The 71,518-nt window shown below is 37.2% G+C and overlaps 6 protein-coding genes and 2 pseudogenes across 10 annotated transcripts; 3 read left to right on the top strand and 5 right to left on the bottom strand.

The window, feature by feature from the left end:
- Window positions 1–10,555: 10,555 nt before the first annotated feature.
- Window positions 10,556–12,789, bottom strand: LOC110687685 (annotated as a pseudogene).
- A 13,194-nt stretch (window positions 12,790–25,983) lies between these two features.
- On the bottom strand, window positions 25,984–27,920 carry LOC110687684 (cytochrome P450 71A25-like). The gene is made up of 2 exons (XM_021864310.1): window positions 26,997–27,920; window positions 25,984–26,916 (listed from the first exon to the last, which is right to left on the bottom strand). Exons 1-2 carry the CDS (start codon window positions 27,918–27,920, stop codon window positions 26,293–26,295), a joined length of 1,548 nt encoding a protein of 515 aa, XP_021720002.1. The 3' UTR covers window positions 25,984–26,292.
- Window positions 27,569–35,117, bottom strand: LOC110687839. 5 transcript variants are annotated; one of them, XM_021864482.1, is made up of 11 exons: window positions 34,737–35,117; window positions 34,569–34,624; window positions 33,523–33,560; window positions 32,909–33,435; window positions 32,547–32,627; window positions 31,932–31,994; window positions 30,778–30,857; window positions 30,238–30,571; window positions 29,869–30,029; window positions 28,113–28,213; window positions 27,587–27,672 (listed from the first exon to the last, which is right to left on the bottom strand). In XM_021864482.1, the coding sequence occupies exons 1-8, from the start codon at window positions 34,779–34,781 to the stop codon at window positions 30,460–30,462; spliced, it is 1,002 nt and encodes a 333-aa protein (XP_021720174.1). In that variant the 5' UTR covers window positions 34,782–35,117; the 3' UTR covers window positions 27,587–27,672; window positions 28,113–28,213; window positions 29,869–30,029; window positions 30,238–30,459. The 5 variants fall into 5 exon arrangements, with proteins under 5 accessions (XP_021720173.1, XP_021720174.1, XP_021720175.1 ...); XM_021864481.1 differs by lacking the exon at window positions 28,113–28,213 and having other exon boundaries at window positions 27,569–27,672; XM_021864483.1 differs by lacking the exons at window positions 27,587–27,672; window positions 28,113–28,213 and adding an exon at window positions 27,679–27,817.
- A 667-nt stretch (window positions 35,118–35,784) lies between these two features.
- Window positions 35,785–40,441, bottom strand: LOC110687838 (ferredoxin-thioredoxin reductase catalytic chain, chloroplastic). The gene is made up of 6 exons (XM_021864479.1): window positions 40,163–40,441; window positions 39,063–39,175; window positions 38,368–38,417; window positions 38,187–38,258; window positions 36,188–36,248; window positions 35,785–36,085 (listed from the first exon to the last, which is right to left on the bottom strand). Exons 1-6 carry the CDS (start codon window positions 40,260–40,262, stop codon window positions 36,041–36,043), a joined length of 441 nt encoding a protein of 146 aa, XP_021720171.1. The 5' UTR covers window positions 40,263–40,441; the 3' UTR covers window positions 35,785–36,040.
- A 16,913-nt stretch (window positions 40,442–57,354) lies between these two features.
- Window positions 57,355–61,073, top strand: LOC110687837 (protein NRT1/ PTR FAMILY 5.9-like). The gene is made up of 4 exons (XM_021864478.1): window positions 57,355–57,582; window positions 57,923–58,140; window positions 59,387–59,907; window positions 60,085–61,073. Exons 1-4 carry the CDS (start codon window positions 57,528–57,530, stop codon window positions 60,884–60,886), a joined length of 1,596 nt encoding a protein of 531 aa, XP_021720170.1. The 5' UTR covers window positions 57,355–57,527; the 3' UTR covers window positions 60,887–61,073.
- A 790-nt stretch (window positions 61,074–61,863) lies between these two features.
- On the bottom strand, window positions 61,864–62,820 carry LOC110687683 (transmembrane protein 45B-like). The gene has a single exon (XM_021864309.1). The coding sequence runs from the start codon at window positions 62,818–62,820 to the stop codon at window positions 61,864–61,866; it is 957 nt and encodes a 318-aa protein (XP_021720001.1).
- Window positions 62,821–63,928: 1,108 nt separating this feature from the next.
- On the top strand, window positions 63,929–66,935 carry LOC110687836 (protein CREG1-like). The gene is made up of 6 exons (XM_021864477.1): window positions 63,929–64,308; window positions 64,928–64,963; window positions 65,678–65,879; window positions 66,153–66,231; window positions 66,348–66,465; window positions 66,578–66,935. Exons 1-6 carry the CDS (start codon window positions 64,115–64,117, stop codon window positions 66,600–66,602), a joined length of 654 nt encoding a protein of 217 aa, XP_021720169.1. The 5' UTR covers window positions 63,929–64,114; the 3' UTR covers window positions 66,603–66,935.
- Window positions 66,936–68,135: 1,200 nt separating this feature from the next.
- LOC110687587 lies at window positions 68,136–70,405 on the top strand (annotated as a pseudogene).
- Window positions 70,406–71,518: the final 1,113 nt, after the last annotated feature.

Genomic DNA, 71,518 nt, shown 5'->3' with positions numbered 1-71,518 from the left:
TAAATTCTAGAGAGGTCAATGGATCGAGCCCCTTCGGACGAGAGTCACCCTAATTACTTCGGGGGACCTCGCTATACTAGGAAGCCCGGTCCATCAATGTCGAGGATCGGCCTTGACGATTTCACATAAGCGGATCGTCAGCAGATGGAGTTCTTTGGCCGATCCTCAAATCCTGGCACAACTGGCCGAATGACAGTTGTGCCAACTGTCTGGCTACCATGCTGCTATTATATCTTCCAAGAGAAGATGCTAGCAGTTGTCGGCCTCAGCCGAAGATACCAAGGTGGTAAGTGATTCGGCTGGGGCCAAAGCTTTTACTTTCTGCTTTTTCAGTTTCTGCAATCTGAAGCTTTTTATCTGAACTAATGTTTTATTCTGACAATTTTTCAGCGATCTGCGAAGAGAATTCTGGTATCAACTACGAAGTGTTAGGGATCAGCCAGACTAGGGAGCCGATCACCAATACCCTTGTTATCACTGCTGTAAAGGATCGGCCACTGACGCTGCAGCCGAGGAAACTTGAAGTGGTCAGCGCTTTTGAGTACTTGGCGCAGAAGCCTTGGTACAAGAAGCTTGACCCCTTTTTCCTGCACTCAACCGAAGAGGAAGCTGTTGCCGCCGCTGCTGCTGCTGCCGCTGCTGCAGGAGGTGACATTGCGTATCAACCACCCACTCCATCCGAGCCACAGAGAGAGGAGGATTCAGAAGAAGAAAACACCGAAGAGTTATTCGGCCCTTCAGTAAGTTCGCTATCCTTCTGCAGTCTTTTTCATGCTTGAATTTTCATGAAGTTTCTCTAAGTTTAGAACTTCAGCACTTTGATTTTTCAGCTTGTGAAGTATTTTTCTGAGTATGTAGATATGTAACTTCAGCTCTTAAGTATGCACGTTACACGTAGCCTTTCTTTAGTTTCTAAGAATATTTTGCTAAGTGCAGATCTTCGGATGCATATCTTTCTGATGTAGTTTATATGTTTTGCCAAAATTGTTAAGTATGTGGCTTCGGCTGAAATATCTGCGTGCTTCTGCCTTGAGTTTACTTGCTGTTGTTTTGTTTTTGTTTGTTTTTTTTTTGGCTTCTTACACACCTTTCTGCCCCCTCTTTCTTTTCTTCTGCAGTCCGAAGGGGAAGAAGTTGAGAAAGAAGAAGTTGCTCCCCCTTCCGAACCCACTGTCGAAGACATGGCTGGCGGGAGAAGAAGACCTCTGGTTCGCCCTGGTCAATTCAAGGCGCCAGAGCTCCCTGTCAAGAGGCCTCGGCTAGAAGAGGTCTAGGAAGAGGCGACCGAAGTCACTTCCCCCTCTAGGGAAGTTTTTATCGAAGTGGTCGAGCTGCAGACCGACCCTTCACCTCCTCGACACGTAGCTGTGCCATTTTCCGAGGAGGTTCGGCATGAGGTGGATGTGTTGGGCATCCAAACTGAGGATCCTGGCCTTACTGAGAAAGAAAACGAGCCTCAGCTGGCTGGAGCTGATGTGCTCACCCATAATGATGTCCCCTCTAGTTCAGCCGCGAACTCATTCAGGACTTTCCAGTCAGCTGAAATGGGGTTCAGCTCAGTGCCTTTGGTTCCTGTCCCTGCTCATGCCCGAGAAATTTTTGAAGACATGCGCGACTCTGCCCTCTCCTTCTTCGTCAACCTCTCGGCTGTTGAGAGGGCGAGAGCTTGGATGCAGGATGCCGCTGCTGGGGCTACTGACTCTTTAGAGAATGTGCCAAATCCTCTTCTCGAGAACCAAAGGGTTCTGATGCAGGTAACTTTCCAACACTTTCTCCCTTCTTCTTCTTCTTTTTTTTTTTTTTTTTTTGAAGAATTCCTTTAAGTGTGGATTTCGGCTAACTGCTGAGCTGCGATTGCTGTCTTTTGCAGGCTGTGCACAACCATTTCCTCACTGTGGAAATGTTTGAAGAGCTTCAAAGTCAGGCAGCCAAAGTTGAAGAGGCTGAAGCTCTGGCTCGGTTGGCTGAGATGAAGCAAGCAAAGGTTGAACACGATGCTTCGGCTACCAAGCTGGAAATGCAGCGAATGGACGAGAACTTCCGCGCCTTCTGCCGCAGCTTGGAGCAGATGGTCTTCCCTTGGATCAAGGAGGGTCAGTCTCTCATGAAGGAGTATGGAGCTGATACCCTTGCCGAGTTTCGGGCTCGGCAGCTCCTTGTCTCTGCCCATGAGAAACAGCTGGCCCAGGCTCGGGAAGAAGCTAAGAAGAAGCAAAATGACTTGCTTGCTGCCAACCAGAAGCTGAAGGACGATCTGGAGGCTCAGAAGACCGAGCTGGAGGGTCAGAAAACTGAGCTGCGGAATGCCCAAGAGCTGCTCAAGACCCGAGTCTACACAGAAGCTGAATATGCAAAAGGGTTTGAGAATGGCTGGAAGACAGCTCGGCATTTGGCTCTGCATGTTGCCCCTGATCTTAACTGGGACCGAGTTGAGGCTTGGTCGATGGATCCTGACAATCCTCGAATAAACGAGGCTAGTCAAGCTGAGATAGACTTCCTGGTTCGACAAGCCGAAGCCGAAGCCAGGGAAGCTGAGGAAGCTGCTAAGGAAGCTGAAGCTGCTGGTCCTGCCTCTTCTTCAGCTGTGGCTGGTCCATCTGGAGTTCCAGAGAATGCTGAAGCATAGGAACTCGGGCAGCCGTCTTCTGAGTCTTGCGGATCAACATGCGCTTAACTTGTAAACTCCGCATCAGCTTTTGCCTGTTTCTTTTGCCTTCAGCTTGCCTATGTACAAACTTAATTTGTTTTTGTGTACTTTCGGCAGCTGTGTTTTCCGCTATGTGGGCGGCTGCCGACTTTGATATTTCTGTTTAAACAGTTTGAACTTGGTACCTGCAGTTCTTCACTCAACATTTGTAATTTATAACTTTTCTGAGTAGATGCATTAGAATTTCAGCTGTTTCCTCTTACTTTGCCTATTTTTTTAGCTTTGAACTTAATTGCCTTTTCTTGAATTTCTTCGAAATTTAGCTAAGTACAGAGCTTCGGCCTGGAAGTCTTCAGCTGATAATTCCCCTTATTTTTTTATGTCTTACCCATTTCACTTGGCTTTCTTGCAAAGATTTTTCCAAGTACTGAGCACTTCGGCTTGGAGCTCGGTATGTGAGTACCCTTCTGCCCCCCCCCAGAAATTTGAAGATGATGTCTTCAGTGTTCTGAGTGCTTCTTCTCTTGATCTTTCTTGTGTGGCTGGAGGTTGGTTGACATATAACAGCTCACGCACTTGTGTTTATTCCTTATATTTTGCCTGGTTTTAATTCATCCGAGGGAACGACTATCTTGGACACAATGCTAGGGCAGTGATCATCTGAAGTACAAGACATCATTGTGCAATACTTCAGAGGTGCAATTACCACCCAGAATTGATTCGCCGAAGCACAAGGCATCACTATGCAATGCTTCGGACGTTTCATCAATTCCTATTTTCGGCTATGTCTTAGATAAGCCTATGACCTCTTTGCCGAGAGTAACAAATCCGTCCAAGGTACAGTGCATCACTATGCAATACCCCGAGGTTCTATTTGTTACCCCCGTGTTGGCAGGTTCCTCGGCTTGCCGAAGTACAATGCATCACAATGCAATACTCCGGACAGCACCGAGTGTAAACCTTGAATTTTTTCAAAAAATGGCAAAGACAGAAATACTGAAAGCAAAGTACTAAAATTATGAATAATTGCGGCTCAAAGGCCTTTCATTGATTCTGAAGAAAATGTACTTACACAGCTTTTCCTCCCGTATTGGGGGTTTTACACATGAAATTTCCTAAGTACATCTGCGTTCCAGTGGTTTTTCAATTCAGTTCCATCTAACTGCCGAAGACGATAAAATCCTGGTTGGAGCTCATCATATATTTCATAAGGTCCTTCCCAGTTAGCTGAGAGTTTTCCATGGATGCGGCTTTTCTGAACAGCGGCAGCATTCCGAAGAACAAGGTCCCCAACCTTGAGGAGTCTTGACTGGACTCTTCGGTTGTAGAACTTGCTGATTTTTTGTTTGTATGCTGCCATTCCGTTCCTTGCCGAATCTCGGATCTCGTCTAAGAAATCGAGGGACTCTTTCATGAGATGCTCGTTTTCTTCGGCTGAGAACTGATTGACTCTAAGACTTTCTGAGCCAATTTCCACTGGCATAACGGCTTCGGATCCATACACCATTTCAAAAGGTGAATGCCCCGTGGCCTCTTTTTCAGTTGTCCGAAGTGACCATAGAGTTCCGAGAAGTTCCTCTATCCACTTGGACTTTTGATCTTCAACTCTCTTTTTGAGAGCATTGAGTATCTGTTTATTTGCAGCTTCGGCCTGGCCATTACTTTGAGGATGGCAGACTGCCGAATATGCCAGTTTTATGCCGAACTGATTTGTGTACCGCCTCAGCGGAAGATTGTCAAATTGTCTTCCATGATCGAAGATAAACACTTTTGGAATGCCGAAACGCGTAATGATATTCTGCCAAATAAATTTTCTGACAGTTTGCTCGGTTATGTTTGAAGCTGCTTCGGCTTCTATCCATTTGTTGAAGTAGTCAATTCCGACTATCAGCCACTTTTTCTGATAAGGAGCCTTGGGAAATGGTCCTAGAATATCCAACCCCCATTGAGCAAAAGGAAGTGGATTCAGGATCGGTTGAAGGTCCCTCAAACGCTGATGGATGACTGGTGCGAATTTTTGGCATTTTTCGCACTTCCGCACCAAGTCCTTGGCATCTTGGATCATGGTTGGCCAATAATATCCTGCCCGTAATGCTTTATGGGCTAGGGTCCTTCCCCCTATGTGGTTTGCACAGATGCCGAAATGAATCTCACGAAGGATATAATCCGCATCTGTTAGACCCACACATTTCAACAACGGGGATGAGAAGGATTTTTTCAGCAGCTCTCCATTGTAGATAATGAACCTTGAGCCAACCCTTTTCATTTTTGCGGCTAGGTTCCTATCCTTGGGAAGCGTTCCTTGAAGCTTATAAGCCAAGATGGGGTCCATCCAGCTGGGTTCAGCTCCGACGCATTGGACCTCAATTTCTTGGTCAATGCTTCTGTTTCGGCGCACCTCCACATATACGGATTGGTTCAGCTCGGTAAGAGTTGAACTTGCAAGTTTGGATAGTGCATCGGCTTGAGCATTCTGACCCCTTGGGATCAGCTCAATTTCAAAAGTTCTCAGCTGCGCTATAACTGATTTGATCTTGGCAAGATAAGAGATCATGGAGGGCTCCTTGGCCTCATACTCGCCCCGAATCTGATTAGCGACCAGCTGAGAGTCTGTTTTCAAACAGACATGTTCGGCTTCGAGAGCTATGCATAGTTCTAAGCCAGCAACTGCTGCTTCGTATTCTGCTTCGTTGTTAGAAGCCTTGAATGAGAATTTGAGTGCATACTCGAAGTTTCTGCCTTCGGGAGAGGTGATTACCACCCTAGCTCCCGAACCATTTACGGTGGCTGAGCCATCCGTAAACACAGTCAAAGTCCCCTTCCCTTCGTCGAGTGTTTCCTGATAGGAACATTCGGCCAGGAAGTTTACTAGGGCTTGGGCCTTGATTGCTGCCCTCGGCTGATAGTTTATGCTGAACTCAGTGAGCTCGAAAGCCCACTTTGTTAGTCTGCCTGATTTCTCAACCTTGCCGAGGACTTTTTCCGGCGGTTGATCTGTTAAGACCACTATTTGATGTGAGTCAAAATAAGGCCTTAACTTCCGAGCTGCTACTACCACTACATATGCAACTTTTTCGAGCAGAGGGTAGCGCGTTTCGGCATCAGTCAAAGTATGACTGACGAAGTAGATCGGTTGCTGAACCTTTTCTTCCTCTTTCAGCAGCACCGTGCTCACTGTAGCAGGGCTAACTTCCACATACAGGTACAAGACTTCTCCTTCGGCTGGTCTTGCCAGTGTCGGGAGGTTAGCCAAGTGCTCCCGAAGCTGCTGAAAGGCTACTTTTTGCTCATCTTCCCATATGAGCTCCTTGGATTTTGGAAACTTCAGCGCTTTGAAGAAGGGAAAACCTTTGTCCGAGGCTTTTGAGATGAACCTGGACAAGGCAGCCATCCTCCCAGTAAGACACTGAATGTCCCTTTTTGTCTTCGGCTCGGGAAGATCAAGAACTGCTTGAACCTTGGCGGGATTGGCATCAATCCCCCTCTTGCTGACCATGAAGCCCAGGAATTTCCCAGACCTCACGCCGAAGACACATTTCTTCGGATTCAGCTTCATTTGGTGCTTTCTCAGAGTGGCGAACGTTTCGGCTAGGTCCGCAACATGGTCTTTCGCCTCTTTGCTTTTGACGATGGAATCGTCAACATAGACTTCCATGTTGCGGCCTTTTTGCTCGGAAAACACTTGGTCCACCAGCCTCTGATATATAGCCCCGGCATTCTTCAAGCCGAAGGGCATCATTTTATAGTTATACACCCCGGCGCTTGTAACAAATGCCTTTTTTGCTCTGTCATCGGGGTGCATGAAAATCTGATAGTACCCAGAAAATGCATCCATGAAACTGAGTATAGCATGGCCACTTGTCGAGTCGACCAGCTGATCGATTCTCGGCAAGGGATAAAAGTCCTTCGGACAGGCCCTATTCAGGTCCGTGAAGTCAACACACATTCTCCAGGTGCCATTAGCTTTCTGAACCATAACTACATTCGCCAGCCATTCGGGGTATTGGCAAGGTTCAATGAACCCTGCGTCTAGGAGTTTTTTAACTTCGGCTGCGATGTCTTGGTTCTTCTGAGCGGAGTAGTTCCGCTTCTTTTGCTTAACTGGCCAACATGTGGGGTCGACATTAAGTTTGCGTGAGATGAGGTTCGGATCGATTCCCGGCATGTCATCTGCTGAGAATGCGAACACATCTCTGTTGTCCCGAAGGAGTTGGATTACTTCAACCCGGAGGCTCGGATCAACTCCTTGTCCGATGCTGACACATTTTTCAGTATCTCCCTCGGTTAACTGTATTGATTCAGTTTGTTCATCTGACTCCATTGTTTTGGAGCCAGACTCTTCTGGTTCGGGTCCACTGTCAATATTAGCAGACTTTCCTTTCTTCGGCTGGTCTTCGTCCGAATCTTTCGGTCCAGCCGAAGAGCTTGCCTTTCTAGTCCCCAAAGATGCTTTCTTTTTCGGGGACCCCTGAGCCGAAGCAGTTAGGCCCTTCGGTCTTTCAGTACCTCGCTCCTTTTCTTTCTCATCATCCTTGTCGCTGCGGCGACTCTTGGATGGCTTGATGAAGTTACATTCTCGGGCCTCTTTGGCTGCCTAATATTTTTACGGAGCGTCCCTCGTCTGAAACATAGATCATGGCTTGATGGTATGTCGAGACAAATCCTTGAACATCATGGATGAGGGGTCTCCCCATAATGATATTGTATACCGATGGGGCATGAATGACCAAGAATTTGGCCATGATGCTTCTTCTTGCCCGGTCTTGGCCGAGGCTGACGGGAAGAAGAATTTTCCCATCTGGATATGAAGAAAAGCCGTTGAATCCAGTGACCGGATAAGGAACTGGAGTCAAATGCATGCTCTCCAACTTCAGCTGGTCGAATGCCTTTCGGAAAAGTATATTCGCCCCGTTGCCACCGTCTACCAGTGTCCGATAGACGTTGTGGTTTGCAATGCTTGTCATGATAACCAGGGGGTCATCATGGGGATACACCACCCCCCTGCAGTCTTCGGATGTGAACATCATGTTTGGCACCGGAGACTGCGGTTTCTGGAACTCGACATGATGGATCTGATGGGTGAGACCCCTCAGATGGCGCTTCAGTGCATTCCGAGAAACACCCTCGGAAATGGTTAATATGTCATTACTCCCTCCCTCCGGAGGTCTGTCCCTTTTCCGGTGGTAGTCCAGCTCCTGCCGAGAATCTTTCCCAACTTTCTTTTCTTCGCGGAGTTCCGCGACATATTTCTTTAAATATCCTTTTTGGACCAGCTCTTCAATCTAGTCCTTCAGCTGAAGGCAGTCCTCGGTGTGGTGTCCGCGAGATTCATGGAACTCGCACCAATGGTCCTTCCCTTTCTTCTGATGCCAGGAAAGAGGTGGCTTCGGCTTTCTGAATCTTCCCTCTTCCCTCGTCGCACTAAAGATCTTAGTACGTGGTTCTGCGGTCGAGGGAGGTTCTGAGGAGTGTAAGATTCGAATTTTCCCAGATAGGGAGCCTTATCCTTCTTCGGCTCTGCGGTCGAGGGAGGTTCTGAGGCCTTTGCCTTCCCTTTCCTCGACCCTGGAACTTCGGCTTGCTGCCCTTTGGGCTTTGCAGGCCTTGACTGAGATTGCAGCTTTGCCTTGTTCCATTCCTCGGCTCGGATGAATTTATCCGAAGCGTCGAGGGCTTCTTCCAAGGTCTGCGGGGGATGCATGACCATGAAATCTAGAAATTTGCCAGCTTGCAAGCCATTCCGTAGTGCAAATACGTCCAGGCTTTGATCCAGACTTGTGATTCTGGACGACTCGTTGCTGAAGCGAGTCAAATAGTCTCGGAGACTCTCGTCTTCCGCTTGCTACAGGCCCATGAGCTCTGCAGTAGTTTTCTCTCGGCGGTTAGCCATGGAAAACTTGCTTTTGAACTTATTGGCCTGATCCCTCCAGCCTGTTATCGAGCATTCCTTCAGCCCTTTGGTGATCCATGATTGGGCAACACCTTTAAGGGTTGTAGGGAAGTATTTGCACCAGGTAGCTTCGGACCTAGGGTTAAGGTACATATGCCCCTCGTAGGAGGCTATGTGATCCTTCGGATCCGAAGTACCAACGTATGTAATGTGTGCCGGAATTTTAACCGTCGGCACGTGTTCCTCCAGTATCCACCATTGGAATGGGGAACTGGTCGGAACCATTACGGCCTTTCCCTTCTGCCGCGCTGAAGGAACCCTACTTCTCCCTCTTAGAGAGGTGGATGCAGGGGGTGTCCCCTCGCGTGACATGGAGGGCTGAGACCCTTTTGGATAGGTGAGGCGACTATGCACCCCTCCTTCTTTGCCACCTAAGCGCTCATGAACGCTTCGGCGGGAAACATTGTGGCTGTCATGAGGATCCTCGGAGTTCCGAGCTTTGGAGTTTTCGAAGTGACCTGAGCCCCTTATCTGCTCCTGCCCGGACCCACCTGGATACCCAGCCCTTCGGCTACCTTCCCCTTTCGAGGACGGAGCCTGCCTCTCTCCCTCGGTTCCACTTTTTCTCTTCCAATCATGCGATTTAGGAGGGGGAGAGGGTGATTTTTTCGTTGATGGGAAGCGTCCTCCCAAGGCATTCATAAAGTCCATGCATACAGCCATGGCCTTCATGACCTCTTCGGTCGATGGACCGGTAGGAGGAGTTGAGCGCATGCTAGGTGAAGGATTACGCCTATGAGCCTCACTCTCCCTCGGTGAATTCCCATTTCGGTAATCCCATTGGGAGGGAGATCCCTCACGCATATTTTCTCTCCTCGGGGAGTTAGAAGCAGTTGGTTCAGGCGACGGTGAAGGTGTTCTACCGGCCCTTACCGTTATTAGGCCCATCTTCCTAGCTTTTTTAGAGCTTTTTGCACTCTTAGTCATTTTTTTGCGTTGGCTAAGATTAGTATGAGATTTTTGGCTGAATTTTTGTAAGTATCCCCACAGACGGCGCCAAATTGTTTCGGTCAGGAAACAATGGACCTTCAGCAGGTCCTTCGGATGAGTGGAGATGAAGCCCAATTCGAGTGAGGGCCGAATTGAGGATTTCCTGCACAGCTAAACACACGTAAACTGGCCTCGGGGGTTGTGCCGAGGAAGGCCCCTCCGATGTCGAAATCAGTATGGATGTAAGATAATAAGAGAAAAGCTATGCAAGAGAGTTTGTTGCTTGAGGCATTAAATGTGAATCGATGTATATATGCAAAAATGTGAGCTTTTATACCTTACTCCAATTAGATGGATTGGGCTTGAGGAATCAAATGGGCTGCCATTTGATTGGGCCTTGCTGTACCTGACTTGACTTATTTGAAATGAGGGTTGAACCTTGCCCTTTGGGCTTTAATTATTTTCATTGTGGACTGAGCCCAAATACAAGTTATTTGGACCCCAAACAGGTTTGAAAAGCAGCCTAGCTTGAAAAGGATTTTTTGGGCTTAAAAAGATTTTTTTTTCTTTTTTTTTTTGGAGCAATCCAAAATTTAAATTTTAGTAACAATGTTAGCTCGACCGAAAATAACCCATAAAACTTGCTATATTAGCCTAAAATAGAATGTTTGCGCGCAAAATTTTGGCACAAACTTGGTCCCAATTCAACTCGAAGCTTTGAGCTGAAATGGGCCAACTGTTTTTACATAGGCTTTGCCCATGATTAGGTCTAGATCTTAGGTATTCATTCTATTGAAGCTACTAGCTAGGAATGGATTCATCAATTAGTGGATTGATCGATTTGTAACTATGGTAGTATGAGAGATAAATGCTGCAAACATGATTTTGTACTACATAATAACAACCATAATATCAAAAAGAAACATTTCATTCAGTTGCAATTGCAAATCATAAAACACCAAATATAGGAAACCATTGCAATATCACTTAACTATTGATAAAATTGCACTTATTTAAGATTATTTAGCTTATGAGCTTGAATAAGGAGTTGCAATAAGCATGAGGGGATCGTGCTTGTGAACTGCGATTCCCACAGTCTCAGTCATGTCAAGCTCTTCACAATCTGATGACACTTTCCAATCAAATTCGTAGACGAGATTTGCAAGCATAAGCTCAGCATTAACCATAGCAAAATGTATCCCAGGACAAATTCTTCTACCCCCTCCAAAAGGAATGTACCTGAAATCATCCTGTCTTTTGAAAGAAAACGAACTAGAGTTTAAGAACCTTTCGGGACGAAACTCCATAGGTTCGTCCCAATAAGTTGGGTCTCTATGAATAGCCCATGCGTTTATGTACACATGAGTGTCTGCACCGATGTCGAAGCCATTGATTTTAGCATCCTGCATTGGCTGTCGATACACCAACAATGGAACTGGAGGGTGTAGTCTAAGTGATTCCTTAATCACTGCTTTTAGATATGTTAACTTTTCCAAATTATCTTCGGTTACCTTTGAATTGTTGCATTGCTTTTGTCTCGAATAATTGTTCTTAGCTCTTCTTGCAATTTTTTCATTACTTTGGGATGCCTAAGTAACTCAGACATTGTCCATTCTAGTAGTGTGCGAGTTGTGTCGTTGCCAGCAGCAAACAAATCCTGCATATATACACACAGTCACATTGATAAATTGTTACATTATTATGTAACGCTTAGGCCTTGTTTAGTTGCACTTCAATAATGGGGAAATATAAATCATGAGAAATGTATTTATGGATAGTTGTTTGGTTAACATTTAAAACTAAAAACGTGGAAAGTGGATTTTTATTAGGAAATTGAAATTCCTACAAAACATGGGAATTAATTTACCCCACCTTAAATTGGTCACTCAAATTAAACAAACTGCGCTGCCCACATAATTTTTGGATGAAATCACATAATTGCCCTAAAAAATGTGAAAAAAAATAGTTAAAAGTTGTAATAATACGTAGAGTTACATAAAGTTAACCAAACAGAACATAAGAACTAAGAAGTTAATTCATGGGACATACAATTTTCTTTATGGCAACCAAACATGATAAACAAGATTTCTATATAAGAGGGATATTTAAATTTACGAAAAGTCCCTGTCAAAAAAAAAAAAATAAATAATTACGAAAAGTCATGGACATTTTGGAGATTCCATGAAATCAGTAGTAAGTTTACCTGTTACGTATATGCTTTAATTACAAAAATGCCACGAATCATCATGACGTAAACTCATCCATAAACTAGGAATTTGCATACACAAAAGTTAAATAAAATAATCCTTACCAATGTATTGGCTTTGACATCGTCCATTGTGACAACATTCTCATTCTCCATGTGAATCTCGAGCAAATTTTCGATACAGCTTTAAGCAACATCCTTTCTTTGTTGCTCAAACTCAGCATTATTTATCTCCTTCTTAGTACTTAGACTATTTTGATGTTCTTCTATTATCTTGTCAAGTGACTCATCAAACTCTTTTGCAACCCTTTCGACTCGACCATCCAAACCCATCACTCGGTCCACCCAACTAAGCCAAGGAATGTAGTCCCCACGGTAAAGACTCCGAGTAACACAACGATTTCATCCAACAATTTCTTAAAATTGAAACCGCCTTCATTATTACTACTACACTTCCTTCCAAATGTTACCCTACATACTAAACCAAATGTTTGCTTACTGATAATCTCGCTCAACTTCACAACTGAAGATTGTGATGATCTCTTTATCTCTTTGACGATTAAAGCATTCTTCTTCTCTCATCATTCTATATGACCGGACTTTTTTGTTACACAAGAGATGTGTAATGCAAAGACTCTTCATCCTGCGCCATTGCTTGCCGGAAGGAGCAAAACCCACATCCCTACAACGATAGAATAATCTACTAGGAATGCGTAATTCAGGCCTATTGCAGAAGATTTGATCTTGAGTTTTCATGATTTCGCAGGCAGCTTCTGGTGTAGATACCACTTGGATTGGCTTGCTACCGAAATGAAGTAGCATGATCTTGCTATATCTCTTCGACAATGATGCAAATGCCTGGTGTGGTAACTCTCCTATTTGGTGGAGGTTACCTATAACTGGTAGCCTTGGCGGCGAGGGTGGTTGAAGTTTTGCATTGACAGATCTTGTAAAAAGACTCTTGTACAAAAAAAGTACAAAGAATAAACAAGGGAGCAGGAATGTTGAAGGGTAAAAACAGAGTTTTTGCAAGAATTGCGAAATCAAAATAATCATTGTCGAATTGGAGATTTGAAGATTTTAAATAAGAAAAAATTATCAAATGAACAAAAGTAGGCTTGAGTGCACGTGCACCTTATATTAGATATACTAGTCTGTGTGTAAAAGTTTTTAAATGGCAAAATTACATTTAATGACGCAAGTTTAATGTATACTATGTCTATTGACACAACCTTGTCTCTATAATTAAAATGACACTAACTTGGTACTATAGTTGACATTTTGTTGTCCGGAGTAAATTTTAATCACCGAAATTCAATAAAAAGTATTAAATTAATTTTGAAAAGCTAAAAAAAATGTAGTTTATTTATAATAGTAGTAATGAATATAAAGCTTGATTTTATAATAATTAAAATCATAAAATCTGGCGACTAAAACCCTCTTTAGTCATCGGAATGTCATTGATGGTATCAATTTAGTTCCAAAGACAAGGTTGTGTTAATGACTGTAGTATGCGTTAAGTTGGTTTACATTAGTGTAATATTGCCTTTTTAATTCAATGAGGAGCGCACATGAATTTGGAAGATAACTATAATAAGAACACATTATGAAAAGTGTGATATTGACTAAAAACAACTAACAGCTGGAGGAAGTATTGCATTTTAAATTCACTCTACATAGTAACTTTAGAAGGAGAAAACAAATGAGCAAAAGAGGCTCATCCATTAATGGCTAAGTGTATGCATGCATGCGAGGAAATTGTTTTCTTGATTGACTTTTAATTAAAAACAGGTTGTTGTTGTAACAAACTTCACATAGTTTTATTGAATGACTGAGAGTGACTGTCAATCATTAGAACTTTAATTCAATCTTAATAGGTTTCACCAATATTTTAATATACATACATACTAAACAACTAAAGTAAAAACCACAATTAATTTATTTTTTTTCCCTCCTAAACCCATTTAATTTCCCTCCTCTATAATTGTTTTTATTTTTTTATTTTTTTTTTACCCCCTTAATTTTTGGTTGGTTCTCCTTAATTATTTATTTTAGATGTTAATTTTTCTTTATTTTAAAATAAAAACATTTACCTCATCTATTTTACACTCATTTGTATGAAATTATAAAGTTATTGATATTTTTTTAAAAGAAACTCTTAATAAATTCGATAATTATTTTGAATACACGGGTTTGTTTAATCGATAGATAAGTTAATAAGGTTATTAGTTTTAATTTCCCTTGAAACTTGTCAAAAAATTAAATAAAAATAATAATGCCCTTGAAAATTTTTAGTTTTGATTTATTTAGTATCTAGGTTATTTTTATTATTTTTTTAATAATAGATGACAATTTTTAAAACAAACAAAAAAAAGTTAGCGATAATCACTATGTTTTTTGGCTTCTTACGGGTTTTCACAATGGTGGGACTCTTTGGTCTTGGTCTTGGTCTTGGTCTCTTTCTCTTGGTTTTGATGGATACTACGTTTCACAATCTGGCAAAATATGACATCCTTACGTTAACGTTTTGCCTGATTTGGGGAGTTATGCACTTATGCTACATTGTTACTCCGTACTTGTTTATATATATATAGGGGAGGGATCTAGTGAAAATAAGTCTATATGTGAGAACCCTATTATATGTGAGAACAAATCTCAACCATTGGATACCTCATGATCTAACTGTTGAGATTGCTCACATAGTAATGACAAAAATGTAATTTACATTTTTTTTTTGTTTGGCTCATTTTGAGCAATAATTATTTGCTCATTTATCAAATGAGCGAGCAAAAAAAAAATTTAATTTTTTTTTGTGTTTTTTTTTTTTTTTTTTTGGTTATTTTCTCATTTATCAATTGAGCAATATTTATTTGTTCATTTATCAAATTATTTGCTCATTTATCATATGAACAAAAATTATTTGCTCATTTATTGAATGAGCAAATAATATTTCTATATTTTGTTTGCTCATTTATCAAATGTGCAACTATTCTTTGTTCATTTATCAAATGAGCAACAATTCTAAAACATGCAAACTAATATGAAACCTTAAACTTACTTACTATATATATCTGAAAATGTAAACAATTGTTGGACCATAAGAGACCAACCGTATACTAGTTTATATTATGCACTTCATTTTCTACCTATTTTTGAAGTAAATAGTTCACAAGATTAATTTAATACATGTTGTTCTGCTCATATCCTTCACAAATGAGCAAACTGAAATTAAAACGAGCAAAAACACATATAATAAAAATGCATAAATGAAAATGAACAAACTTATATTAGAATCTCATAAAATTGCTCCCTACTATCTATCATCACATAATACAAACTCATTTTCGATCGCCAAAATCTTTCAATTTCACCGGAATGCGCGACCATAATCGTCGTTGAGTGGAGCTCGAAAATGACATAATTGGTCTGAATTTTGAGCTTGATTTCTTTGTTATTAATAACAATGATATTAATGACGTATTGTTGATGGCGAACATAATCGTCGTCAATTGGAGCTCGAAAACGCAATTATCGACCTGAATTCGAGCTTAATTTCCTTGTTTTTAATGGCGCGAAGACGATGGTGATATGAGCACATTACAAAAACGCCATGGTTGATTAGAAGTTGAGATTAATTTCTTTGAAATTAATGGCGTGAAGTTGATGATATATACAGAACAATAGGTGAGAGGAGAGAGAAAGAGAAGGTGAGGAGAGAGAAAAAAAGAAATGTGGAGGTGAAAGAGAGAAATAAGGGGGCCGAGTTAGTTTAAAATACTCTTTTGGTTTTGATTTTTTAGGGAATAATCACAACCCTTAGATTAAAAAAATTCAAAGGTCTAGATTTATTCTCACATAAGTTGGGGTTCTCACATAAGGAATGTGTTCTCACATGATCCCGTATATATATATATATATATATATATATATATATATATATATATATATATATATATATATATATATATATATATATATATATATATATATATATATATATATAAAATTAGGAAGTAGGACATGTGTCAACTTTTAAGTGCTTTTCTCCTTTTCTTATTCTCATTCTATATATATATATATATATATATATATATATATATTTATATATTTAATTATTTTTTAAAAAAGATCGATTAATTGAGAGAAAGTCATACAATATATTGAAAGTAACATATTGAAAGTGATTTAATCTAACAGACACATAATATAGAGTTTCAGACTTTTAGATATCTCAAATGTAGTCTTCAAGAAGACAAGAACATGATATTTTAAGAAAACTTTGTGTAGTATTTTCATTTCCAAATACTTGAAACTCTTGCCTTAAATTTTTGTCTATCTTTGAATATACACAACACTTCCTATGCGCCCATGCATTGATGAATGACTATTTTTGTTCCTACATTGATATCGGAACCATTTAATCAAAATATCAACTTTTGCAAGAATTGTAGAATCATTGTCAAATTTGTGCGAAAGTAATTATATAATTATCAAAGGGGTTGTTAAATATCGCCTTCGAATATCTAACTAACGCCCGCAAAATAACATAAAATTACGTACTTATCCTTATAATAACAATTATTAAAATAATTAACTTTACCTCAATTTCACACTTTTACCGTACACAAAAATTTTAATCGTTCTCTCCAGTGGTCAACGGCCACTAACGATCATCGGACCAACCACCGTGATTTTCAAAATCAAAGAAATTAAATTTATTAAATTTTGCAAAATCAAATTTATTGGATCTTATGGACGACGACGAAATACTGGATCGGAAACACAACCTATGTTGCTCGCTTAAGGATCGTCAGACCATATGGACTCGCTGTATGCTGATAAAAAAATTTTAAAATTCGAAACGCAGGCAAACGCCTAGGATTTTCAAAAACCTAGGCTAAAACGCCTAGTTTTTTTCGAACATCCTAGGAAGTTTCGAAAAAACTAGGCGTTTCAGCCTAGGGTTATCGAAAATCCTAGGCGTTTACCTGGGTTTCGATTTTTTTTTATTGTTGTGGTTGTTTGAATTTTTTAAGCGATTCATCTCAACCGCCCAGATCTTTCGTACAACCATACGGTTGTTCGAATGAACTAGGCGTTTGAGCCTAGGTTGTTCGAAAAAATAGGGCGTTTGAACCCGATTTCAGAAAATTAAAAAAAAAAAAACAAATCTTGTCTTCGGCGACCGCCTTCCCCTTGTTCTTCCTCGTCATATTTGCGGCTGTGTAGATCGAGAAACCGAAGATTAAAGGAGGTGGTGGTTGGTGGTTAAAAGAGGAGGTGGTGGTGGTGGTAGTAGTGGGTGGTAAAAGGAGGTGGTGGTGGTGGTTTAGAGAGAGAAGAGGTAGTGAGGGTGGGTAAATTATGTTTGAGGGGGGTAAAAAAAAATTTTTTAAATACAAGGGTAAATTTGTAAAATATATTTTATTTGCGGGCGTTAGTTAGATATTCGAGGGCAACGTTTAACTTTCCACTTATCAAAAGATTTTAAAATGAGCAAGAATTATCAAATGAACAATAATAGACTCGAGTGCACCTTAATTATATATTTATACTTCCTCCGTTTCTTTATACTTGCAACAATAGACATTTTTTCGCGGTATTTAAGAAAAGTGGGGCTCATATGGTTTAATACACTTAAAATGAGGGTGAGAGAGGGTTAGAAGTAAAATTTAGTGGGCTATGCATGAGATCAAAATAAAGGCAATATATAGTACAACTTTTAACAAAAAAAAAACTTTCTAATTATAGTTTGTTACAAGTATTGTGATATTTCCATTTTAAAAAAGTATTGCAAGTATAAAGAAACGAAGGAAGTATAAGATATACCAGGCTGTATGTAAAAGATTTTAAATCAATGAGAAGTGCACACGAATTTGAAGGATATAAAGAGATTACATTATGAAAAATGTGATATTGACTAAGAACAAGTAACAACTAGAGGAAGTATTGCATATTTCAAATTTCAAATTTCAGTTACAGGGTAACTTTAGAAGAAAAAAAAATGAGTCAAAGAGGTCCATCCATTGATGGCCAAATGTATGCATGGACATTGTTTTGATGTTGACTTTTAAAACAGATTTTTGTTTAACAAACTTCACACGCATTTAGTTTTATTATCAAATGACAAAATAATTGAAAAATATTATGGAATGGCTTAATTCTCGTTGATGACTTTCAACACATATATTTTTTTTTTTTTTGACGGGAAGCAATCAATAAATTAAATAGCAATTGCATCCATAAGTACATACGGCGAAACACAAGGGGGAACCTCATATTCCCAGTATTGTTCAAGACCGTAAGGGATATAATGAGCTAAATTATGGGCTACCATATTTCCTTCTCGTCTCACATGGCTCCATTGTAAGCTATGGTAGGGAATACTTTGTGCCATTGCGTCGCTTAGAACCATATCCAGATCAGTACTATAAATCTCCTCCTTCGTGAGTTTCGTGACTAGACCATGGCAGTCAGATTCAATAATGGCATTGTTGTATCCGAATTTGGAGCCCAGACTTGTTGCCCATTCTATTGCCTTCGCCTCTGCAATTTCAGCCGACCACCAAGCACGAATTCTCCTTGATGCTGCAAACAGTACTTCTCCTTTAACGTCCCTTGCCACCACTCCCAAGCCTATCCATCCTTCCCCTGTTACGGAAGCATCCGTGTTAATCTTAATTAGTCCCTGTGGTGGAGGAATCCATCGTTTTGGGCTCAAACAAGGTCTGGCAGTAACAGCTCTTTCAGAAGAACTCTTCAGCTTTGAGCTCTCTTCAACCCACCTGAAAACACGAGCTACCAGCATTTCGGTGACAGCCTCCTTCTCTTTGAAAACTTTTAGGTTCCTCTCCTGCCATATCCCCCACATCAAATAGATGCCCCGTATTTTTACCTCATTTTCTATTTCTTTCCAGCTTTCCAGAAGGTCACATGGGGATAGTTGATCAGCATTTTTCCTCATTATAGCACATCCCATATTATGCCAGAGCTCTTTTATTCTGTCACAATCAAAGAAAGCATGCTGCCACGTCTCGGCCTCAATGTTACACCACGGGCACAGGTCTGAATCGGTGAGATGACGGTGCATCAATAACCTGCGTACAGGTATGGTGTTCGTACACAGACGCCATAGAAAGTTCCGTACTTTTGGGAAGACATCCATCTTCCATATATCCACCTAGGCTCGATGAAAATTCTCAAGATTACAACCTTTACCTAGCATATAGGCTGTTTTAACATTATACATGCCATTCTTTGAGAAAGCCCATGTCAATTCGTCAGGTGGGTTTCTGGAACTAAGGGGAATTGTAAGAATACTTCTGACATCTCTTTCGTTGAAGTGTGCCTGCAGAATTTGATAGTCTCATTCCATAGTCTCAGAATTTATTAGCTCACTGACCATTGATAGCTCCGTCAACGGGTCACTTGTTGCAAATCTGCTACTCTCGTCACAGAGCCAAGGATCGGTCCATATATTAATGGACTCACCGTTGCCAACCCTCCATAGCATCCCTTCTTTCACAAGAGCCTTAGACCCCCATATACTTCTCCATGAATAGCTACCTCCATAGCCAAGGGAAGATCCCAAAAAATCTGTATTTAAAAAGTATTTCGCCTTCATCACACGACTTAGTAGGGAATTTTTACATGTTTGCACCCTCCATGCTTGCCTTCCGAGGAGAGCCACATTGAAGATTTCAAGATCACGAAATCCCATGCCTCCCAAACACTTCAAAGTACATAGGGAATCCCAGCTTTTCCAGTGGATGCGGTTCCTCCTGTCACTTTGGCCCCACCAAAAATTTGCCATGGTCGTGTGAATTTTCCTATTTACCTCCGAGGGGAATTTATAGACCCCCATGAGATAAGTCGGAATCGCTTGAATTACCGCCTTTAGCAGAATTTCCTTCCCGGCTTGAGACAACAATTTCTCTTTCCATCCTTGCAACTTTTTCCAGACCCTATCCAGCAGAGCTTCAAATACCCCCCGTTTCGATCTTCCCAAAATGCTCGGTATGCCAAGATATTTTTCATGACGTTCCACCTGTTTCATATTCAGGGTCTCCAAAATTTCTTCCTTTTGCTCAGCTCTAATCCCTTTACTGAAGGACACTTCCGATTTTTCGTAGTTAATTTTCTGCCCGGATGCTGCTTCGTACTGGTTGAGGATATCAACAATGTGTGAGCATTCCCGTCGGTTTGCCCTGGTAAAGAGGAGGCTGTCATCTGCAAAAAGAAGGTGAGAAATTTCTGGACCCCTTCGGCTGGGTTTAACACCATGAATATCACCTTTAGCTACCTTGCTCTGGATCATATGAGAGAAAGCATCAGCCACGATAATAAATAAATAAGGGGAGAGGGGGTCACCTTGTCGTAGGCCTCTAGATGGAGACACCATCCCACAAACTTCCCCGTTTATTATGAAAGAGTACTTGACCGAGGATACGAGCTTCATCACCAAATTAATCCATCTGCCATCAAACCCCATTTTCAAAAGGAGTTGCCGCAGGAAGCCCCATTCAACCCTGTCATAAGCTTTGCTCATGTCAAGCTTCATGGCAATGTGACCTTTTCGACCCTTACACCTGTTCTTCATCGTATGAAAACACTCCAAAGCAATCAAAGCATTATCAGTTATTAAACGGCCTGGCACAAAGACACTTTGATTTTCTGAAATAATTTCAGAAAGTACATTTTTTAATCTAATAATTATACACTTTGAGATAAGCTTGTAGAGAACATTACAAAGACTAATAGGTCGAAACTCCATAGCATTTCGGGGCTTTTTAACTTTTGGGATGAGGGCTATATTTGTTTTATTGATAATATCCGGGAAGGGGTTTCCATTCAAAACTCCAGTAACAAAACGAGCTACATCCTACCAACAATGTGCCAAAAGCGTTGATTAAAGATAGCATGCATACCGTCCGGGCCGGGGGCTTTGCTAGGGTGCATTTGCTTGAGAGCAATGTGAACTTCCTCCTGGGTATACGGCTTTAAGAGCATTTCATTCATAGCTTGAGTAATTTTGCAGGGCACTCTGGACAGAACTTTCGAAATGTCATCATCAGAAGGATTTAAAGATGTAAAGATACCTTCGAAATATTCGCCAATAATAGCAGCAACATTATCACCACCCGTACACCATACACCCTCCTTGTCCCTCAGGCCATTGATAGTGTTTTTCCTCCTACGTTGAGAAGCCTTGTGGTGAAAGTATTTTGTGTTCCTATCACCTTCGCTAATTTCTGCCACTCTAGACCTCACATGCCAATACGCTTCATACTTCGCTTGTAGCTCGTCAAGATGCTTTTCAATCTCATCACACTCCTCGCAATTTTTGTCATTTATTGGCTTTTCTTGGGCATTTTGCAAAGCCACTTCAGCATCCGCAATCTGCTTTGCTAGCCTATTGTAATGCTTATCATTCTACCTCATGAGGCATCTACCCACCGAGGCCACCTTCCCTGCCATGCTCAAAGACGCAGCTCCCTCCCACGCACTCTTTACAACTTCTTCACACCCCTCATCTGTCAGCCAAAAGGTTTCGAACTTGAAGCCTTTGTCCTTCCTTTTTTTCTTTCTTGTGTGAGTCACATCATACTGCATGAGGATGGGGGCATGGTCTGAATTTATCCTCGTAATATGTTCAACCGAAGCATTTTTGTACATTGAACACCAAGAAGTCGAGCCGAGGAACCTGTCAAGTCTTTCCCGAACTCTTGTGTCTGGATTTTTTCCCCTTTCCCAAGTGTACCATATGCCCTTGAAGCCCATATCTCTCAATCCACACTCTGAGATCACCTCCCTAAAATTTTCCATCTCCTTTCTTACACATTGTGCACCCCTTTCTCTTTCATCATATGAGAGTAGTTCATTGAAATCACCACCCATCAAAATCGGAACCTCCTCATCATACAATTGGCGAATGAGCTGCCAAGTCTTGCATTTTTCTTCAGAATTTGCCCATCCGTAAATCCCAACAAACCTCCATTTCAGCATATCTCCGTTCCATATATCACCACATATATGATGGTCTGAGAAAGAGACGAGCCTAAAATCCACCATCTCCTTCCAATAAATGCAGAGGCCTACAGCACGTCCCCTGCTTGATACACCAAAAGCTCCGTGGAAACCTAGTCTTTCTTTTAAATCTTCTACCACTCTACTTTCCACCTTGGTCTCCGATATAAATAGTATCCCTGGGCTGCATTTATGACTCCATTTGAGGAGCCGACGAACTGATCGGGGATTGCCCATTCCCCGACAGTTCCAAGCAAACACACTCATTGGGTTCGGCGGGGTTGGTCATTGCCAACCTCCGCCTTTGGCCCCACACCACTTGAAAAAGTTGTATAAATTATCTTCTTTCCTATATGAAACTCCCCCACCTCAACCTCTCCTTCCTCCCTGCCCCGTTTTCCCCTTTCCACCCTCAAACTCTCTTCTTTGTCTCCTTCCCCCACCTCCCTAGGTATCCTTTTCCAGCTCCTCGTCCCTCCCTTCACCCTTGTATCATCCGAAACACATAGCAACTGGACCTCATTAACAACATCATTGCTCACTAGTCCACCCTTGTCATTGAGGCAAACTACCTGCTCTCTCCTTTTTGAAATCGAATCTTGTTTTGGTGTCTCCTTCTCTCCAGATGGTTCTGCCATAGTGCACTCTAAAGAGTTTTCAGCAACATTTTCTTGCGCCTGATTCAAAACAGCTTTGTGATTCATGGTTGCCCCTTCTTCAACTCTCCTATCTTCTAATTTCTCATTATCATCAATGATCTGCTGGTTCTGTTTTGTGATGAAGAGCCTCCTTACCGCATTGCTTAAGTCTCCTTCCTCATAACCAATGTCGTTCTTGGTTGCCTTCCAAGGGGTATTCACCCGTAGTTTTTCGCTGAATTTTCTACTGGCAGCAGTCTCCTCACAGTCCTTCTCCCCATGGCCTAAGCAACCACAAATGTAATAGAAAACTGGCAGCTTCTCATATTTTATAGGCACTTCCATGACACCCCTCCCTGTTCTCAGTTCTATCATCTTTCTTTAGCGGTTTATTAACATCAATGCTGACTCTGATTCGTAGGGATTTGTTTATGCCAATGACATCCGACTTATCCATAGTTATATATATGTTCCAATTTTTTCACCAATTCTTCTAGCATTTTCTTCATTATTTCTACCCCTAAAAGGTAGGTCATAAACACGAATCCAGAAAGGAACGTACTGAAGGGGAATTTCTGAAGGTTTTAAATTACCTTTTGCGTCATCTAGGATCATCACATGGTGGTCGAAGTGCCAAGGTTGCGACTCCATGACATGTTGTTTATCCTTCCAATGGTGAAATTGGAAATAAAAAATTTTGCTTCCGATCACATTCGCTTCGCAACCATGTTTTGGGTTCCATACTTTTTTTAATGTATTTACTAGGGCGTTCGCATTGATGTTGCGAGAAGTATGGATTTTTCCAACCACGGCTAATTCAATCTGCGCTTCTTCCTCTCCTCCTCCATCATCCTCCCAATCTACACCCTCTATTTCTTTATTCAGGTCCAAAACTTGATTACTCGCTTCGTCTGTACTCGCCATGAATGTAACGAGAGAGATAGAGTAATCGAGAAAAAGAAAATAACACAATCACGAACAAAAACTTCGAGAAGAAGAAATGAAACTAGCAAAAGCTAGAAGAAACCCTCCCAAGAGCAATCCCTAGAGAAAACCCTAGATATCAAAAAAATATTAAGGGGTCATTTGGTTGAATTATTTAGAATGGGTTGGAATGAAGTTAGAATTCATTCCATCTAATTTTTTGTTTGGTTGAGGTTTTTAGTAATAAAATCTCATACTCAAGGGGTTCTAACTCCACTTCATAGCCATGGAATCTCATACCCACCCCTTCCCCTAAGACTCACAATCTATTCTATTAATGAAGGATAGAATTCATTCCAACAATAAAACCGAACAACTTTGTACTAATTTGAGTTTTAGAATTCATACCTCTAGTATGTGTGAGATTGCATACCAATCCATTCAAACTTAATGAGCCAAACAATTCTTAATAGTCACCAAAAGATACTAACAAAATATTTCCTAAGATTTCCGAATATATATCCGCAATATAAAACAATTTTTTTCCATTAAAAATTAATTTATTTTAACTATGGTGGGGCTCCACCTAATTGGCCTTTACTCCCTTTAGTCTTGATGGGTCACAAGTTTAACAATGTGGCAAAAGTATGACAGCCTTACATTAACGTTTCCCCTAATATTAATTAGGAGAGTTAATTACTAGCTTAATAAACTAAATCATGTTAGGCCCTGTTCTTTTGAGTTGTTCTACTCTACTCTATTGAGCATTGTTCTGCTATGCTCTGCTCTGCTCTTAAAAATAATAATAATTAATGTCTGATCATAATAATAATTAATATTTAATAATCATAATAATAATTAATATTTATAATTAATATTAAAATAATAATAATAAAAATAATAATTAATCATAATATTAATAATAATAATAATAATTAATAATAATAACAATTAATATTAAATTAATAATAATTAAAATAAGAATTAATATTTAACAACAACAACAACAACACCAACAACAATAACAATAATAATAATAATAATAATTTGGTATTGTTGGTCAGGGACTGGCCTTTGATGATGCTCTTAGTCTTTTTAATAGGACTATGGAGACTGACCTTATGAGTAACCCTAGTGAGATCGCTATCCCCAAAGAAATTGGCAGATATATATTTCACAAAGGTTACTGCATCTGCAACATCCACTTTCTCCTTATCTCCGCGTCAGGTTGCCTTATGGAAATCCCAGCAGAGGGATCATACTCCTGCCTGGTTGCGGGCGGTCCCAATATCGGGGTTGGGTCAAACTATGAATGGTAAGACTTACCGTTCTTCCCTTTGCTACCGGTTGGGTGTTCCTTTGTTCTCCGTTTCGACACCGTATTCTGCTTGTTCAAGGGTTTTTGATGAGGACATTTATAGGGATCATGCAGTGTCTTGTGCTGGGATGGTGGGTATTAAACATCGACATAACGTTGTTCGTGATACCCTTGTTGATATTTGTTTTCGGTCTGGGATTTCTGCAAGAAAGGAGGTTAACATTGGGTTGACTGGAGGGAACGATGGGGCTCTTTGACCTACAGATGTGGCTTTATTCTTGGGACAGAGGTCTTGATGTATGTGTTGACTTGACAGGGCCTTCTCATTTAACACAGTCTGGGTTGTCTGACTTTGTTGCTGGTCGTGTTGTGTCGGTTGCGGCTCAGCGAAAGCGGGATAAGTATGGGGCGCGTTGTAGGGCAATTGGCTATGGTTTTCTTCCTTTATCCTTTTCTTCATTGGGGGAATTAGATAAGGATGTTGTTGCGTTGTTGGAGCGAGTTTAGACGTTCGCTAGGACTCAGGATATTGGTGCTCGTGCAGCTGCTCACATCTTCAGCAGGATCGGGTTCGGTATAGCTAGAGAGGTGAGGGCCCAGATTGTATCTCGGCTCCCCACTAATTTCTTGTAAATTGATTGACTTTGTAGGTTTTTGTTATTTTTCTATAATAATAATAATAATAATAATAATAATAATAATAATAATAATAATGCTGAAATCTGCTCTGCTATGCTAAAATCTACTCTACTCAGCTGATGCTATGCTGCTCTACTGACCCCTGCTCTGCTCAGAATTGAAGCTTAAAAGAATAGGGTCTTACTTGTTTTGACTACCAAAATACATCTTGCAAGTAAAGTTGGACATGTAATGGAATTTATCTACCAAGTAGTATTTGGTCTTGTGGAAAGAATTGTCACCTTCCAACCATTAAGTTGTGGGATCAATCCCCACTCGAGGCAACTTGGGGGTGGGGATTCCCTTACCCTTCCTCCCCCTCCCCTCCCCCCTATCTTTAAAAATATGATCGATTTATTGAAAGGTATACAACGACGTATAGAAAGAGATTTAAATCTAACAAACACGTAATAATTGTAATAAATATAACCTCACGACCCCTTTCAAAAATACCTTTGCAATGTTTGTACTTTTGACACTTATTCAAACAAATAAATAACCTTTTAAATTACATTTGTGCTAAACACATAAGAAATAAATTACTCTCACAATATCAACTTTTTATAATAATTGACATTATGTAATTAAAGAGGTCTATTAAGCTATGCTTTTGGAAGTGTAACCCTCCACAATCACAGTATATAATACTTGGAAGCCTGGAGGGGGTAGAGGGGTCGGATTTATGCGTGATGAGAATTGAATCTCGCACCTCAAGGATGCGAGACGACCTCTGAGCCACTGCTCCAAGAGGTATTTCTCAAGTACTTAATTGAATGATCGAAAATAAAGAGAGAATATTTTGAGCAATTACATTATTCGGAGGGAAGATGGTGAATAAACATAACACTAGTGGTAATTACAGTAAACCAGCATATATTACAGCATTTGAAGTCAATGGAATAAACCATTGCAACCAATGGCTTTTAAATGTGCTATATTCCAAGTTTATTTGATTCAATTACATTCAGGATTACCTCATTTACAGGAATAAGGAGCTGCAGTAACCATAAGAGGAACTCGCTTGTGAGTTGTTATACCAACACTTTCAGCCATATCTAACTTCCCACATTCTGCTCCATCAGGCAACTTCCAATCAAACTCATAGACCAGATTCGCAGCCACAAGCTCGGCATTGATCACAGCGAAGCTTGATCCAGGACACATTCTTCTGCCCGCTCCAAACGGGATAAACTGAAAATCCTGTCCCTTGAAATCATATGTAGTAGTTCCGTTTAGGAATCTCTCAGGAAAAAATGCCTCAGGGTCTTCCCAAACAGTTGGGTCTCTCTGAATTGCCCAAGCATTGATTATCACTTGTGTCCCTGCAGTAATGTCAAACCCGTTTATTTTGACATCCTGCGATGGCTGTCGAAACAGTAACAAAGGGGCAGGAGGGTGTAGCCTTAGTGCCTCCTTGATCACTGCTTTTAGATACGTTAGTTTCTCCAAATCATCCTCACATACTCGGCGGTCTTGACCTCTGACAATGTTCCTAATCTCTTCTTGCAGTTCTTTCATAACTCTGGGATGCCTAATCAGCTCACTCATCATCCATTCTAACAGTGTGAAAATTGTTTCAGTCCCAGCAAAAAACATATCCTGCATCAAAACATAGTTACTAGTAAATAATCTAAAGGATTAATAGTATACGATAGTGAGCTAAGATCGAACTAGCTTACCAATATAACGGCTTTGATACTCTCTATTGAAAGAGCATCCTTGTTCTCATTCTGATATTCAAGCAAAATGTCCACAAAGTTTTTTGTATCCTCTTCTGTGTAGTCACACTCAGCACTAATGCTTAGCGTATGATGTTCTTGAATGACTGCTTCAAGAAACTCGTCCAACCTATCTGCCACCTTTTGCACTCGACCATCTAAACCCTTCAGTCGATCAACCCAGCTTAGCCAAGGTATTAACTCTCCTAAACTAAAAACCCCAAGTAGTTCCATGGCTTCATTTAACAGCTCCTTAAAATCGACACCTCCCCCACGATTACTACTATACTTCCTACCAAAAGTTGCCCTACAAATGACGTCATATGTATATGTCACAATAATCTCACTCAAATTAACCACAGAAGAATGGGATCCTTTTATTATTTCAACCATTAAAGCAGTCTCTTCTTCTCTTATATTTCTAAAAGATCGAACTTTTTTGTTACTCAAAAGTTGCATAACGCAAACACTCTTCATCTGCCTCCAATGATCTCCATAAGGAGCAAAAGCTACATCCTTGTAGTCATAGAATAATTTAATGGCAGCACGTGATTTAGGCCTATTACAGAAGACCACATCGTGAGTCTTCATGATTTCTTGAACTGCATCTACAGATGAGACGACCACGGTGGGCTTGCTGCCAAAGTGAAGCAACATTAGCTTGCCATAACGCTGAGACAATGATAAAAAGTCACGGTGAAGAGATGCAGTTAGTTGATGAAGGTTTCCTATGATTGGCAGCTTTGGCGGCGAGGGTGGAAGGTTTATGCCAGTGGCAAGACCTTTAGACAGAACATTGTACAAAAAAATTACGAAGAATCCAAAAGGGACCAAGAAAGGGTAGAATAACAGAGTATGCCAGAAATTTGTAACCCAATTCAACATTGTTTCTATGAACACTCTTGGAGTTAAATGCAGTAAGGTATACAGATAAAGAGGGTATACTTTGTAGCCACTATAAATAGAAACTTGAAGAACTAAGGGAGAAATATAAACATTCCATATATAGACAGAGGCTATATTATGGGGTATTCACTTGAGGAAGATACGAGATGAACAGACTTTTGTTATTATTACCGACTTTATTGTGGACACAATATCTCCTTGCTGTCGTGAATAATTGAAGTATTGCCAACTGATAATGGATGTTCCATGCATTTACAGTGTAGTTGTGTAATCTGAAATGCTCAACATAGTAATTGATCCATCAGCATCACTAAATAATCAATTCGCAGAAGAAGGAGGTCCAAACAATAAACAAAGCTGGGACCAAAACTTAATGGAAGTAACAGATTAAACAAAAAAATTGGAAATCTGTCAATTGAGGTTGGTCTGGTCGGGTATGGGTTTGCTTGGCTTGGAAAATCATTCATGTCATAATAACGTGAACAAATGACCACAAATCCGTGATAATAAGCATAATCAGGATTATGGAACATGCATATCTGTGAGAGTGGTTCCGCGACTACTACTGTGATTGTGCCTATAACAGAGAATTGAACTTAGGGGCAATGCCACAAAAACTAAAGGCTGGAGGGTTGCTAAGGAATGCAAGAAAACATCCAATGTTTCCAAATTGTACATATGTTCACATAACCCATAAAATGGTCCTACTATCCTAGTATTTGAGCAATGTCAACTAGATTGAGCTGAGAGAGCCTGTAGGACGGCTTTTCTTCCTTGGTCTGTGTTGACAGAACAGAACAGATAATAACACAATTTAATCACTAAACTCGCAAATCCTAATTAGATACTCAGAGCAGCATTATTGTTAGAGCATAACTTGGCTATGCTTTCATAATTACCAAAGCTGAATACGGGCACAAAACACGAAGATAAATGATTGCAAATTATTGCCATATAAGAGTAAGTAGATATCAGTCATGCCTAACTTTTGGGTTCTATTCCATCTAGAAATCTCCAGTCATAATCATACATAGCATTATTGTAATCAAAACCTCACCATCAATTATTGTATATGCTATTCCTAAATATCTTTTCTGTGGCTCTGCCTGCTCCAACAGAAGTATATTGACAATCTATCAGGGTAAAATAACTGGGGTTCTTCCCAAAATAATTGGATTTGTATTGATTGCCCGAGCATTGATTATCACTTAAGCTCCCACAGTACTGTCAAACCAAATTATTTTGATGTCCTCCAATGACTATCGAAAAACCAACACAGTCCTAGAGGGTGCAGCCTAAGTTCATCCTCAATTACAGAACGTCTGTTTCTCCAATCATCCTCACATGCCCTATTAGACCAATACATGTGTCATAGTGTTAAGTTTTCTAGAACTGGATTGTACGGTACAGTCTTGCCAGCAAGGTCACAAGACTTGTGCAGAAAAGGTCTCTTGGTTGTTGGAGCAACAGCAAATTAGCAAGCACTTGAGTGACAAGCAGTGGCGGAGCCAGGAATTTCCGACTGGTGAGTCACAATCGATAATCAAATATGTAAAAAAAATTTTTTACCAAACAACCAAATAATAGTAATATTTAGCAAAGAAGCTAGTAATGTTTTGCATTTCATTTGGAGTGCGTTTTCTCTTCATTCTGAAATTTGAATAAATAATCAACTAAATCAAGCAAAATTCCCCAGAAAAATTATTTACAAAGATCATTTTACCAAACAAACCACAATTCACATAATCACATGGTCAAAAAGGTTCAAATTTCATCAAAATGACAAAAACCCAACAACATTAACAAAAGGTTCAAAGTTTACCAAACAAACAACAACAAAATCAACCAAAGTTTAATAGAATTAACTAATAAGACTGAATTAAATTGAAGATTAGAATTTTAAACTAAAAATTAGAAATCAACTTACTAGCAAAATGAGAATAGGAGATTAGACTTTAGAAGAAGCGACGAAGCGAAGAGCGGTGAGCACAGAGGACTGGAGCAGTGGAGCTAGGTAGCAGGCGAGCAGCAGCCAGCAGGCCAGCAGCACAGCCAGCACTGGAGGCGTGAGCAAGCTACCGAAGAGCACTGTCAAAGTGTCAAACATTTCACAAATTCACAATTCAGAATTTCAGATAATGCAAAATTCTCTGAAATTGAGTTGATTATTGAACAATTAGAGATTTAGGGTTCAAATTTAGTATTACTAATTCATAACTAACAAGTAAAATCAACAATTAAATAAATAAATAAATAAATAAAAAAGCCGAAAGATGAGTAGATGAAGATGACTAACCTGAAATTATGCGAAGAGGAAGACGAAGCGAACTAGCGAAGAGGAACTGAGGAAGAGGCGATTCAGGCGAAGAGGAAGAATGGAAGATGCGAACTTGCGAAGAGGAAGAGGCGAACTGGCGTCTGGCGAAGTGGGCTAGGGCTAACTCAGAACTTAAAATATTTTTTGGGCCCTGGTGAGTCACTTGACCCACCAGGCACAAGCCCAGGTCCGCCACTGATGTCAAGTAACAAAAGACACAACACAAGCGGGGCTGATGAATTCAAGGTTGCGAGTCTCAAAAAATATTGGGATGCTTGAAAGACAAGTGATGGCATAACATCTATGTATAGGCCTAACAACATAACATGAATATTAAAAAAGAGGCAACAATGGGAAGGAAACTTTGATTTTCATTCATTAATCACCACTTCCTAAAGAGTTTTATTTTGGAATAACAAATTAGAATGATAAGCGCCAACTTTTCTACTTCAAAGTCAAAACATGTGGCAACATCACAAAGACTATGAATTGTAGTTGCTGAACACAAAAGGTACATACAAATTCAGCCGACTAAAGTTGCCTGGGCAGTTGCCTCCTAAGTTAAGCTGAGAGAGCCTGTAGGATTTTCTTCCTTGGTCCTTGTTGACAGAACAGGACATGTAAGAGCACAACATTCCATTCACCATAATCACAAATTTCAATACACTCAGAGAAACGAAATAGGGAAGTGATAACAATCTTTTGCAACTAAGTTTTTGCATATGTCATATGATAAATACTAAACTTTAATATGTAGCAAACAGTTAGGCAGGAGTATTTGAAGAAGAAAGGTTGTAACTGTCAAATCCAAATATTCACAAGGGTTTAAGTTGGAAGGGAAAAAGATTTCGGCATCAGAGAGTCTCAAAAAACTTACCCAGGAAACAAAGAATATTAGCCTGAGATACACTTTAACAGCAAGGACTGTTGAGTGATGATAAGTGATAATCATCTAATTATCAGTTTATCACCAAGGTAAATTTGAGCACCACATGGCAGTTCATTTAAGATAGTTGCTTGAAGATACTTTGTCTAGATCTATATGTCGGTAGTACATACGAAGTTTTTTATCAATAATGAAGATCTTGTAGACGAGATGGATCAAAGAAACAAGACAATAATATTAGCTGAGGTTTTCTCTCAGTTAAGTTATAATCTTTTTAACATTTTATGGCTTCTGTTGATTTTATACTGAATTTTATCTCACGCACTCAGGATTTCAGGTTTAACAAAATCTGACATTTGCAGAGAAAATGAAAATCAAAACAGAACATGGTGCATTTCACATGGAAGTAAGGAAAAATTTCCTGGTTGGTCCTGGGAAGGGACAAGCCTAGGATGTCACAAGGGTTTCACAACTATGTTGTTTATTTTGTAATTTAACAGAGTTTTCATATTGGACATTGGCTAATGCAATCATCTTACTAATTAGGACTAGTTCTTTAGGCTTTGCAAAGAATCTGATAAGTATATTATCATTTATTGGGCCAATTGAAGCAAGATAAGAAGACGGCGAGTAAAGCTGAGGTAGTAGAGATGGAGAAGCAACAAACTCAAGAAAATAATAAATAAATAAATAAGAAAAAGGGAAAGCAGGAAATAGCTTGGCAGAAAATATCATTCCATGTGACTGCATGTACATATTTTGCTAAAAAGATAGTTGAGCACAATACCATCAGAATTCCCAGATCTTTCAGGTCTTTTTCATTCATCAGCTTCAACGCTGACATATCTACCTGGACATAAGGTGGGATGCAATCCTCATCAGTCATCAGTATGTACAGTTCAGATAATAACTGCTGAAAAAACAGTATAAAAGCCATTTCTCTCGAGTAATTAAACTGAAGTAAAAGGCTATCCTTTCAAGTTATGATTACGTAGCAAGAAACATAGAAGCTACTGTCATTGCATTGAGTTATCTATCTACCCATTGTAGGCATGTTTGTTTCCATCGTTCATTTCGATGTATAACAGGCATAAAGGAAGGAAGGCTATTTGGTTTGTTGGCTATTATGAAGATCTTGCATCTAGATACAACAATTGAATTTTCCAGAACGAGGATTAGGAATTTAGCCCAATAGAGGGATTTTGGACTCGTGATGTATAATATATATACATACATAAAAAAAAATAATAAAAAAATAAAATAAAATAAAATAAAATAAAAATAAAAAAAATCTTTCTACGTCAAACTATTGACTACTTCAATTACTCATAATCCAACAACAAATACACTAAGCCAGGTACATCAACCATATGAGAAGGAAGATCAGATATATTGGCAATACCTCCTCAGCCCGAAAATGGATAGCATATTTCCCCAAACCAAGGGAATTCAACAACCCTGCAACAGTAACAGGTGCCTCAACCTGCACAGAAGATCGAAAATAGTTTGAGCATTAACATAAAGTCACAAACCTAAGCACCGACCTGATCAAAAGCAAACAAAGCTCGCCACACCCCCATATAATTAAGAATAAATAAATAAATATTCACATATTGTTTGATTAATCTTATCCCAACAGCTTCAGAAACCCAAACTTTAAAACATAGAAGAGGTGTGAAACACAAAAGGAGTTGATCCTATCATTCAGTGATTTCCTCAAATTTTAGATAGAATTGAAAACAGCAGAAAAGAGACTAGTATTACCATGGACATACTTCTAGGCAGGAACCCACTTGGTGAAGGAATTAGAGCCATAGGTCTTGCCCTTTCCAGATCCAATAATGCCCCCGTCTGCACTGGTACAGTTGATCTAGGTGGTCCAGGAAACATATGGCTATAAGCATGTTGACTTGATCTTATAGATGTTACTTTTTGTAATTCTGTTGTATGAGTTGGTGGCAACAAACAGCCAGAATTATACGCAGGTCTTGTAGGGGATCTTCGTCTTAAATCATCTCTAGTCACAGTTGAAGGATGTTCCAATGAGCCCATGTAAGCTAAGGCTCTAGTAGCTTCTCTATAAGGATCTCTCTGTATATGCCCATCTCTTTGAGATTGATGAAGGCCACGCAGCAGCTCATTATAGCTTATGGCTGACCTTGCAGATGCACCAGATAATTTTCCTGTTAATTTTCTCCTCTGCTTATTACCACGAGCTGTGGTATGATTTCTACTGGATAGCCTCCTCCGAATCAATTTGTGATGGAGATCATTTCTTTCGAGGTGAAAACCTTCAAGACAGTTAAGATAATAAAATCATTATTGGATATAGGATGTTCTAAGCCGTCATATATTAGTGTAATTGTTACCAATTTTACCATCATAATCCACATTCTCTTTAACAATAATTCGAAGTCTGCAATTAACAAAATAGTAACTGTATCAATAAACAAACAGAAATTAACAGACAACACACACAACAAATGGAAACACATTCATTCACTGGCCTCGATTACCACCGCTTTTTAATGAAAGCATGAAAGTAAAGTCATGTTATATTTTCTACAAATTTAAACACTAAAAAGAATCACATAGTATTAAAAAATTTCACCTTTCATAAGAGAACACCTCTCATAAACCATCACTGAACTGCAAATAACATGATTCAGCTATATACCCCTTCAATTAGCATAAAAGGGATAGAATCAGGTAACAACTTTTTACTTAAACCCCATATGAATGTATGTGATCCAGCCAAACCAAAAAAGAACTATCGGACTTCCACAGTGTAAGCAATGTTTATAAATGCAAAGAGAACAAATTATTATACATCAGGCCCAAAGCTTCCAAACACAAAGGCGAAAAATCAAAATCATCCCACACCATAAGAGCAACCCTTATGGTTGTAGTAGGGACTTGCTTGCGATAATCAAGAGTCCTTAGCTAATAGCTTGACCATTGGAGCTAAAATATGAAATTAGCTTGAGACAGAGACGAGAAATTATTTGAACCTTCAACCTATTAATTATGGAATAATGCCCCTAACTACTAGAACATCTCTTGTATATTAGAATTGTAATGATCCAACTATTGGAAAGAATATGAACAAATTCACCTAGTATCCTTCATTATAGAGTGAGATTTAAACATGTGGTTATTATTTGCAAAAAATAATAGCACTAGCAGAACCAAATAAAATAATAGTGCACTCAATATTGATGTGTAGTACTCGTATCACGATAATAAAACGAACAATAATGGTACTTATCAAATACAAATTTACAATCATGGTTTTTCGGGCAAATTTCTTCCAAATGATATACTAAGTATAACAAAATGTGACCTATTAACGTGAAACGGAGGAACACGTAAGGCACGTAACAACAAAATAAAAGAATGATAAGTACAAGTAAAAGAAGTAAACCTTTTGGAATGGCAAGGAAGAGATTGAGTAAAATCCGACCTTTTCCTCTTTACAACCTAATCACAATTAAAAGTTACAGAATTATCGAATTCAGGCGAAATTAGGACAAAATAAAAGCACAATAAATCAGTAATAAGAATGCAATTATGGTGAAATTAGAGAGAGTACCTTACGAGAGCGGCCAAGGGTGATGGTGACTTCGGTCGTTGACATAGTTGTGAAGGTGGAGAGAAAGACAAAGCGTCAAAATTAGAGTATACTCCGTAGTATTCAGTTGACGGATGACGCTGACATCAGAAGTTCTGCAATATTTCCATTTATTTATTTATTTTTTGACAGGAAAAAAAAAATTAAATGGAAATATTTCCATTTATTTATGTACTCTATACAAGTCTAAACTAGCCTTCAGACTCTTCACTACTTTTGGAGTTTGGTGGCATTTGGACCGTTTTTGGCAAGGTCTCTTTCTATGGTGTTTTTATATATTATTGGATCGAGATATTCGATATAATTTTGATCATTAATACTCGGACATATATTATTCCCTCCCTTCTAAATATTTGTTAAATGGTGTTGTTTGGTTATCAATTGTTATTTTATTAAAAAAATAGATGTGACAAGATATTAGGATATTACAAAGTATTTTTTACTCCACGTAAAATATGTACGAACTACGAAATTAAATAGAAACTATTATCGGGCTTACATGAACATGTCACATACTCACATTTGATAAAAGGGCATAGAAAGAAAGGATCTTGGTTTACATTACCAACTTGTTATTGAAATTAGGTTTTCATATTGTTGTTGTCTCTCCTAAAGAAGATACTCTCGAGTTTAAAACATTAAGCAAAGAATGATCATAGATATATTGTGTGACTGGTACATCTGAATGTCAATGTACATCCCAAGCCAAAAAAATACATAGTATATTATTATTAAAACAACTGATGAATTAGATATTAAGATTCACTCTAGCTATACAATACTCCTTATTCAGAATACACAAACATTAGTGAAATAGAGAACTTTGATTTCTTTCCTAACTCTTGCATCAAAATTATTTTTGGCTGTATGCAAATAAATCAATATTCAATAATATGCATTTTTAAGGTTATAATACTCCATAATAGTGGCAATAATATTGTTGTTGACTTGATCATAGTCTATAGAAATACTTCTACATTTTTATCAAATGAAAAAACCCCTTTAGAAATATACTTTGGAATAATTGATGTATGCCTTTTTCTATCAATATATGATGTCATATTATTAAATCAAATACAAACTCAGATACATGAGTATGGCTATATACCTTGATAAGGCTTAGAGTTAGAGATGACAAGGCTCTCCAAAATAAGAGTATATACAGGCATTACAGCATAACAGAACAACAGTTATTGGCATCCTCGTGATAATACGTAATGTACAGGCCTACTGAGGCTACGCATACGGCTTCAGCTCATATGAAATCACACATTCGCAGTCACTTCCCGAATTTCATCCAAGGTGATAGTCTAGAAACAACATAGCAAAATTATAAGAAAACTTAATGAGACCAGCATATTCAGAAAATATAAGCCTTCTTGGAAGAACGTCATTTAGGATGTTAGGCTAACCTGATCCTTTCCAGCAAAATCATTGTCAGGGGTCAGGAATAGCATGCAGTGGCACTCTTTCCTGTTAAATTGTCCAATTCAGTTACTTATAAGCCATGAGCTCCTTTTGTTAGATGAAACAGAAATAAAAAAATCCGAGAAATTATCATGATCGAATGACAAGACTAAACATAGAGAAGCCATAAACATAAAAAGCACCACCTAGAGTAGCATAATGGCCAATTGAGCAGCAATTAGCCAATAAGGTAGACTTTCCTTATAGTACCCTAAGTTAGAGACGTGAACATGAGAACGTAAATTGCAAGCAACTAATACCATAAAGGCATAAATCACCACTTCCCAGCCCCCATTCCCTTCAATAATAGGACACGTAAAGAAGACCCATGATCAGACATTTCTACATTTGCATTATATCTTTCAGTTGCCACATATTTCGAAGCAACTTCTTAATTTCTACCACTCAGATTATCTTTCTCAGTCTCAGAACAGTATATGCACACCTTCAGTACATCAGCATAGCATCAAATCAAATCCATAAGCAGTCCATAGCACACTTTGGGATACAATTGGTTTGACTGTATGAGACATTATCCTCTTAAACACAGCAGCAGCATATTAAATAAAGCCACGAGTGTTTAGCAGGCATAAATATGTGGAAGCCGGTCCCTGAAGGTCAATTTTTTTAATTAGGAAACTAGGAATAGTGAAGTTCATCATCATAATTTTTTCCAAGGAGATTAGAAGGCGGTAGGAAGAGAATTGGTTGTAGTAGATTCTCTCACAAAACAGGCTATGATGAATCAACACAGCTATAATTATCTCTCCTTTCTACTTTACTGCTAATTAAAATCAATTGGAGGTATCAAGGTTATCAATTTAGGGTATTGTCCTGTCATTGTGAAGTTGGTCCCTGTAGACATCTTACAGCATTCTATTTCAAAAATGAATGCTGCAAAATTCACTTAAACCTCTTTGGTAGTCGTAGACTTAATTAATCGCCTTCAGTCCCCAAATTCCCATGACCACACTTAAGAGTAGAGACAGACTGACTAACAATACTCACCAAAAAATTAAGAATCATAATCAGAGCATACAGACATTGCCTATTTAAAGCAATACAATTTGTGACACTCTTAGCTCAAAATGAATACACAATAACCACTGATTGGAGGTATGCAGAACATCTGAACATTCAATGGAGGGTGGAGCTGGAGCCATAGAGGTATCAGAACGCAACACTAAATAACTTGCTTCCAACAGTCTCAAAAGTTATAAAGCAGAGAGACTGACAATACCCACCAGAGTCACCACCATACACATGCATATAACTGAATCCATCACATCCTTACAAACTCTTGAACAGTTTATAAGCTAGTCTCTCCTAAAGTCCTTAAGCTACAAACTTGACAGTTAAATTCCATTAAATCCCTTCATCTGCATTGCACAGATGCAAATTGGTATTTTGGTACTAATGAAGTACAATCTCCCTCTGACCCCTCCACTATCAACCTCAGTATCTCGAAAATATGAGAATTGAAGCATCTTGAGTTACTGCATTATTAACTCTTAGGGGGTGTTTGGTATGATATTGAAAATGGAGTGGAAAGGAAATAAATAAGGAGAAGAAAAGGAATCATTTAACCGTTACCTTTTCATTTGTTTGGTTTAAACATGAAAAGAAATCACTTAACCTAACTCTCTTTATTTTTGTTTGAGGAGGTTTAGGGTAATTGTTACTTTAGCTTTTAGAGAGGTAACAATTGGTGGAAATCATTACCCTTAGGTAATGGTAATTGGTAACCCAAGCATTCTAACGGATCTAACCAAACACTTGGTAACGGTAATGATTTAATTGAATCCGTTTCCAACCCTAAAAATACTCTTACCAAACATGCTCTTAATAGAGATGACAGAATCATATGTATGCTCCACAGGTTAAGCAGGCATCACTATATGCAGAATTATCTGCAAGAAAAGTTGATTTGGAAGAGAATCATACCTCTCCCTCATAGGCACACATGGGCAATTCCAAAAACCTTGCTTGGCTTCAGCTTCTTTGTCCTCATAATACCTGAGCCACAGTAGAATTACTTGTAACATCAAAATGTAAACAATCTTGTAAGAAAGTAGGAAAGCTACGTGAAAAGTAGGAAAGCTACGTGAAAAGTAACAGTACTCACCGACATGGACATAGGGGGGCACCTAATGTTTCCCTGTGTTCTGCTAATCCCTGTAAACATCCAAACAGGAAAGTTACATAAAAGTTTTAAATGCTGAACAAGAAGCAGTGCGCCTGTGGAGAATTTTACATATCAGACCAGGAATTGTTCTTTTTCCCAACAGATATCTGACCAGATAGATGAAACAAACCTTTTGACATATACTCCTCCAATTCGTATGAATTACTTCTAAAAAATTTCATACATTCTCGTTTTTCTATGATGATCCTTTAGGTAGCTCATCTAAAGTACAACCAACAAGCAGCATCGAAAAAATTGTCAGATCTTTACTGAAACACCAAATATAGTTCAAGATCCCTAGTTACATTTCTTGACAAGAAATACAATTATATTTCACACACTAAGTTGACTCTATTGGAAGTGGCTCATAATCTATGATCTAAATGAGTACGTGGCAAAGATGGCATGGCATCTTTGATTGACAATCCGTTCATATAGGAAGCAAAGCTCTGCCTAACATTATAAAACCTTTAACAAACATACTATGTATTAAATTTACCACCCAATTCTTATGTGGTTTCCATAGGGTAATAACTATCTTCTTAAATATATAACATCTACACAAATATAATTGTGAAAGAAGCACCACATAAACAAGAGAAAGTAAACATGAAACATAAGAAGGTAACATTTACCTTGATAACAACAGCAGTGACACTTTTATCAACACAAAAGTATGTATCAGATTTACGACAGAACTGCTCAGAGAATTTCCTCATTACTTCAATAGATTTCTCTGAAGGATCCACTGAAAAACAAGTTGAGGTGTCAATAAGTAATTCTACCTAGATGCTGAATGAACTAAAACAGAAAGATAGAATACAGAAAATAGGTAATCTTCAAATATCTTTTAAAAAGAACTTAACCAGCATCTCAAAATGCACAATCCTTGCTAATATCTTTGTACAGTATATGTAGCTCATGATCTTAATCTTGGCACAGAAACAGTCTTCTCACTGTCTCACACACTCTCGAGTGTTGAAGCAACTCCATGAATTCCAAGAACAAGATATTACAACTTCTAACAAATAACATACACTGTATTACACGAACAATATACCCATTCACCCTAGCTTGTTCAAATGTACGCGTCAATGGGAACTTCAAGCTCCATGGCATACCAAAAAAGAAGGATTAATTGTCTCATTTCCAATTCCCACATCATCAATCTCATGAAACATGAGAACTTGCTTGCCTACGAGGCGCCTACGCCTAGGAAGTTGATGCTTAATACATCCCTTATTCATCTATCACACAAAATACAACTTGCCTATCATTTGTGCCACTTAGTTTGAAATAAGTCATAGGCTAATATTATTGCAGACATACCCATAGAAATTGACTTACCAATCAAATGAATGAATAACAAAAATTACTTCCATTTTCCATGAATCACTCATCTTCCATTACCCATAAATTAAAATTCTTACAAACCGAAGTTGATTAATAATTTATAAAATACAATAAATTCAGCAAACAATAATAGCCCCAAATAAACTCAATTGATAATTACTCTTCTAACCTTCTCAACAACTTTTAGGGACGCATAAACTAATACCAAAATTTATATCACTTCTATCGCATAAATTAACGGGAAAAACTTTAGAGACGGGGAATATTAAACAAAGTGAATATGATTAATTACTACGGAGTAATAACAAAATAATTATAAAAATTAATGAAACAAAAGAGAAAAATCAATATAAAAAAAAAATAAATAATAATAATAATTAACCTTGAGCACGAATGACACGGGAGAAGCGTCTGGGAGAAGGAGAAGAAGCAGGAGAAGAAATGGGGAAGCTGTATGCTGTTGAAGCTTGAAGAGCTTTCATGGTTGCTTGCTTACTTTTTTTAGCACTGTTATCTCCCTGATTATTTTATGGATAATTATAAACAATTATTTGGAAAAATAAAATGTGAGAAATTTGGTTTATTTTTAAAGAGTTCTTCAATTGGATGAAATATTTTGGCAAAATAAAAAAGATAGTTTATGAGGAAAATAGAAGAAATTAAACTGCGCGCCACTCGTTAGAAAATATCAGTGAGACAGTGATAATATATTTGTGGTTATTATTAAAAGGGGAAATTAGTGAGCCACTCGGTTGGGCTTGGTTGTTTTGGGCTTTTTGTTTTACGGCTTTTCCCCGTATTTGTTTCAAGGCCCAAAACAAAAGGAAAGTAATTTAGCCTCTTTGATAAGGCTCAAAAAATATTCATGAGTATAAATGAAAATGTTACCACATATAAACCTAATAGAGTTCAATTCTACTCCCTCTATTCCCTTTTTTTTTGCCTCACTTGACTTTCCACGGTCTCCAAGACACGTGCTAAAACGTTTATATCTCCATTTTAATACGCGTAAAAATTAAAAAGGTTGATATTAATAAAATATATATTGAGATGAATCAAACAAAATCTCACTTACCTCTTGCAGAGTAACGGAAATTAATATTCAAAGTTTATAAAATTTGACCAAATTTTAACAATGGGGCAAAAAATAGGGACAGAGAGAGTACTATGTATGACAATTGTTCAATTCAATGCAAAGTATAGGTGTCAAAACTTAACCCGAAATCGACCCAAAATACATCCGGTTCAAATTTCGACTTGCATACACATAATAATTTAGCATGACTTAAGATTAAAATAGACTCGATCCAACCCGACCGAACATCCAAATTCACGCCTCTAAAGGTTCTAATACAGAGTACACATCTCTCTTTCTTTCTTCCCCCTCTCTCTGTTTCATTTTATTCATTAGCCAATTGCTGGCTATTCCCTCTTTCTTTCTTTGACTCCAAGTTTTCCCTCCAACCGTAAATACATAAATTTGGACTGTAAACAAGCTAATATTTTGCAACATTTAAACAATTCACTAAGGCCTGTTCGTTATTGTTTTGATTTTAGTTTTCTGTATTTTTTAGAATAATAAACCAACAACAACCAAAAAAAAAAAAAAAAAGTGGTTGTTGGTTTTCTAAATTACAATATTATGATTTAAACAGGTTTGACTAATTTTTAGTTCTTTATCAGACATATATTAGGACTTTCAAAAATAAAAAAGCGAAAAACAGAAAACTACATACAATGAATAGAAATTAAATTAATACTTTATTTGTTTTTTTTTTTTCCTTCAAAATTGAATAGAAATTAAAGAATGAAGTGTACAAATTGTCAAATTGCAATAATACTTATGGCTCGTTTGGTTAACATAGAAATTAAATTCCTATGGCAATTTGTATTTTATGGCAATTTATTTCCTTCGTACAATTCCTAAGAAATGGTCTTGATTGTTTGGTTCTCGTAAAGGAATGTGTAATTCATGGGAATTTTGAGTGGCTAAGGAAGAGGTAGATGATTAATTAAATTCCCATGTTTTGGGGGAAGTCATAATTCCCATGAATTTTCAATTCCTCCATTTTCACTTTTTGTTAACCAAACAACTACCCTATTAGCAAATTCCCAAAAGTTTTCATTTCTCACATTTTTAAAGGTTAACCAAAAAGTGAAGGTAGATTTTCAAATTAAAGACCAACATAAGCAAAATTGGAGCAACTTATGTGCAGTAAATAGCAAAGAAGATGCATGACTAGTTGACTACATACATGGGAGTTTAGAGTGTTGTCCGTCTCAACAATCCACACAGATCACCATTTGCCTTGCTTTTTTTTCAAAGAAAAAGCAATGTATAATACATCAATGAAAAGGCAATGTGCATTTCATATTTTTATAAACCATACTATGACTAATTCCAAATTAATCTATTGAAAGACTTAAAATTAAAATATTAATAATCAAACAATATTTAGTATTATAGAATTGGGGAGTACATCAAATTAACTTGTACACAATTCCGATTCATTAGGACACTTCTCGATCACTATCACATTACAAAGTTTGTAAATATTTAAAGATTAAAAGATGAGCTTCACGATATAAAGGAATTGTCCATATCTAATTGTTGGTGGATTATTCTTTCACAATGTCCTCGTCAACTCTTCATCTAATTAAGGAGCACTTTTTTTTTTTTTTTTTTTTTTTTTTTTTTGAGAATTATCTCCAATTATGGGCCAAGCTACATTGTAGGAGGATCGAAATGAAAGGTAGTCAAATAATAATCCAATTAATCAAAAGCTATGACGACCACGTTATTGCTTGTGTCATACCAAAAGAGTTTCTATGCATGTCGTAATGTTACTTTTTTCCTTCATATTTAAAAGGAGACTTTATAGAATAATAGCATATCTTTAGCATCACAATAGAATGTAGGTTAATCTCCAATATTCATGTACTAAAACTAGCTACGTCTTACATGTGTCTAATTTAATATAATGCATCATAATTTAATTTAAATGAATGATTATATATATTATAATCTTACGTAGCTAGTATATATGTTATTTGATTAGTGTCCTGGTGTGACAAGATTAATAACGATAGAGACTTAATTTGCCTTGCACAATATACACATCCTCATCATAATAATAGACTTTCATATGGAATACACAACTCAATGTTCCTTAACTGTATGTTTTAATCATTGTCTTATTTGCTAACATACGCATGAATTGTGAATGACAACTACGCTAGAAGTAGTAGTTAATTATTAATAACAAATATCCAAGATTTAAAATCATATCTCATCTACATCACTAGTGTTATATAGGTGACTATTTCCGTAACTCTTTACTTAAAACGAAAAAACAAAAGCTAGATGACTAAGAAGAGCAAGATTTCCTTGGAAAGTTGACTGGACTATATAAATAATACAATATAATAATATGATTCTCATTATGATTTGCTTTCATTCCATGAAACCACTTCCATGGTAGCATAAAAATAAGTCGAGGTGTTGCGCAAAGTTGTCGCTACATGTCAACATAACTCAACTATCAATTAAAGCAAGATCTATCTTAATAGTTATAGTGGAGTCAAGATTATCATATTTTGCATCAAAAAAAGAACCATTCTATGCATACTTTGTTCTTTCGATTGAAATCAATAAATTTCTTGATTTCAATTGAGTGTTGCTACATATTTGTCTACCCTACAAAGTATATAGTATATTCTTTTCTTGAAATGAAGGGTATTGTATAGTCTAATGGTACAAAATTAATGTGCCATTAATCTAAGTAATGATTGGAGGAATTAAGTAGAAGAATTAGTGCATTTCAACATGATTATGTGTAAGACTGTCTTAATTTTCCACTCATTTTATTAGATGAGGATTAATTGGAGACAAAGAATGTATCTTCAATGCTACTTTGTCATTAATAAGTCTTCATTAAGCTATCATTACTACCTTTGTTCTAATTTAATGGGAAAAGTTTGACTTTGAAAGTCAATGTTTGTTAGTAACATTTTCAAAAGTACACTTGAGTTATAATGAATACCTTCCCTAGAGAAATCTACTAAGTACTTTAATTAGAAAGAAAAATTAATTATTATCAAATTTAATTATTATGGATCGGGCTAGCTACTACCTAAAAAATAAAGAGATTTCATCCCAAATCAATTGACAATGGATTCAAATGTACTTAATTTAATATATGGTATAACTCTAGGTATTCCCTTTGTTTTCTTTTGTTTGTCCCATTTAAAATCTTGAGAGGTTTTAATGGAAATGAACTGTAGAGAGTTTGTTCCATTTAGGTTAATAACATACAAGTATGTAAACTCCATATGTCATTGGTAATTTGTTTCCCTCAATATCAATAAAAACTTCGCTCCTCTCATCACCTACATGTGAGCACAATTACCAATGAGGTCTTACCTAGTGGGAATGATTGATGGTGTACGTACATATTACAGCCTAGCTTACAGGTAGGTTCAAGGCTATCTCGCTCATTCGTAATTTGATTTGTAATACCCTTGTGGTTCATTTAAAAAAAAATAAAAAAAAATAAAAAATAAAAATACATGTGAATTGAACATGCACAATGCATATATACAGGTTCAAGTCATATTCTAACTTGTGCAATCAATCAAAACTAGTTGGATAGTTTTATACTTCAAGCTATTCTTGGAAGCTTTAAGGTATCAGGTTACACGTAATGTTAATCACTTAACGGACCACATGCCCTTTAAAGCTTAAAACTTTAAATTGATATTTCTGAATTTTTTTAGTAAATTGATTATATCTCAATAAACAGTATAAAATGATAAAATTATCGTGAGCAACTAATTTACGTATGTAATTACTTGTTAACACATACAAACTGAGAGTTTTGTGATTGAGCTTTTCTGATGCGTATATGACTATATGTTCTGAAACTACGCTGCGAATTGAGAACACTTATCACATGGAGAGAAACTCTTGAGACAACAAGATTAACAACCAAATTACAATTTACTTATTGTTAAACTTACTAATTACTACGTATGAATCATCATTATAAATATACTCTATTATTAATTAGATTGTTTTACTTAACTATATATGTTACTATTGTATACGTGTAGTCGTTCAATGTAACCATCAATAATACCCAAAAAAAAGCTTGCTACAAATGTGCATTACACGGATCAAATAACTAGTCTGCAAATAGAATCTGTAACACGTAACTGTTTAAACTCGAATCTAAGTAAGAAGGATGAAGTAAACTACTCTTTACACATCGCCCCACTAGTTTTAATGAGGAGAAACTCATTAGAATGTCCACTAAAACAATCAAGTAGCTAGTGCACTTCCTTCTATATGTCGTATGTTTTTTTTATGGGAAATGAACTGGACAAATTTAAAGCAAAAGGTAAGACGTACATATCAAGTTGATGAAGCCCCCACATGTTAGGGTCCGATATAAAACCTAGCTAGCCTTGTGTTCAATACAATGGAGTATGAAAGTTGTTTTGTTGCTTGTCCTAATTAAGCTTCCTTTATTTGTGGATTTAGTCTTGAAAAGGAAAACCAATTATTTTATGGTAAGAAGGCTCTATGAGTCAAAATCTCTCACAAATCAACCCGTTCTGAGTTAGTAGATAAGATCCTTTAAAATAGGCGCGGGGAAAGGGGAGTCTCACCTTCAAAGAGCCCCATTGAATTTGATCCTAATACCTCATACTTGAAAGATGCAAAATTAAAATTTTCCACCAAGTTCCATATATGCTAAGTAGTGGATACATAAACTACTTTAATCATCTTTTTTTCTGGCTTGGAGTTCGACATATTATTATGCATACATCAAATGATTAATGTTGTGATGTAGGCTACCAAGCAAGAATTGGAAGGATAATACTCCGATCCCTATCATTCTTGTTTTATGATGATATTATTGGTAGATCGAAAGGTAGTTTTGTTCGTTAATAAGGATAATAATCTTCAATAAAATCAAAATCATGATTGTCAATCGTTACAATATGCATTGTATCACCTTATTTGATATAATAATCCAGAATTAGTAATTTTCTATAGGAAAAAAGAATGCATAAAACATGCATATCACCTTTACTTTTATTCATCTTCCACACTTATCCTTTTATTTAATATATAAGAACTCAATCATATTTCTTTTCACCATAAATAAATTAAGGGTTAGCTTACAACTCTTCCAAGTTCAATAATCATTTTACAATAACAACGTTAAAAGTTAGACAAGTAAAAGTTTAGATAAGGGGTTATTTTTTTCTAAAGCGATGTCATTCAACTATTCAAGTTATAAGAAAAACAAGCCAATTAATAAGCTTTCGTTCTTACAATACATTTCAAATTGTTTATTATCTTTAAGGTTTACAAGGTGGACAATGTGATTGAAGGTTCAATGGGCACTCAAGAGGGGGGGGTGAATTGAGTGTTAAGTAATCGTTAGCGATTTTTGCTTCTTTTCGGATTATGTGTAAGGAACCAGTTGTGCTAGTTCCCTTATGCAGCGGAATAAAACAAAGCAATAAAGAACACAACAAATTTAACGAGGTTCAGCCAACTCAGGCCTACGTCCTCCTATCCTAAGTCCTTTATTAATCTACTCCGAAAAACAAAGACAAAGAACACTCTACTGTTTCCCTACTCCGGGAACCAGTCTACCCCACACTCTACTCCGAGTGTGCTCTCGACTTACACTCGTAAGCCCAATGTGTTTGAACTCACAAACACTCACCCAGCCTTTAACCCCTTTGTTAAAGACTCAATACAAGAATCAAGAACTCTCCTTTGATCTCACTTCTACGAAGCTAATTAAGAGAAAATGTTTTTGTACTAGAATGCTCTTGTATATGACTTGATGAATGGGATTAGTGCTTAAGTATATGCTCTCAAATAATTGCTCTTTTTAATTTCTAGAGAGGCACACGAAATATGTGAAATAAGATGAGTTTATATAAACTTAGATTCCTAAAACCTAGTTTCCTTAAATCACACAATCTTAGAGAATAAGATATATTGTAATTTTAGGAAAGTATTTATCTTATTTGATTTAATCACAAAGATAGAATCAATTAAGATAAATACTCCTAGTTTTTAGGTAACCAAGAATATTTCATCTTATTTCCAGCTGCACAAAATATTTTCAAAATAATCTTTTTGAAAAAATCTTTTTTGTAAAATCTTTTTCCAAAACGGCAGCTCGAATATTTCGTACAGTGAACCTGGTTCCCCGACCTGGTTCCCTGAATTGAAACATGTTATGAAACCTGTTCCAACTTTGTACCAGATTTCATATCATACTTCAATATACTTTTAAGCACTTATATAACCCAAACATGCAAGCATACTACGGAGCATATTACATGAAAACCTAGATAACATATTAAAGCATAAATCGTCTTTTCTTCATGTAATCTTCAAGACTTGAATCTTCCTTGAATACTTCTATTATGAGCAAACAATCTTTCTTCGAAATATCTTCGAAAGGCTTCTATGCTCCAAGTCTTGGAATCAACTCAACTACTGCACATGTAACATGGTTAATGCACAATAAAGAGTATGTGACTGCTTTTCCGCATAGCAGTCAAGGAAACGGTTCATACTGGTTCCCCACCAGTACATAGCACATTTATCATCTAACTGTTTCCTGTATATAGATAAGTTAGTTCAATAGATAACTCATATAATCAATAACTTATCTAGGAAAACAGTGTTCTATTTTAGTTGGTTCCCCCAACTGTATTGAACACTTTCAAAGACCTGTTTCCCTTAGCTGTTTGTCATCATTCAAAACTATCAATCAAAACCTAAGGGACTCAACAAATTCCCCCTTTTTGATGATGACAAACTCTTGAAGTTCTTGAACCTGTGGACATGCTCAAAAAGAAAACCGTCAAAAACTTCAAGGACTCAAAACTCTTTGGAACAAGTCAGTTAGGCTAACTGGTCCCCTAAACAGAAAATAGAAAATACGAAATAAAAAGACTCAAACTAACTCAATCTAAACTAGCTAAACCTCAAACTGACTCAATCTAAACTAGCTAAACCTCAAACTGACTCAATCTAAACTAGCTAAACCTTAGGCTTCAACTTCAAACTACTTCCCCCTTTTGGCATCATTAAAAAGTATCCACAAGTAAAAGCAATGTGCACAAGTTAATGTGCTTATCCATACAATGGCATCAACCACCATTCAAGCATTATGCTGCAAAAAGAGATTAGTCAAACAGTTCATACCATAGCAGAGTTAGTAGTTCATACAAGCCAACAAAGTTCAACCAAAGAAGCCCAAATCCATCCAAAAAGAAAGTTCATGGAATGGAGAGAAGTAGACAGACCAACAAAATCAGTTATTTTAGAATAAACATGAGGGTGAGGAAACAAGAACAGAAACAGCATCACTCCTCATCATCATTCTCGTTCCCTTCCTCCTCCTCGAACTTTGCAACATCTTCTGTATTATCATCTGATTCCTCTTCATCCTTGTCACCATGCTCTGCTTAAACCAAAATCATTATATTACTAAGCATATTCTTGTGATTCCCCAATCTGTTTCAAAACCACTTCCTGACCTGCTGGTTCCTCTATTTTTTTTTTTTTTTTTTTTTTTTTTTTTTTTTTATAAATCATGAGAGATCCGCACTTATTCATAAAGTTCTCCTTGTTGCATAACGAGTACAAGACTAGCATCACATCAATCAAGCAAAGACCTCCACCCTTTTGTGGTGTGAAAGGTTCTTGCTGGTACCCTTTTTCTCTTGGTTTCCGGAAGAGAATTAATGGACTGTTCCTCCTACACCTTCTCAGTGAACTTCTTTAATGAAGATTGAGTTACTCTACTTCGTACCATGGTCTTAACAATGAGTGTCTCCTCATTGTAACCAACAATCTCTATTTCATCCTCTTCACTCTGACTTTTCCGAATTTCCTCCAACTTCGGGCTTAAGGACATTTGAGCTTCCTTCTGATGTTCCCCCTGAGACTGAGCTGGTTCCTTGAGTGAACAGTAACCGAATGAACAATGATGAATTTAAAGCATACGAGAGAGAGAAAGAGAATTTCGAGTGATGATGATTGATGATCTGCACAAAGGGTTAGTGTATATTTTTAACAATGAAGCACAAAGAGAGAAGAAGGAAAGAAAAGAGTTAGTTGAGCCAATAAAAAGCAACTGTAAAGGATATTTTTTTTTTTTTTTTAAATTGAAATCAAAAATTTGGTAATTATCTTTTACCATAATTATCTCAACCAACTATAAATAAGGCATATGATATGTTTGCCTTTTATATGGGATTAAATAACTGAAATAAGATAAATTCCTTCCAAGAGGAAATATCTTATAGTAATCTTCCGAAAATAAAAGATATTATCGGATGACATATCAGAGCTGGTCTGCTGTTTCCCTTTGCTGGTACCTGTATAGAACCATGTCACGCTGTTTCTGGCAATTCAGCCTGATTTCACCTGTTTCTTACAACAATGATTCTCAATCCTTTTAAGATTTTGAACCATCTACACAACACTTGAAAGATATCAACATAAGTATGTACACACACTATACAAGAGAATACCATTCTAACCAATCATTGAAGGAAGTAATTGAAGCCAATACCTAAAATCTAACTAGACCTAAAAGGACTCTTAACCTACAAAAAGACTCTCTACACAAAGGCTTTGTGAAGATATCAGCAATTTGATCTTCACTTTTACAAAACAACATCTCCACCAATCCTTTTTCCACATTGTCTCTTAAAAAATGGTGTCTTATTTCAATGTGTTTTGTCTTGGAGTGTTGCACAGGATTCTTTGAAATATTGATTGCACTAGTGTTATCACAAAAAATAGGAACACTTTTATAAATAACACCAAAATCTTTCAGCTGGTTCCTTATCCACAGTAGCTGGGAACAGCATGAAGCTGCAACTATATATTCAGACTCTGCTGTGGATAGGGCCACTGAATTTTGCTTTTTAGAACCCCATGAAATTAGACAAGAGCCAAGAAAGTGTGCCATACCTGATGTGCTCTTTCTATCAACTAAGAAACCAGCATAATCTGCATCTGTGTATCCAATAAGATCAATGGTACTGCCTTTGGGGTACCACAATCCCAGATTTGCTGTTCCTACAAGATACCTAAGTATCCTTCTAACAGCCTTCAAGTGAGATTCCTTTGGATTGCTTTGAAACCTAGCACACAAACCAACAGAAAACACAATGTCAGGTCTACTAGCTGTTAGGTAAAGTAGAGAACCTATCATTCCTCTATAAAGAGAAGCTTCAACATATTTTCCCTTAAGATCAGCATCTAATTTTGTAGATGGGGGAACAGGTGTATCATAAGCTTTGCTGTTCTCCATGCCGAATTTTTTCAGCAACTCTTTTAAGTACTTTTGTTGATGGATCATTATTCCATCATCCATTTGCTTAATCTGCAGCCCTAGGAAGAATCCTAGTTCTCCCATCATGCTCATTTCAAATTCACTCTGCATAAGATTAGCAAATTCATCACATAAAACCTGATTAGTAGCACCAAATAAAATATCATCAACATAAATTTGTACTACAATCAAGTGTTTCCCCCTGGTTCTTATGAACAAGGTCTTGTCTACTGTTCCCCTCTTGTAATCATTTGCCATCAAGAAATTGGACAATCTTTCATACCAAGCCCTCGGAGCTTGTTTCAACCCATATAATGCTTTGTCCAACTTGTACACATGTTGGGGGAACAGTGCATCTTCAAAACCAGGTGGCTGCTCCACATATACTTCTTCCTTTAAATATCCATTGAGGAAGGCAGTCTTTACATCCATCTGAAACAGCTTAAAATTCATGTGAGCAGCATAAGCAATTAAAATCCTAATAGCCTCTAGCCTAGCTACTGGTGCAAACGTCTCATCATAGTCAATTCCTTCTTGTTGATTGTACCCTTGCACCACTAGCCTTGCTTTGTTTCTGACTATAGTACCAAGGTCATCTAACTTGTTTCTAAAGACCCATCTAGTGCCAATGACTGATCTTTCCTTGGGACGGGGAACCAGGTGCCAAACCTGGTTCCTCTGAAACTGATTTAACTCATCTTGCATAGCTAGTACCCAATCAGGATCAGTCAATGCCATTTTATAGTCAGTAGGCTCTACATTAGACAGGAAAGAATAGAAAGCACAAAAGTTTTGAAAAACATTTGTTCTCGTTTGAATCCCCTTATTTATATCACTAATTATTTGATCAGTGGGATGAGAAGATTGATATCTATAACTTTTAAAATTAAGACTGTTTTGTGCTTTCTCATTAAGTTGGGAACCAGCATGTTCATGGATCTCTCCTTCTTCTGAGGAGCCAGGAGGATTCACATTCATGCTGTTTCCTCTATCATTACTTACCTCAGGTTCAGGGGTGGTACCTTCTTCTGTTCCCCCTGAACTCATTACCTATCTATTATTTGAGGAACCATCAGGACTTGGTTCCCCTTCAGAGTCCTCATTATCTTTTTCTTCTCTAGGCACTTCATCATTATCATCTGGTGGAGTATTTGGTAGGCCTAGATCTGCTTGCACTTCATCCGTGGGACCAGTATACTGGTTCCCCGTGAAATCCATCAATCCAATCACTTCATCAGGTTGTACCTGCGCAATCTCAGAAGACATGTTAAATTCATCAAAAATGACATGGACACTCTCCTCAACACAAAGAGTCCTTTTATTGAAGACTCTATATGCTTTGCTGTGAGAAGAGTATCCAAGAAAGATTCCCTCATCACTTCTAGGATCAAACTTATCAAGTTGATTCTTCCCATTATTATGCACATAACATTTACATCCAAAGACACGAAAGTATGTGATGTTGGGCTTTCGACCTTTAAGAAGTTCATAGGGAGTCTTATTTAACTTTGGTCTAATGAGACCTCTATTCAATATATAGCAAGCAGTGTCAACAGCTTCTCCCCAAAAACTCTTTGGGAGACCACTCTCAATGAGCATCGTCCTCGCCATCTCCTCAAGAGTTCTATTCTTCCTTTCTACAACACCATTTTGTTGAGGTGTTCTAGGGGCTGAGAAGTTGTGATTAACTCCATGTTCCCTACAATAATCAATAAAGTTAGCATTATCAAATTCAGTACCATGGTCTGATCTTACCGAGACCAGCTTGTGGGTGAGCTGGTTCTCCACTTGTTTCACCAATGTTACCCATTCTTCAAACGTTTCATCCTTTGTGTGTAACATCATTACCCAAGTGTACCTAGAATAATCATCAACCATAACGCAGACATATCTATGACCTCTTCGACTTTGTACTCTCATGGGACCACACAAGTCAATATGTACAAGTTCGAAGGGTCTGCTGGTACCTATAATAGTTTTAGGCTTAAAAGAAATTTTGACCTGTTTCCCCCTTACACATTCAGAACAAACTTTATCAGCTTCATACTTAATGTTAGGAAGGCCTACAACTAAGTCACGTATTTTAAGTTTGTTTAGAAGTGTTAGGCTAGCATGTCCAAACCTCTTATGCCAAATCCATTTATTATTGTCAGAAACAGCTCTCAAACAGATGGACTTGTCTTGAGGGATTTTATCTAAGAAGGTGATGTAAACATCATGCTTCCTGGTTCCCTCACATACAAGTTCTCCTGTTTGTGAGTTAACTATGTGACATAGGTTGGCTTGAAACTCAACTCTATTACCTTTGTCACATAATTGAGAAATACTCAAGAGATTATGTTGCAAGCCTTCAACATAATAAACATCATCTATTGCGTTAGAAAGTGTCTTACCAACCTTACCTAAACCAGTGATGGTTCCCTTGCTGTTATCCCCAAAGGTGACACTTCCTCCATCAAAGGCCACTAGTGAAAGGAATTGATCTTTATCCCCGGACATGTGTCTTGAGCAACCACTGTCCAAATACCAATAGGTGTCTCCCTTCACTCTAGCCTGCAAGAGCAAATCAAACATTAGATTTAGGAACCCAAACATACTTGGGTCCCTTTTCAACAATATTAACAACTTGTTGATCCTTTCTTCTCCAAACACACTTTGCACCCTTGCTGTTCTTATTAGCACTAATTTTCTTAGCTGGACATTCATGTATCTTATGTCCATTTTTACCACAATGAAAACACACATGCATCTCTTTAGTCATGACATACTTGCCTCGTTGATATTCTTTGATCCAGGTGGTTTCTCTGGGAGACCAGTTAGTCCTGGTTCTCTGTCTAGTATAACCGAGACCAACTTTTCCTCTGTTTCCTCTTGATGAAGTCAGGTAATTTAAGGATTTTTGAGCATTCAATAATTTGTCCACATGTCTATGACTATCATTAAGTTCTTTTTCTCTGGTTTCAAGTGTCTTAGTCAACAATTCGTTTTTCTCTTTAAGAAAATCAAAGTTACTTTTTAAAGCTTCGAATTGTAGATTAAGCTTTGAAACCATACGGTCAATAGACATGTCAACAACCACTGGTTGCTTGTCCTTTTTCAGTTGATTGATTTCCGCATGCAAATCACAAATATTACTTTCATACTTATCAATCATATTACTGACATCTACACTGGTACCTGTAGGGGAAACAGTGAACTGTGCAGCTTTAAGTGAAGCAATTTCCTTGTGAGAATTTTCCAGGTTGTAAGCCAATGTTTCAAAGGCCTTCAACAAGGAAGTTCTAGTACATGAATTTGCTTTACTTATAGCTACTGAAAAATCAAGAGTATCACTAGTGGTTGATAAGTCTCTAGGGAACCAGGAGGTCAGATCCTCTTCACCATCAATTGGTTCAAACGATCTTTCCTTTTCTAGTTCCACTTTACACTTGTCCAATTCAACCTCTAGTTCTGCTACTTGATTTTTTAGTTCATAACAGACTCCTTCTAGATGATCACAGCTAGCAATAGCAATATTACATTCACCACTTTTTTCTTTTAATTCTCTTTTGCAAATTATGTATGTTTCACTTAATTTATAGCATTCATCTAGTAAGGAATCAATACAAGCAAGCATATTTTCTCTATCATATTCATGCATATCTTCTCTAATTTGCTCTAAGCTTACCTTGCGTTCATGTAGTACATCCTTCTTTGCCATAAAGCATTTGTTGAATGTACTGGTTCCCCCTCTGGTTCCTGGACCAGTGTTGTTTTCCTTGATGTTTGTAAAGGCAGTTAGGCAAACATCTGAGTTGGGTGATCCTTCTTCTTCATCTGACCCTGAGTCAGAGTCTCCCCACATGGAAGCTATCATGGCATTCTTGTATGCTTGTTTATCTCCGGATTTAGACTGTTTGTCATTCCACTTAGGACAATCTCGAATAAGATGTCCTTTTTCTCCACACTTGAAACATCCTGTAGAAGAAGAATTAGAGTTAGATTTTTTATAGTTTTTAAAATGCTTACCTTTGAAATTCTTTCTTTGATCTCGAAGAGATCTCTCAAATCTTTTTGCAATCATGCTAATTTCATCTTCATCTTCTTCTACTGTTCCCTTAAGCGCCATGCCTCTTGCTGGTTCCTTCTCAGACTTAGAGTCAATCAGCATCTCATGAGTCATAAGGGAACCAATCAGCTGTTCCAGAGACAAGGTAGACAAATCCTTTGCTTCGTATACTGCTGTTACCTTGGCTGTCCATGCATCTGTTAAACTACGCAATAATTTTCTCACAAGATCCTCGTCAGATAAATTTTTACCAAGAGATCTAAGATCATTTACAATAGTCATAAACCTACGAAAGCAATCATTGATTTTTTCATTTTTATTCATGGCAAACAATTCATATTTAGACATGATTAAATCAATTTTAGACCGTTTTACCTCACTGGTTCCCTCAAACGCAAGTTCAAGGGTGTCCCATATCTCCTTAGCACTACTGCAGCCAGATATACGATTTGTTTCGGTCTCACCTATTGCTTGTTGTAGTATTGACATTGCCTTAGCATTCTTCTCCAGCAACTTGTGATCAGCAGTGACCAATTCGCTATCTTTCTTGGGAACCTGGTTCCCCTCAACATCTGTCTTGAGAATGATATTAGGACCATTTTTAACTACGAGCCAGCATTCATAATCAATACCCATGATAACATTCTGGATCCTGTTCTTCCACCAAGCATAATTATTTCCATTAAACTTGGGTGACTTGTTGTCATAACCGATTGCACTTAATTCTTAAGTACTCATTCTTAACTCCTCTAGATGTTACTCTTTCGAGAAGCTTAGGCTCTGATACCAATTGAAGGTTCAATGGGCACTCAAGAGGGGGGGGGGTGAATTGAGTGTTAAGTAATCGTTAGCGATTTTTGCTTCTTTTCGGATTATGTGTAAGGAACCAGTTGTGCTGGTTCCCTTATGCAGCGGAATAAAACAAAGCAATAAAGAACACAACAAATTTAACGAGGTTCAGCCAACTCAGGCCTACGTCCTCCTATCCTAAGTCCTTTATTAATCTACTCCGAAAAACAAAGACAAAGAACACTCTACTGTTTCCCTACTCCGGGAACCAGTCTACCCCACACTCTACTCCGAGTGTGCTCTCGACTTACACTCGTAAGCCCAATGTGTTTGAACTCACAAACAATCACCCAGCCTTTAACCCCTTTGTTAAAGACTCAATACAAGAATCAAGAACTCTCCTTTGATCTCACTTCTACGAAGCTAATTAAGAGAAAATGTTTTTGTACTAGAATGCTCTTGTATATGACTTGATGAATGGGATTAGTGCTTAAGTATATGCTCTCAAATAATTGCTCTTTTTAATTTCTAGAGAGGCACACGAAATATGTGAAATAAGATGAGTTTATATAAGCTTAGATTCCTAAAACCTAGTTTCCTTAAATCACACAATCTTAGAGAATAAGATATATTGTAATTTTAGGAAAGTATTTATCTTATTTGATTTAATCACAAAGATAGAATCAATTAAGATAAATACTCCTAGTTTTTAGGTAACCAAGAATATTTCATCTTATTTCCAGCTGCACAAAATATTTTCAAAATAATCTTTTCGAAAAAATCTTTTTTGTAAAATCTTTTTCCAAAACGGCAGCTCGAATATTTCGTACAGTGAACCTGGTTCCCCGACCTGGTTCCCTGAATTGAAACATGTTATGAAACCTGTTCCAACTTTGTACCAGATTTCATATCATACTTCAATATACTTTTAAGCACTTATATAACCCAAACATGCAAGCATACTACGGAGCATATTACATGAAAACCTAGATAACATATTAAAGCATAAATCGTCTTTTCTTCATGTAATCTTCAAGACTTGAATCTTCCTTGAATACTTCTATTATGAGCAAACAATCTTTCTTCGAAATATCTTCGAAAGGCTTCTATGCTCCAAGTCTTGGAATCAACTCAACTACTGCACATGTAACATGGTTAATGCACAATAAAGAGTATGTGACTGCTTTTCCGCATAGCAGTCAAGGAAACGGTTCATACTGGTTCCCCACCAGTACATAGCACATTTATCATCTAACTGTTTCCTGTATATAGATAAGTTAGTTCAATAGATAACTCATATAATCAATAACTTATCTAGGAAAACAGTGTTCTATTTTAGTTGGTTCCCCCAACTGTATTGAACACTTTCAAAGACCTGTTTCCCTTAGCTGTTTGTCATCATTCAAAACTATCAATCAAAACCTAAGGGACTCAACAGTGATCATGCACGCAAATATTTTACTATATCATGACAACTTAAAACACTTTCTCACTTAGGTTGAATTGAAACCATGATGACCTAACAACATGTATTGAAGTGTGGAGGAGCATACGATCACATGACTTGGTGTGTGCACCACACACTTCAACTTGTGCCACACGCCGGTGCTAACACAAATTATGCGATGGCAAGTACACCTCACACGCTTTGCGCATGTGGTGTATGAACAATGAAACATATACGCTAGTTACAATTATATATGAGAAATACGCTAGTTATAGTAACTAACATATAGAGTTTTTGTGTTTTTTGTTTTTTTTTTTTGACATCGAACAACGACCTATATGTTAGTTATATAACTAACATATAGGTCGTTGTTCGATGTAAAAAAAACAAAAAAAACAAAAACAAAAACATTTAGGTTGTTACGATTTTGCCTAATGTTCATATGTATAAACATTTTTGAATTTTTTGTAATTGTATGGCGAACTCAACTTAGCTTGTTAAATAGCCTTAATTAAAACATAACAATTATCACCGGCCCTTATAATATAAAGTTATCTAAATTTATATCTCGAATTTATTGAACATAAAAGAGAACATATAATCTCATCCAATATGTTTAGTTTTTTTCCGATATCAATATATCGTGATTAGAAGCTTGTTTAATTTATAATTTATATACAATTATTAATTTTATATATACCTCTCATATATCATCATGAACCCCTTTCCCACCCCCAAAATAAGTATCCATGTCACCAAAAATGGAAAAAGAAAAATGTGTTCATAAAGTTTATTATTAGTGGCATGTCTAATAACCCCATTATAACATAAAACAAAAAACTTTACACATTGTGTTTCATGATCAATAATGGCCTAATGGGTACAATACGTGCGCACAACAAATATATAATGGAAACTTTGGCTACCAAAGCTTAAGAGTCTTAATTGTCTTCATGAAATTTCAGAAAAGATTAAGGAAGATTAATGATGATATTGCTAGTTATTAATTGGAGGTTTTTGGTAATTTCTACCACATTATTATAGTTATATTATTCTTCTTTACTGCTCTTTCTACATGGAAGGAAGACAGAAATCTAGAGCCCTCAACAAACCATGTATCATGCTTATAGGTATGTTAGTTACTCTATCTATTATTCATCATTATTTTCATCTCAAAGACACAATTTTTAAAATTTAAAATAACATTTTACTTGGACAATGCATGCAAAATTATTAATCTTTGTGTTTTACAATGTTTAACTTTACGAGTAATATATAATTTGTGAAATATTTGGGTTAGTCTTCAATTTATTCATACGTTCTCAAATCATGTCTAGATAATATCATATGAACTGGCTTGTTGATGTAGTTGTATTAATTACTCGGCTAAAAAGCAAAAAGAAATTAGAAACTCGAGGTCTTATTTGATTCGTACAACGTGCATGTGCATGTACATGTACGTGTTTACAGTGATTGCGGGCATGGAGAGATTTGCATTCAAAGGGGTGGCATCAAATTTGGTGACATATCTTACGGATATTATACATATGAGCAATTCAGCAGCAGCTAAAACTGTAAATAGTTGGTGTGGGCTTACATCTATTATGCCACTCTTGGTGGCTCCTCTTGCTGATTCTTTATGGGATCACTACTCAACAATATTGGTTTCATCGTTATTCTATATTCTGGTAAGTTCTCATCTACACCTACATGTATAACTATACAATCCTTGTGAGTTGTGACGAAAAAATGTAGCGTAGCCAAGCTATAGGATGGTAGCATATATAGCCATAATTCCTTGGCCCTTGGTCTTGGGACATTTGGCTTACTTTCGCATCCATATGGCAATAGGAGGGTAGATGGGAGGTTAGAGGTGTTTAAGTGACTAAGTCGTCATGAATTAAAAGTGAAGTGAAATATATAAGTTTAGCTACTAATAAGCTTTGAGGATTTATGAAATGCCACTCATATTTTGCCTTATTCGTTGAATTACGTACTTTGGCTATTTTGTGGTTGTGATAATTGCTAATTAAGCAAACACCCATGTAAATTGATTGGTTTTTGTCTTTGTGAATTGAATGCAATACAAATATAGAGTTTTTCCATGTGTATTGGAGAAGATTTTGAGTGAAATCCTATCAACCTACCATATTTTTAGAAGTTAAACATTTTTCAATGATGATAAGAAATCTCCTCTATAATTCTACAAAGGTGTTACCTAAAAGTATAAAATTAAAATAAATAATGTATTGGTTCACAATTTCACATCATAGCAATATAGCATACAGATGTTAGGTGTTGGTGCCTTGGTGGTGTCCACGGCAAAATGCACTTTTGTTGCCCTGACGAATTGCAAATGTGTTTTTTTTGGGTACAGATAGTGCTATTGGCATAATGTAGATGGAATTTGATACAGATTTTGACTACTATCCTAGAAATTAACCAACTAAATTAGTTGACATCTCCGATAATAATCTTTTTATCATTTATTTGAACAAATATTGTATATGTGTTGTAAAAGTATAAGGAATCGGATTGTTTTTAGCTTTTACCATGTACTCCGTAACATACGGTCAAAAGTTTGGAAGATGATTTTATTACTTCTTGTAAGTAGAGCACAGAAAACTGTGACTCATAATGAGCTGAGAGTGCCATAATCAATGTTTGGAGTGTCAAAATAATTCCCTATTTAGTTCTTATTTGATTTCATTTTTTCAATTCGCTATTATAAAACGTCTTTTAACTATCAAACCTTGAGTTATTCTAAATAAATACTCCTTAAAATTGTCTTTAATTATCAAAAATTCTACAATTAACATCTCTTGCTTCATTTCCAACCCCCTCCCCCCCCCCCCCCCCCCCCCCCCTCTTTTTTTCCTCCTTTTTGCTTTGGTAAGCCTCTACTTATTCCTACTCCTTTGCCCCTACTAAAAGGGCCTTGCAGCATTAACATCAACTACATTCGAATGGGCATGGCCAGTGAACAAGAATATCTCCAACGCATTCATGTTTTGGTCACTCTGTTTAATATCACTCGGCCAAGGAGGCTACAACCCTTCCTTGCAAGCCTTTGGAGCAGATCAACTCGGAGAAGAAGAAGACTTGCCCACTGACCAAACAGACCTTAAAAAATCCAGTAAAAGGACCCTCTTCTTCACTTGGTGGTACTTCGGTGTTTGCAGTGGCAGCCTCTTGGGAGTTTCTGTAATGTCATACATCCAAGACACTTTAGGCTGGTCTCTAGGCTTTGCAGTTCCTACCTTGGCCATGATCGCGTCTATCATCTTGTTTTCCAGCGGCACCAGAAGCTATACATTTAATTTCGCAAATGATCACAAGGTTGATAATCATAATCCACTCAAGACTACGGTTGATGGTCTAAAAGCTGCTATATCAAGGGTGTTCAACTGTGGCATCGGTGAATCCCATCGCAAAGCGGATGTTCCAGAGTTAGAGTAAGTTTCTTCTATTTCAAGTTTTCAACCGAATGCATTAAATTGAAAAATCAAAGAGATTTCTACTTTGTATTCAATAGGTACTCGCACTTGATAAATCAAAGCATCTTTCATTTTTCCTTTCAACAAAACAGAATTTCTAACAGTAATGGTCTTTGTTTTTCCTCTTTCTTAAAGGCTGCAGGAAAATCAAATCTCAAGCCAGAAGTTAGTAGGAACCAAGGAAGTTGATGAGAAACCCAGTAAAAGAATTCGCCTTTCTGACAATATTAAGGTATCACTAAGGCTCTTACCTATTTGGACCATGCTGCTGCTGTTTGCTGTGATCTTCCAACAACCAGCCACATTCTTCACCAAACAGGGCATGACGATGAAACGAAATATAGGCACTAAGTTCAAAATACCACCAGCGACTCTTCAAGGAGCCATTACTGTCTCAATTATCCTCCTGATGCCCTTGTATGACAAGATTCTTGTTCCATGTACACAAGTTATCACCAGAAATGAGAAGGGAATAACTGTCCTGCAGAGAATGGGAGCAGGAATGGTCCTTTCTATCATTGCCATGGTGATTGCCGCCTTGGTAGAAGAGAAGAGACTCAGAACTCCATCATTGACTATATTTTGGTTGCTACCACAATACATATTACTAGGCATATCAGACATCTTCACAGTTGTGGGCATGCAAGAGTTCTTTTATGGTGAAGTTCCTGTTAAAATGAGGACAATGGGAATAGCCCTGTATACTAGTGTGTTCGGAGTAGGCAGTTTCCTTAGTGCTATGATGATATCTTTGATTGAGATCTTCAGTACAAGGGGAGGAAAGCAGAGTTGGTTCTCAGATGATATGTCGAAAGCAAGGCTGGATAAGTACTATTGGCTACTAGCTATATTAAGTACATTCAGTTTGCTGGTGTATATAATTTTGTGTAGATTTCACAAGAGTAGGAGTGATTTGGGTGACGAAAATGATGTATAAAGTTTCAGTTTATCAATACACTAGAGTAGTAGTGACTTGATTGATGAAACCAGTTTATAAAGTTCTGGTTTATCAACTTTATTCACTCTAAGCTGATCTTGTTACCAAATATAATCCTCCACATCAGATGGACAGGTGATTGGAATAAACAGGAAACTAATAACAGAAACAGTGGCATTGTGAGAAACTGTGAGCACATGAAAGTGCAAGACAAAAATTCTTAAGCAATGCTTGCTGCAAGACAAGGCAATCGGGCTAACAGAATAGCAGACACAGATGAAATCAGAGGATAGATGTAACAGGTGTATCATAATATTGACACTGCTCAAAATGAGAGTGTCGTGACACGATCTATCATAGCACGAAAATAGCAAGATGATTAACGGTGATTCAATTCACTTTAAAAGATTGGCAAGTCAACCAAAGCTCAGGCTTATCAAAGAGAGTCAAGCTGCCCAAAGCAACAATTACAGCAGGGGGAAAACTGGCAAATGTGCTCTTATGCATAAGGGAATAACATAAAACATTGTGATCTTTCCACATATTCCATATCATTTAACCTTAACAAAACAAAACATATAAAATTGTTTTGCTGATGATGAACCAAATATGAAAAGACAAAATAATTGTTGAATTGAAAAGCTATACACACTAAACAAGAATTATGCCACAATAGAAAGTATAATTCCATAGGACTATAATATTTAAGCTTTCTTTGTTCTTAATATACAAACAAAACATTTTATGGCTGAAAATGCTCCAAAAGCACTAACAAAGAATGAATGTGAATACTTCATAACACTCATAACTATGATCACCTGATACAAAGATGACAACCACAGTTATCTTCCCCGAATTCGAAGGCATAATTCCCTTTCCTACTCCTTGTAACTCCCTTCGCAATCTACATGTAATCTTCTATCTTTCGCATCAAAGGAAGAAATTCTTTTCGTTTACTCATACAAGCACCAAGTTACCTAACTCACTGAATGAGAGCCATGACCATTAACACCCAACTCCACAGCACCATTCTCCCTTCTCAACCCTGCACTACCATCTTCTTGTTTAACCACATCATTGCCACCATCATCGGAATCCGAATCCAAAGTAAACGTCCCTTGATTCTCCACCCTTAGCACCTCAACACCGAGAGGCCGATAACTCGAGTAATTACCCTCAGCAGCAAACCTTCTTCCAAAACACGAATACACTCCACAAATCACAGTAACAAGAAAAGCAAGATGACAATTGAACAAAAGCACAGCAATCGCCCCACCACGATGAGTATCCATATGACCATTACAATTAATCGTATAATTCCCTCTACTCTTATAATGCAAAGCACAATTATTCGCAATCAAATCCGAAAAAAACGAAAACCCTATTTGCACAAACCAAGTCCCCTTCAAAATTAACCCTAACCCACGACCCAATTTAGGGATTCCAGAATTTGGGGAAACCAATTCAATCATAGTAGAAAACACACAAATTGCAATCGGAACAAGCATTAAATCATAATAACGATTCTCAATTCCATCAGAATCCTTCAAATGGAGATGAAAAAGTAGAAATTCTTCGAGAAAAGCGAATAGAAGAATCAAATTGAGTAAAGGAAAAGGGAAATTGAGCGATTTAGAGAAGAAATTGAGAAGACCCAGAAGAGAAAACATGAAGAAAAGGGAAGAAATCGCGAGTACCTGAAGTTGGAGAGTAGAACCGATTTTGTCAGAGGAAGAAATAGCGTCGAAGAAGGAGAGAAGAGAGTTGATGATGAAGAGGAGAGAGAGAGATGCGGCGGAGATAAGGGTGATTGTGGAGAATCGACGGTGGTTGTTGGGTGGTTGTTGCGGTGGTTGGGAGGAAGAGGAGAGGGATTCCCAAGCTCCCAGAAGGATGAAACTGCCGCCGGCGAATGCCATTGAAAATAGCCCCATTGTAGTTTGATGGTTTTCTGGGAATTGGAGCTTGATATTCTGCAATGGTCAATCAAGAAATGGAGAAAGTTGAGAGATTGGAAGGAGGTTGGTCAAAGGAGAGAGAGTGGTGGAATGCAGAGTGGTCGTTAAGTTGGAAAGTCACCGGTTGCTACAACCTTTGCTGTAGAAGAATTTTCACTTCCTTCTTGTGTCCGGTTTTGACAAAATTGACTTGTACGAGTACTCCTATCAATTTTTTTCTTTTTTGATTGGTAAAGGGAAGGTACCTTCCGGATTGGAACTTTCACAAGTATAATCGATCCAGGTTAGCAGACTAGACTCTTTAGGAGTGGAGGAAAGGGGTAACGGTAAGAGAAAACCACTTTAAAGAGTCTCTAATAGGATTTGATCGCACAAACTCATGGTTGTAAGATACAATACGAGTATCAAATTACTTGATTAATATTACTGTAGATACGAAATTTGGAATTTTAACCTTTTATCTGGTGTGGACCCTGGTAAAAAATTTAGCTTATTAAGTACTCTATAATTGGCATTAGAGTTAAGTAGTATTCTTTGTCCAAATATGAATACATATACGTAAAATGTATCGATTTAAATGTCTTAAGTGCACATTTCTTTTTAAAATTGAGATGAATAAAATGGTCAGGCTAGCTATTGTGTATGATGTGACTTCATTCGTGATTTTATTGCGTAACTTATGAAATATGAAGTATAAGGTTATGAGAATTGTTTTTTCTTGTTCGGGAAAACTTAACTTTTAAGGATAATAGTCTCTCTTTTATTCACTAATTGAAGTGTTCAAACATCAAATAATAACTTTGCTATCCTTTAAATTGCAATTACATCACTCAAGATCACACTTCAACACAATGCATGCCTCCAATACCCATTTCAATCAAATAGGCAACTAATAGCATGCTATTTTCAATTAAAATCACATTTTGATAAAATTTTGTTACCGTTATGACGTTATCTTTTAATTCATATTAGTTACCAATTAGTATGTCAATCACGAATTAAATTTTTTTGCTTTAAACCCTCAATCAGGCACCACATAATACTCTCTTATCATCAAAATTATCAATATAGATATGCAATTACATCACGAAAGAGCACACTTCAACGCAATGTACAAACTTTTACGGAGTACCAAATTCACTCAATTAGGCAACTCATATCATCAACTTCTTTAATCTCACCTTAATCATATTCCTTTTCTATATAAAAGCAATCCAACTCTTTAAAACAAAGACAAAAGTAATCCAATCTCCTTCTTCCTTTATCATCAATGGAACCCATGAAAATGACAAAAGTTCCAATCTTCAAAGCAACCTCACTCTTCTCATATTTGATGTTGATGGTGTTGCACTTCCAGTTTAGTGTTGAAGGCCGCTTATTATTTTCTCTCTCCAAACCAAACCCCAATGATGCTGCTGCTTACGCTCGTTGGTTGGTTTCCCAGAGCTCTTGGGGTGTTCTCAAGTATATTTCTCTCTTCCTTTCTATTAATTTCCAATTTTTATAGTTAACTGTTTACTGGGATGTTTATATTTCTGATAGCAATTGATTAATTGAAAACCCCTTAAATTTTTGTATCTTTGATTATTTGGGTTTTAATTCAATCTGTTTTTTTTGTATCTTAAATGGGTTTATTAGATTGCGGACATTGATTTTGTCATATGAAAGAATTGAGTTAAATTACTTAGATTGGTGTTGACCAATTTTGGGGAAGTTGGTTTTTTGGTGGTGTGTAGAGGGAGTCACTGTAATATAGTTGGGATTCAATTACATGTCTTCGAAAATGTTGCCAACTAAGCTAGTAGACATCCAATGGAAGACGAACTTTGAATATTAGCTTTCATCTTACTAAAGTAGTAGTTATACCCTTTTACAGTTTTACTACATTCAATCATCACAAGATTGAAGTGAAACATCTAACTTGTTTTTGCTGGCCTTGAAAAATCAAATGTAATTATTTCAATGTTCGAATTCAAAACGGAAAAGAATTATCTTTTGGTAATATATTGTGTTTAAGTGTTCAATTTAAGGTGAAAGTAATCTGTTGAGGTTTAAGCTAATATTTACATCATTTGTTTTGCAGTACCATTTCTCCAGATTTAGGAGGAGCACCTTTTGGGTATTCACTCTTTCCCCAGCTTTGTTTTTCTTTCCTCTCGCTCTTCATGGTTTTTAAATTTATGTCGGGTTTTAGTGCTGAAGTCGGGTTCTGTGTATCGGTGTCACATTTACTCATAACAGATATGGCATTGTTAGTTATTTGTTTGTTTGATTTTGATAGTCTTTCAATGTCATGGCATCCATTTGGTTCGTGTTCTTGTTACAATTGTTTGAGTTATCAAATTTTATTAGATGATCCGGTTTGATCGAGCCTTCAGTGCTTCCGATGTGATGGCATCAATGTGCTGATAACGATTTTTATTTTCTGTCAATCAATTTCAATATATGTTCCACAACAATATATGTTCTACAATCCACAAGACCACACATCAAGTTTTTGAGGTTTTACCTATGCATGATCAATTTAATTACTGGGAGTCTTATACTTGCCACATCAGTGCTGTATGTTGTTGAGGCACGGTTGGCAATAATGTCTTCATTGATTTAGCACACATTAACAAATTTCTGTTTTCACATAATATTTACCCCAATTAATCTTCGAGTAGTTAAACTGCTGAGAGGGTCTTTGTCCTTACAACTTACAAGTACATCCTAAAGGAGATGATAGATATCGTTTTATTACAATTTGTGAACCCCACAAACTCTTTCTGAATTGGTTTTAGGAATAGTATCAAGTGATTGACATTATGATGTATCTGGAATCTGCTTGTAGGAATGTGGTTTCGTTTAGTGATGGGCAGCCAGGCAAAGGTGCAGGTGTACCGTATTTCTACTTGACAACCCTTGATCCAACTGCAGCAAACGCCCTGAAGGACCAAAGATCCTCATTGGCAATCAGTGAGTACCCAATTGGGACTTGTGGAAAAACGGATCCTGAAAATCCCACTTGTGCAAAAATTACACTTACAGGAAAGGTGTGCTTCTCTTCAGTAATTTGTGGTTTTAGTGTTTGGTGAAATCATCTGTAAGATTGTAATGTTGTAGATATTCAGCTTCAAATCTGGCTTCGAAACTTGGCAGCAGTTCAATCTGAAAGGCCAGACTATGTTTACAATTAGTAAATTACATGTGGACGTGTATGACTTATTAGGATATTAGTCTAATATGTACGAAGTAATTATTAGCAGTATTGATCAGAAGTACATGTGCATACTTATATGATTCATTGCCTTCGTGATCTTTTTCAGTTGAAACTGGTTGATGCAAACTCCAAAGAAGCAGAATTTGCAAGGTCTGCCTTGTTCGCAAAGCATGCTGAGATGAAAGGTAAATAAAGACATTCTTTCTGTTATCTACTCCATATTTGAGGTAAATGAAATTCTTTTTTATCCATCGGCTGGGTAAAATTTTTGATGCTAACACAATGGTTTATGTTTGCATAGGTTGGCCGGAGAGTCACAACTTCCAAGTCTACAAGCTAGATATTAAAAATATATTTATGATTAACTGGTTTGGAGGTCCAAAACCTCTTACTGTTGATCAATATTTACAATGGAAAATGTAAGTGAATTTGCTCAATCATGATTCTGAATAAATATACAAGTACTCCGTGTATATGAAGCTCTAATTAGCTGAACTGCATAAATCTCATTTAATTGTTTTGTATGTGCAGGCACAAATTGGCAAACTCTTTGTAAATTCATGCATTGCGATTCTGTTACTGATTCAGGCATGTTGTTTCAATTGTAAATGTCAAGGGTATATAAAACATTGTTTCTGATCAAAATTACAATGCAAAATGTATATCACTGTATAGTGTCTGCTGTAATTTGTAACCTGCTAATATGTATGTACATTATGAAAGTGGTATACACTATCAAATTCATGTAAGTACTAAATTGGGTATACAGCAATGTAATGGCAATTGGTATATATTTTAGGAAAAAGATATTTGCAGCCCTTAGGGCTGCATATAAGAAGCTAAAAGTGGAAAGAAAAGACAATAAATAAGCATTTATTACACCGATTTACTCGTGAATTGTCGTCAGGGCTGCATATAGCATTATCCTATATTTTAATAACTTCTTCTATTCCTAAATAAGTGACGTTTAAGGTTTTGCACCTTTCTTTTTTTTTTTTTTTTTTTTTTTGACAGCAAGGACAACATAAAACAGCAGATCAAACTGCAACAAAATTCTACGCTACTAGCAATCTCTAATAATGCTAACGTTTTCCATTGGACTTGATTGCATGTTTTTAGCAACATCTAAAAGTCTAGAAACTGCAATCTGAGAATATCTTGACATCCTGCTTTCCTCTGCTTTCTGCTTTCAGTAGTCTCTTAAGAACATCAAATAATTATTCTGTCTGAAGCTGTGTTGCAGCAATTAGACATTGAGTTTCTTTGTCTATCTCAAACATATTCCCATTCTCAAGTAGAACCCGTCCAATCACCAGTTTCTTTTATTTCTTTTCCATGATCCATCAGCAAGTATCTTAGTCGAGAAGACCCTGTTAGTATAACACTCAGGCTTTTCCTGGTTACAGTCTTCTACAGAGTTCGTCAGTGCTGAAGATGGTACATTTTGATTTCTCAAGCTATCAATTGAGCTCTTAGTACATGGGATTCTCAGAAGTACCCTTAAATCTACAAAAATACTCCATATCTCTTAAATTTTTCGACGAATCTACAGAGCCTGGGAGACTGTTTCAAACTTTCAGATTCTAATGCTCTTTGAGCTATTAGGCCTGTCTTTCTTATGAAATAAACTCATATAATTTCTTATCCGACCTGAAATAAAGACTGTAATGCTGTATTTCAAATTAACATTCAGATATGAGGATCTCCAATGTCTTGACATTGTCCAGTCCCTAAAAGATGTTTCTCATCTTCTGTAAACTGACTGCAGAAATGGCATGATACCAGGATATTCTGCTTCCTAAGATTAACTTTGACTGGCAGAACCCTTTGCATAATCTTCCAGACAAAACGTTTCCTTTTCAGGAGCAAACCTAGAGTCCATAGGTGTTTCCCGAAACTGTTGAGCCATCCTTACATGAATATTGATGTCGGTTCCCCGTTTGGAAAGAGTGAACAGATTTAGCAGTCATCACTCCAGATTGATTTTGACTCAATTCAAAATCATCTGAATCCGCAGTTGGTGTAATATGAGCATCCAGTATAATCCTTACCAAGTCGTGACCTAACCACAACTTATCTTCTAAAACTATGCCCTTACTAGTGTCCGAACTAATATGGGAAGAAGTTCTTGTATTGCATTTGAATTTGACTAGAATATTTTAATCTCAAGAGATGTCAAATAGCAAGTCTTGCAAGTTGCAACCAAATCACATTAACAGCTAGATATATGTACTTAAAGACCATAAGATTTAATGTTACTTAAAAAGGAAACTAGTACCCATCAAAACGTTGTTTTTATAGGAAGCAATAGTACTGTATCCTGTGAGAGTATCCTCTATCTTGCATTGTTATCAGAAAAATAAAATGGAGTCGAAAAAGAGAATAACAAGAACATCTCCAATTTTCAGAGTAACTATTCTGCTAACATATTTGATTTTGGTGTTGCATTTGAGTATAGTGTTGAGGGGCGTTTGCTGAAGCTGTCTGTCAACAAACCCGACCACAATGACATTGCTGACTATGCTCGTTGGTTGGTATCCCAAAACTCCTGGGGTGTCCTCAAGTAATTTTCTCATTTTCATTCTTTCAATAGATTCACCTAATATGATGTTGCTATTCGTTAATGTTTTATACGTTGTATATGTTTTCTGATTGCAATTTGACTCATTTAGATATCAGTTTCTACTTTCTAGTCCTCTGTTCATCATTTTGGATCTTATTCAATCTGTTTTCTCATATTTTATGTGCGATTTAATAGTTATGTCATTTTGTGTTCACTACTAGTCAATCTATTACAATAGTAGGCACACTAGGTGCGGTGGGATCTCTAAGCTGTGTTTTGTGTTTTATATGCTTGTGTGTTAGATTTTCCCCGTGTTAATAGATGGTCCATCTCTAATTATATGAGTTTTATTTGATGGACAATAGCTAAACTATAAAGTTCACAATCTTCTAATTAATCTAGTTATTAGCCAATATGATGATGCACACATATTTTTCATAATTTTAAAAATTGGTACTGTTTGTGTAAGTAATAGAACAAACGAATGAGGTAAATCCAAAATTTCTGAACATCACTAGAGAGAATGAGTTTGGAGTTAGATAAAAATTATATATTCAGCGTTTGACTTTTAAAAAAATCATGATCAACCGTTGACTTTGATCCTTTAGATTTAGGTGCTCTTGTTTGGCATGCAAAATAAGTCTGCTCATTTGACAGTATCAAAAGTACTTGTTTACTACCTTGCGTTGTTTTTAAGTTGAAGTATGTCAAGTATCTGATCTATTGTAAATGAAGCTAATGTGTTGCTTTCATGTTTTTGCAGTACCATTTCCGCCGATTTAGGAGGATCTCCTTTTGGGTGATCTCTCGCCCCACCATTTCCCCTCTTTAAGGTGTCCATTATACACCCGGATGTAACATGTATACCCTACACCCATACTCAATTTTTGCTCAAAAAAACATATAGAGCTCTCCCAATTGAGTAATGGGCAAAGAATGATCCCTTGAGTGAAATACACCCGGATGTACAATTTATATAATGGACATTATTTCCTTAGCCTAACGATGCCTAGTGCTTCCATTGTGTTTATCTTGAATTCACGATGTTGCAATTGATGTTTTTTCTCTGTCGGTGGAAGATATATCATTCTTTTACAAATTGGCAAGGCACAAAAACTCTATGATGCTTGATTTTGTATACTTGTATTATCATTCTTGTTAATTATAACAATGATGTACCTACATGTAGCAACGTGGTTTCGATTAGTGATGGACTACCTGGCGAAAGTACAGGCATACCATACTTCTACTTAGCAAAATATGATCCCTCCTCTGTGAATGCTCTGAAGGACCAACCTCTTCATTAACAGTAAGCGAATACCCAATTGGGACTTGTGGAAATACTGATCCTGAAAATCCCACCTGTGCAAGAATAACTCTTACAGGAAAAGTACGCTTATCTTATCTGTAAGTGTATATTGTAATGTTTGTATGTAGATGATGTTCTGCTACTTAGAACAATTTTTCATGCTCGACCTTTGGTTTTACAGTTGAAACTAGTTGATGCAGACTCTAAAGAAGCTGAATACGCGAGGTCTGTCTTATTTACTAAGCATCCTGAGATGATATGTGAGTACATTTCTTCTACCACACACCCTTATAATCGTAATCCTATAGTCTGACTGATATTTTCTTGTAAAGGCTAACAAAGTAAGTGATTTATGTTTTGATCAGATTGGCCAGAGAGCCACAATTTCCAGGTCTTCAGACTAGATATCGAAAATATATTTATGCTTAACTGGTTTGAAGGTCTAAAACCTCTTACAGTTGATCAGTACTTGAACTGGAAAATGTGAGTAAAACTTCTGAAACATAATTCAGTTGTATTTTTCTACTTCATGTCTATTAACTCATACGCCATTCGTTATATATGCAGGCACAAATTGGCGTTCTCCTTGTAGATTAATGCTTGCATTGGCATTGGGTTACAGTCTTGATTCTCACATGTATTCTTTCTTATCTCAGCTGTGCAAAATGTATCACAGTGCATCCTCTGTTGTAAGGTTCTTAATTTTATGTTCTTGTAAGAGTTGAATTGGTTGTACACTGTCAAAGTGGTTATTTATGATTAATTTGTTTTCTTAACAATCCAATCCCCTTCTTTTCATGTCTTAGTACAAGCTTTCCTTACTCCTAAATTACGTGCACCCTTCTTTAAAGTCGCATAATTTAACAAAATTGTGTCTAAGTGTCCCCGTATCTTATCCAAAATAAAACGTATTATAAATTGTCACAAAATAGCATTAAAATTATTATTTCATTAATTAACCTAAATTAATAAACACAATTTACATTGATGCACAAGAAGTTCAAAACTCATGTACAAGTACATGTACAACACTGCCTTCTTGATCTTCCTAAACTCCTAACAACCACTTCACTCTCCAGGAACAAAGTTTGTAGCATAAGACCAAGCATTGTTGTTAACCGGATCGGCGAGGTGGCTAGCTAGGTTCTCCAACAGATTGACAGACCCTTACGGCCTTACCAGTAACAAAAGCTTGATCAAAGAACCCAAACATAGAAAGAAAACATAACTAACCTACCGTTCTTATATAGTAGCGGGGCATTAAAAATGCTCGCTCTTATATAGTTATATTTCTCTTTAATGCACAATAATTCTAAATATGGCTAGCCGGCACCAGTTTATCCTTTAGAATATACTCCGTATTATTTTCGTAAATAAATAAACAAGTTTATCCAATTATCTTGTGGAGCCCGTATTTAATGAAAAAGTTATTGATTTATTTTTTTTTAAAAAAGTCATGGGATAAACAAATCTAATATATCTATTAACTATTTCTCAAAGAGAGTGAGGGATAGCTCAGTTGGTAAGAGCTTTCTTCTCGGTTCCAGGTGATCCTGGGATCGATTCTCATCCCCGCCCTACTGGCTCATATGAACCAAAA

This window comes from Chenopodium quinoa, unplaced genomic scaffold, assembly GCF_001683475.1.
Source record: "Chenopodium quinoa cultivar QQ74 unplaced genomic scaffold, ASM168347v1, whole genome shotgun sequence".
NCBI lineage: Eukaryota > Viridiplantae > Streptophyta > Magnoliopsida > Caryophyllales > Amaranthaceae > Chenopodium > Chenopodium quinoa.
Note: the sequence above shows the minus strand (reverse complement) of the source record. Positions and strands in the feature narration are given on the sequence as shown.

Coding starts and splice junctions, on each gene's coding strand:
- LOC110687684 (XM_021864310.1), bottom strand. CDS start 27,920: ATGTTGAATTGGGTTACAAATTTCTGGCATACTCTGTTATTCTACCCT. Junction 26,917..26,996: donor GTATCAAAGCCGTTATATTG/GTAAGCTAGTTC, acceptor GTTTTGATGCAG/GATATGTTTTTTGCTGGGAC.
- LOC110687838 (XM_021864479.1), bottom strand. CDS start 40,262: ATGAAAGCTCTTCAAGCTTCAACAGCATACAGCTTCCCCATTTCTTCT. Junction 38,259..38,367: donor GCCCCCCTATGTCCATGTCG/GTGAGTACTGTT, acceptor ACTGTGGCTCAG/GTATTATGAGGACAAAGAAG. Junction 36,249..38,186: donor TGTGTGCCTATGAGGGAGAG/GTATGATTCTCT, acceptor ACAATTTAACAG/GAAAGAGTGCCACTGCATGC.
- LOC110687683 (XM_021864309.1), bottom strand. CDS start 62,820: ATGGGGCTATTTTCAATGGCATTCGCCGGCGGCAGTTTCATCCTTCTG.
- LOC110687839 (XM_021864481.1), bottom strand. CDS start 34,781: ATGTCAACGACCGAAGTCACCATCACCCTTGGCCGCTCTCGTAAG. Junction 33,436..33,522: donor AGAGAATGTGGATTATGATG/GTAAAATTGGTA, acceptor ACTGTCTTGAAG/GTTTTCACCTCGAAAGAAAT. Junction 31,995..32,546: donor TCCATTTTCGGGCTGAGGAG/GTATTGCCAATA, acceptor CCTTATGTCCAG/GTAGATATGTCAGCGTTGAA.
- LOC110687837 (XM_021864478.1), top strand. CDS start 57,528: ATGGAAGGAAGACAGAAATCTAGAGCCCTCAACAAACCATGTATCATG. Junction 58,141..59,386: donor CATCGTTATTCTATATTCTG/GTAAGTTCTCAT, acceptor CCCTACTAAAAG/GGCCTTGCAGCATTAACATC. Junction 59,908..60,084: donor GCGGATGTTCCAGAGTTAGA/GTAAGTTTCTTC, acceptor TCTTTCTTAAAG/GCTGCAGGAAAATCAAATCT.
- LOC110687836 (XM_021864477.1), top strand. CDS start 64,115: ATGGAACCCATGAAAATGACAAAAGTTCCAATCTTCAAAGCAACCTCA. Junction 65,880..66,152: donor AAATTACACTTACAGGAAAG/GTGTGCTTCTCT, acceptor GATCTTTTTCAG/TTGAAACTGGTTGATGCAAA. Junction 66,466..66,577: donor CAATATTTACAATGGAAAAT/GTAAGTGAATTT, acceptor TTGTATGTGCAG/GCACAAATTGGCAAACTCTT.